General features: G+C 27.4%; 1 protein-coding gene across 2 annotated transcripts; it reads right to left on the bottom strand.

Annotated features, from left to right (window-relative positions):
- Nucleotides 1-4,849: 4,849 nt before the first annotated feature.
- LOC112592294 (Fanconi anemia group J protein homolog) lies at nt 4,850-47,337 on the bottom strand. 2 transcript variants are annotated; one of them, XM_025336314.1, is made up of 14 exons: nt 47,014-47,337; nt 46,835-46,946; nt 25,161-25,322; nt 16,479-16,615; nt 16,239-16,399; nt 13,911-14,006; nt 13,723-13,840; nt 9,673-9,927; nt 9,172-9,345; nt 8,822-8,983; nt 8,453-8,752; nt 6,813-7,469; nt 5,755-6,006; nt 4,850-5,097 (listed from the first exon to the last, which is right to left on the bottom strand). In XM_025336314.1, exons 1-14 carry the CDS (start codon nt 47,122-47,124, stop codon nt 4,999-5,001), a joined length of 2,796 nt encoding a protein of 931 aa, XP_025192099.1. In that variant the 5' UTR covers nt 47,125-47,337; the 3' UTR covers nt 4,850-4,998. The 2 variants fall into 2 exon arrangements, with proteins under 2 accessions (XP_025192099.1, XP_025192100.1); XM_025336315.1 differs by having other exon boundaries at nt 16,479-16,621; nt 25,197-25,322.
- Nucleotides 47,338-64,218: the final 16,881 nt, after the last annotated feature.

The following is a 64,218-nucleotide window of genomic DNA, read 5'->3' as shown; positions in this document are numbered from 1 at the left end:
TAACACCTGCACCCGCTGGTTCAGTTGCATTATTGCTCAATCTCTTTGCTTTTGCCTCTGAAATAATTATAATACAAAACCTTATTTTAGGTCATAATAGTTTTACAATTAAAAATGCATAATGGATGATTATTCTAAGTCTAACGCTCATATGAATAGTAATAGTCTAATCTTAATACTTAAATAATAATAATAAAGCAACGAGAAAAATGATTTAAAAATATTACATTTCTATATTTAGATAAATAATATTATATAATATGCCTATATTATTAGTTTAAAATATACTTAATTATAATGTTTAATTTTAATGAATATTAATTTACAGATTACGATACTTGTGAAAATAAATATTATAATAATATAGTACTCACCAATGACAATAATATGATAATATTATTACTATTACTTTCATATAATTTTATCTGCTTTGTTTCTTTCGACGACTTGACTCAATGAAAAATAGTTAGTTATTGATAAATAATAATATGAAAAACATCATTGTAATTGTAATATATTAATGTCTAAATCTAACCTTTTAAATTCCACTAAAAACGAGTAACACCGACATACATGAAGGCACCCAGACCACCAAGATAAAAATATAAGTGCATGTATACTGTATAGGATATAACATAATATTATTTAAACATATTAATATACATTAGTGCCTATATAGTTATCATCATCGGTCACAATAATTTAATAATTATTACTATATATTGTTTGTTACATTCGATACCAGTGGTGCTATAAGAATAACAGTTTATAAATAATTAAAATATAATAGGATAATAGGTACATTATTTAAACTATTTATTTCTTTCCTAATTAGTTTATGACTTTATATAATATTAAAATAGTTCAAAACGAACCACATATTTTGTTTGTCAAATTCCTTTAAAATTTATCAAAATTAAAGATTAATTTTTGGTTTCAGAGTGTCCAGACACCGTAGGACACCTCAAAATACTACTCATTGATAATAAATTAACTAAGGACTAATATAACAAAATACTTCCCTAATAAAAATCCTTGATTTACCTCTGATTGTAATTAATGTTATAGAATTTATATTGTGTGAGCACACCATTATAATTTAGTAATTAAAACAAATTTAAAATTCTTGTAAGGGGGCAAATGCCCCGTCAGGAACGACTAATTTAGTTTGCTTGTCTATAACCTATTATTAATAAAGAAATAACGATAAAGTGTGAAAATAATCATTCATTTTTATTATATAAATGTGAATAGTAAGTTCCATAAGTAAAGTAAACTTTCAATCATATAGATTTCAAGATTAAAACAAAGCTGTAAAAGTATAGTATTTATACATAATACATAAGCAGTAGACGCCACTTATAAGATCACGGATATAAAGGTTCGATCGCTTGTGGACTCAAAATCGTCTGGAACGGTCCGGACGTATCCAAATACATTAAAAAAAAATCGGTTTTAAGACTCAACACTTCGGTTATAGGACTCAAATTTCGTAAAATAAATAGTAGAAAATAAACTTTTTTGGTTATAATTTAGAAATAAATTGGTTTTGAAAAATGAAATAATATTCGTGTTGATTATTTCTAGTTTCTGTTGGTACCTTATAACGTATAATAATTTTTATCGCAAATAAAAGTTCACATTTATTGCAACGATAATTATAACGATTATAATTTTAGTTTTTTTTATCAGGATTATTAAATTTATTCAATAATAAAGTATGTAATATGTAATATGTGTTCATGTATTAAAATCAAAGCAAAATATGTAGTAAAATAAAATTTATAAATACGTAATTAATTTTTTTTTTCCATTTCGCCTATAAGATTCATTCGGTTATAAGACTCACTTTGTGCTGGTCCCAAAGTGAGTCTTATAAGCGGCGTCTACTGTATTAGTATAATAGAAATTTTATAAATAGGTATATTTATTTCATAATTAAGTTATGATTATACTTTCCAGGTGAAGATTAAAATAATATACCAGTTTAAACGTACTATTATAGTTATGAAAATTATAATAGCTAAACTAATAGAAGTCTCCAACCACAACATTTTTAAGTAGACTATACCTGTCAGTAGGTACACGATAATACGTTCTAAAACGGTGGCGATGTTGGCAAGGGCAGTTTTACAACTAAGCTAGTAAAAGTATCCTCATCACCTTTTAATAGACTAGACTCCACAGGTATCCACAACACTCTGAGAAGAATCAGACGTAACAGGAGTGATAGGACACGATGACACATTAGAAACATTGGCAACAATTTCATTTTTACATTTTTGTAGAATTGGTTTGATCGGCTCTGGGTCTTTAGATGTTTGTGCTTGCTCCGATTTGATAAATTGCTTGTAGCATCTTCTATGGCAAATCTTAGTGCATTCCTTACATTTGTACACCGACTTAAACAGTTTTATCTTTTTGCAGTGTGTACAGCGTACGAAACGATATAGAAAAAAAATTGTTTTGATGAAATTATGGCTAGAGTCCAATTTCAGATTTGTATGCACGATTTGTATGTACGATACGATATACGATTAAAATACTTAACTAATTGTTTATATTCCAAATATTTATTCAACGATTGAATTTTACAGGTCGCTAACAGTTTCATACAAATAGTGTAATTATTATTATTTTTTTAATTTTAGCGTGATAATATTTTATTCGTTAAAACTATTATTTACATTAAATATCCTCGTTTTATTATACGAGTATAGCAATGTTAAGCAATTTTATAAATCGTTTCAGTTATTTAATAATTATTATCCATATGTTATAAGTGCTTACTAAAAAACGTTTTCCGGTTGGAATGTATTTCGAGATGATTTTATACAAATTATACATATTAGATATTTGTTCGAAATTTTTTTTAATATATTTTATGAATAATTTGTATATTTTTATCACAAAATACCTTCCAATCGATAAACTTTTTTTTTAAATTTGTTCTTTTACAACTTTAATATAGTTAGCTGAATAATTCATTACATTTTTATTAATTTATCGTGCACCAGTTTGTTTCTTAATATTATATTTGTAAAGTTTAATAGTTCTAGTAGTTAGACAAATAAATAATGATCATCAGGCTCATTAACAATATAAAATAATTAATACTAAATAAAGTTGTAATTCCGCAGCTAGGTATTTCAATTCATTATAACGATTAAAAATATTAAAATAATTATGTATTGTTTGGTCTTGGCGGACGATCACTATTTACTCAGATAAAATCGCAGATAAGCGCTTTCAGCCAACCGTCGAAAATAATTATTGTCAATTTATTCACATCTGCAACCAATGTATCGTCAAGCACTGAGACTTCTCGAGTATCGTGAGTGTCACCAAATTCTAAATAAATAAAACTCACATAACTAAAAATAAACTTGTAAAATTAATTAACAAAAAAAAATGTAAAAACATTTTTTTTAAAAATAAATAAGGTGTCCTACATTTAAAAATACTGTACGTTTGATCTTATTTAAAATCCATTGTCATACGGTTTGAAAATTTGATCCTTCGAAAACGGATCGCCTATTCATTGTGCATTGAATAAATAAAAAATAAATAAATTAACAAATAATTTGAGCATCTTAAAAATGTATGTAATTTGGACCTGATGTAATTTTCATTGAAAGTCGAATAATCAGCAATTTACCGGCCAAGTTAGTTATAAATTATTTTTGTTTATAATTTATTATAAGTCACTAACCCAATCACTGAATCACTCACCAACCATCAAAATATTATGAGGTAGGGCATTTCCAATTTGCACTACATGAATATGGGATTCAGCAATACTGTAACGATCGATCTTACACTGGTCACCAGTTTTTAATTACAAAACCGAAACACTAATAAAAAATATGTTAAAAACAACGCAGTCTATGTCATAAATTGTAATTCAAATGCTCATGTGAACTACCTACAACTGAAATTTGTTTTTGTCTCTAGATAGCGCTTGTGTATACAATTTATTTCTTTATTGAGTTTTTACAATAATAATAAGACAATTTTCTAACTTCAGTTGTACAAAACTTAACAAATGAGTGAACCTACGTGTTTAAATTCTTAAGGCATTGAATTAGAGGTGAAATTAAATACATAATTATACTTACAGAACTATTGATTAGTAGTTTATTAGTTTATAGCCAAAGATCAATGGGAACAAGGATATCATTATTTTGTTTCTGGATCTACATACCTATCTATCAGATGTATACTGATGCACCAACTAAGATTTGGAGTTGAGACAGATATTTATTTGTATATAGTGTATACCCTTTGAATTTTAATATTTTAAGATTGTTGAAAGAACAATGTATGGTGACACTTTTACTAATTACAATTTTTTTATATCAAGATAATATTATATTCAAAGAAGAAAAAATATCAATTACCTTTTGCTCTATTGATTAAAGTTAGTCTAAATATATCTAAATTTGTAATTTTTATTATTGATAAGTTGAAAAAAGTACATAAACATGCGTTAGAGACGATTAAATATAATTATTTTGGGCAATACAATAAATTAAAGTTATCTTTACCTTAGGTACTCATTTAATTATGTGTAGAGTGATTGAAATAATATTATTTATGTAATTTTAAAAATTAAAAATCATGATACATTAAATACTTGTACTGAGTTAAATATACAATGAAGAACAATGAATATAAGGATTTTTCAAGTTTTTCTTTGTAATTTAAACAAAATTATAGGTAATTAACAGTATAGAAATAAATGGCATCCAAAATACGCAAAATACAAATTTATTAAGTATTGATAAAACAAATAAATAAAAAACCAAATAACATTTGATAATTAAATTAATAAAACACGAAATGGGTAATAGAAAAATAAATATTATTATTATTATTATACATTTATGTATTTTGCTTACTGATGATAACCACCAATAAGAAAACTATAACTAATAATGTATAAATAATGAGTTAAATGAGGTGTTGTAGTCTTATAAGAATGTACAAAAATAACATTTAAGTTAGAGCTGCTGCAGTAGAGTCGTGCAGCTGTCTCGTCTCTACAAAGTTCTTAAGTTTGGTCATGATTGTTGACCATGAACCATTATTTTCGACCTGAAAAACATTAATAATTGTTATTAATACAATAATTATACACTAGTGTAACAATTAGGTAGCACGATGGACAAAAAGCAACAAGTCTATGAGTACAAACTCTATTTCACATTGAAAATTAATGAAAATACTTAAGATTTCATTCAAATATGATTTTTTGTTCATTGTAATTTATTGTAACTACAATAAAAAAGTAACTGTTTTACAACCATCTTTTTAAACAACCTGAACAAAGTCAGAACTTTTAAAAAAATCATATAAGGTTCATTTTCAAACATTAAAGAAAGTAAAAATTAAACAAGCACTGAAAATACCATACTACAGTATCCACGGTGAATTTTAAGTGTTTCTAACAAGTACACTTAAAATACTAATAGCCTAATTTTAAAGTTAGTATTATAATTTAATAAATATTTCATTAATATTTTGACCAATTTTTTTTTTTTAACCATATTTTTATGTTTTTTATTACATAAATATTTAGTGAAAATTTTAAAAGTTATTGGAATTTTTAATTTTTTTGAGGGAACAGAGCTTATGAAAAATATCATACAAATTAGGATCCTCTGATATTTTTTAATACATGGGTTTGTAAATAGTTTAGTCACTGATCGCACGACTACGTATTATATAGAGTATATAAACAAGCATCGTTACCCTTCCTCTTATCCACTTCGACAGTCCGGTCTGGTTCTTGGGCTGTTCATACCTACTGTCCACCAATAGGATAGCACCCCAATCGTTCTTATGTCTGATGCACCGGCCGAGTGCCTGATTCAAAGCTCTATAGGCCTGTATCTGATACCATTCCCAGCCGGGCAACAGCCCTTTGTTCTTGTGGTGCTTGTTGTTGTAATCTTTTTTATGCTTAACGGATTCTTCTTTATAATTCGGAAACGGAATGCCAACCTAAAAAAAAAAAATAAAAATCATAAGTTCAAAATTAATAAAACAAATCTCCCACGGAAATGAAAATGACATGTCTTATGACTTTTTGTGACAACAGCATCAAAGTACCGAGAAAGAACAATGTTGCAGTATTTGCACAATTTTTTTTTCTATTAAGTCCCATTTAATCCTGCCAAAATTAAAACAGAAGTAGGTACCGATATGTGTTTCAAGTATGATATTGAGTCAAAATTTTATACTTTTAAAATAAATTTAATTTAGATTATGAATCTAAAATTATATAGCCTATATTTGCATCTTCAAACACGAGTTAAACGCTTGGTTAAAGTCAGATAAAATCAAAGAACGGTTAGTTGGCTAATTTGAGTTACTTAACATTTATAGGCACAGAAAAATTAAAGTTGATGAAATAATATATGTTTAATGGAAGAAAAAAACTATGGATTCAGTGTTATAATTAGTTATTATTTAGTATATTCAGTGCATGTAAATAATAATATTACAGTATGTGAAAAAGAAATGATTTTAATGTACAATAGTTAACAAGTATGTTAGTGCTTTAAACTTTTTCCTGGTTAAATATTGTGTTTCCAGGACTGCCATTAGATTTTTCATTTTTATAATTTAATAGTAAAATATTTAATATTTAATTCATTCAAAAATTTTTTAGGTACGCCACTGGCCTGAATAAAACAACATTAGTTTTTGGAAATATGAACGATATTGTTTGATGTGAAAATAAATTATAAGAAATAATCTTCAAAAATCGCGAGAGAGATCATGTGATTTTTACATTGGAAACTTACGGCTACTACCGCTCGAGCGTTGTTGTCTGAGAAATCCAACCCCTCGCTGATTTTTCCGCGGTACACGGCTAGGAAAAGCGCACCACGCGGGCCGCCCTCATCCCCCCGGACGGCAGCGTAATATTTGGCCATCAACTCCTCGAGCTGGTCGCCCCGGCGGGGCTCGCACATGACCACCTTGATCTGGCTGAGGCGGTTCAGGAGTCCGGTGACCTGCCACCGGTTGTACAGCTTATCCATGAGCGTATACGATGGCATGAAGCACAGCACGCCGTGTGGCACCACGGCACACACGTCCAACAGTACTTTGCCCATCTCGTCCTGATAACTGTACGTGTTAATGTTTTGGAACTGACCGTTCAGGTCCGTACCACTCGGCCCGACGCCCACCGACGACACCCAACACTGGTCTTGTTTGATGACATGGGATGCCTCGAGGGCAATCGGAAACTGCGTACCAAGCTCGGACTGGAACGATTGCATCGGCGACAGAGTGCCGGACGTGAGGATGATGTTGCGTACCGTCGATTTAAGTCCGTCGAACACGGCTGCCGGGTTCAAACACAGGAAGCTGACCACATTATTCCACACCGGTCGCGAGTCATTGGGTTCCGCCGCATCGCCGCTGTTAATCCATCCGTCTATGCCCGTCGAGATCTGCGAAGTGCCACGAAAACAATCATGAGCCATATTTTTAAAATGTTTAAGGGTACAATTGCATACAAATTCTATTATATTATTAAACACTATTTTTAATATAAATATTAGGCCCTCCCCAAATAAATATCGATTATCATGTCACACATACTTATCGTAGATATATATGTAATTTAAAAAAAAGTGCTGTTCAATAAATGAATCACCAAGTATACTAATTAGCTACTAGTGATGGGCAATGATATAATTTTAAATATCGATATCGTTCAGAATTTACCGAAATCTTAATTTAATTTATTAATGCTATATTTTAATGATATAAATAATATATTTATATTTTAATTAATAACGTTGGTACACCAACATTACACATATTTGTATTACAATACTATTTAATTTATTATACCTTAGAACCTACAAAAAAAATGTGATTATTGAAAAATAATATAATAATAATAATATTTTTTTCATGTAATTAATAGCTACTAATATTATTCAGATCAATAAAAAAATATACGTGTTTAATCAAAGAAATTAAATATGTGATATGTGATATAATGTGATCACGCCATTATTATACATGTTCTACTTCATTTTGTAATAACCAGTACCTAATTTTTAATTCTGCCCATCTTTTTCAAAAATAATACGACAGTGAATCTTTCATGTTAACGATTATACCTACTCTTATTGGTTATTTTTATTTTCACCATTATTATTCATAATTTTTTTTTTAATATTTTCACGTAATGTTTAATTGTTAATCCTTTTTCAAGAGTTTGACAAATTATGCTTAAAAATCTACCTAAGGAATATATACACATTATACCTTTGTAGAATTAGTCAATATAAAGTAATTTATATAAACATATTTTTATATACTTTCCTCCACACTTGTCATACTACTTTGCTATACTTATAGATTTTAAGTTATATTAATGTTGTTTTCTATAAACTTCAATAAAAAGCTATATGTAACTTACTCCTCGTCCTTTGTGTTCAAATTTTTTTAATTGCATGACCTTCGCTAAGGAAACGTGGTAATCATATTTGTACTTCTCATCATAAAACAAACTAAACACTGAACAAATCGACGACAATAAAGTTTTAGTAGCATTCGTAATAACCAAATCAGAGTTTTGATCTTTAGATGAATGGTTTTCTATCATTTCATTTTCATTTTTATCACTCAATTCATTTTCTACATTTTCTTTTTTACTATTTTTTGTTTCATCGGGTTCACCTTCTTCAACCAAATCAGCCAGCGCTACTTCACAATCTTTCTAGAAAAAAAAATAATAATAATTTATAGTCAATTCTAAGGAAATTTTAGTTTTGAACTATGTACACACTTTAAACATTTCGAAGGCCGTCAAACCGACACCAAAATCATCAAAACTGGCTATGGTGTATGTGCCAGACCACGATAAAACGCCACGATTATAATCGTCGTAATTTTTAATATCACCAGACTTTTGATCAATCCACTTTGACAAATCGGACAAATATCGAGCCTACAGCCAACAGTAAAATTATTATTTTTTTGAGGTATTATGTATTATATTGTACATTAAATTTCATGCCATCTTCTATTGTAATTGCATGCACTTTAAATGTATAACGATGTTACAAATTGTAGATTATAATTATTGATAATATATTCAATAAATAAATATACTCGATAGATATTTTAAACACTTACCAGTCTTCCGTAAGTCACTGAGTTACCACAAGATTTGTATATTTTTTCGCAGTCTGCTTTGGCTAAATTCATAAGCGTCTGATCTAATTGCAGACTTGCAGCTTCACGGCATTGATCCTCGATATTATGAGCTTCGTCTACAATTATCACATGGCCTTTAAGTTTCAGGTTCATCTTAAAACAAATTTTAGTCAATTTTTAATTATACAAATAACAATATTCAACAAAATAATTTAAAACGATGTATTGTATGTATTATATTCATATTATGTAACGTAAATCGTCATTCTATGTACGTTGTAATTCATATTATAAACATAACGATTTGTCTACAAATAATTTATATTCTATATATCCCCAGGTTAGGTAAAATATATATTTTATATAGAAAAAATTGATATATGTATATGTATAATACAAATCATACATATAATGATGATTTATGTCACATAATAATAAACACACTGAATTATTAAAGAATAAAATATATTGTACACTTACTGTACTTCTGATGACCGGATCGATGATATAATTGTAAGGACAAAAGACGATTTCGGCAGTTTTAAGCAATAATCGCGTTCCATAGTATGGACAAGAATGTTTAGTAATGCCCAAACGCACTATGTCTTCAACATCCCAAACAGATGGTACTCCAAACTTGGCTAGTTGACCATACGTGCTTATTCTCACACCACCGTTATCGTAATAATTACACCTATCAAGTGCTCTCTTTAATTTTATCGAATTTCTCCGTCTCTAATCGAACACAAATCAACTAAATCAATTCATTACGTAATTGTTAAAAAATTAAATTTCATATAATACTAAAGATGGTATTCCAAAATAAACTTAATAATTATTGAAAATTACAGTATTTATAAGTTAATTTATATAAGTATTTAATAATTAATTGTAGGTATTATTTCTTTTTAAACGTTATACCCACCTTTAATATTTCAAACATACAAGCGCGTAATATATCGAATTCACGTTCAACACGTCTAAGTTGAGCATTTTTATATTGTAATATTTTACATAGTAATATAACTAGCTTTAAAAGTTTAAAATAAAAGTATTGAAAAAACCTTTCAAATATTACTTTTAAATTTGATAATTAATTATTTCTTCTAATATTAAAACTTTTGAAATTAAATGTAAATTACTAAACACGCTTTCGCTATAAAAGGTCATTACTCATTAATAACATGGTTAATCATAGTTGCTAAGTTTTCACTAATATATGTCTTTCTGTTTCAAGTAATTTTATAAATCAGTGAGTAATTTACGAAATGTGATCACTTGCATTTCTAAATATCTATATCTATTGACCAATCATAAAATTTATAAACATAACACTTAATTGTAATAAGTGATTTATACATTTAAAAATAAATAAATATTAAAAAAAAATAGGATATCGTTTAAAAAGCTTTAAAAAGAATAATAAAGTACACTAGGTATTGAAAATTAATAATATCAAAAATAAAAAGTTAATTTTGAAATTTTGTCTCATTAAAATTAGTATATTGTAATAATACTCCTACTTAAAAATTTAAAAGATAAAGTAACATTTTATTATTGCTTTTATAGTACAAAAACTACAGCATAAGACATACGCGTATTAATATATTTTTTTAATCTTTTTATAATGTGTAAATTGAAAAAATTTACAGATTAAATTTTAAACATATTATTATTTTGCTATAGTTTGGATTAAAAGTAATGGTAATGTAGTAATAGCGGCAAAAACTCTTAGAGAGTAGAAATGCCAGTAGAAGAAAAAGAAGAAGAAGAAGATATAGTTTGGATTGTTGAAAAAAGTTTTTAAAAATGTGTTTAAAATCTCAAAAAAATTTGTATAAAATGCACTATAAATCCCAAAATATATATTTAAAAATCTTATAAATACATAAAATTTCAGCTGACAGCTAATACTATGAAATTCAAGTATAAATAATACATACAATGGGTAAAAACATTTTTGATTGACATAAATTATTAAAAATATCAAAAAAAGTATTAAAAAATAAAAAATATCTAATAAATCAAAATTATAACAAATTCAAAATTGAGTTCATTAGTAGTTAATTCAAACTTTATATCAAGGAAACTAAAATATGTTACAGCAAGCTAAAGAAAAAACATATTTTTTTAACAATTTTACAGTTCTATAATTATAACATTTTTAATTTTATCGTTTAACTTTAATTTAAATGTTCTAGCTAATTAGTTTTATAACATAAACTTTTAAATTTATTTCAAATCGAATGGTAAAAACTTTAATTTTTATAGCCATTTTGAATAGTAAATAACCTACTCTCAGCCGTACAATAGGTTTCAAGTATACTTCGTCAATGTGTAAGTCACTGTAAATTATAACACTTACGCTAAATTTAAATTCATTCATAAATCATTGCAATCGAAAAGAGATTTTGAGCGAACATTTAGAATCTATATTACTAAATATATTTTATCATAGATTTAATCTATAATTTTATGATGTATTCATATTTTCACAATTTATTTCATTATTAATAATACGATAAGTTTAATACACTTTTGACCAGCGTAAAAATACCTAATGGGCTCTATTATTACGTATTTCCCCTTAATTATTAAGAAATGAACTTTATTTTGTTCCCTAAGTACCAAATTGATCAAAATCTATGCAGTTTTTTTATAGTTTCAAAAGGTGATAACAGACAGATAAAAAATACACATCATTTTAAAATCTATACATTCGGTCATCGATCTACTTAAAATCTAAAAAATACCCAATGCAGTTTTCAAATATCTATATAATTTTCGACCGGCAAATAACCCGGAATATAGTGACGAAGTCGGAGTAACCTTATTTAAATATAATTATTATCTAAGGAGGAATTTTAATTTTTATGAATATGTTTTCTCTAGTTAAAGATTTTTGCACTTATGCAAAAGATTTTTCATGAATAAAAAGATACGTTTAGTTTATAAATCTAGAATAATTATTTATATATTTTTAACAATTCTTTACTATATTGAAAAATAGCTGTTAATAAATGTATGTTTAAGTTAGGTTTGTGTTGATACTGATAGTCACAAACTAACCGCCGTGAGTAATTTTAATAATAAATAATAATTTGGACGCAATTAAAGTTTAAAGTGTACAAGTACATTTTATATATTTTAATAGTGTGTATATTTAGTGTATACTAATAAAACACAATTCTTAAGTGTATGGTGGGTCTCTTTAACGAGTCTATCGCGCAACTGGTTCAAAAATTTGGCTCATAGTTAATTATATACCGAAGGATGAGAAACCTGAAGCCAATTTTTTAAATATTTAATTTAAAAAGACTTACACGTAGATTTTTGATAGGTATAACGAAAAACAAATATTTTTTAGTTTGTATGAGATTGCTATTGGTTACAGAAAATAAACTAGTTATTATGATTGGACAATATTTACTATCATTCTTTAATTTATCCCAAACAACGCTGTGAAGTGTTTGATATAATTAATAAATATATAAACTACCTATGTAAAATCTAAGACCTAAACCGATGTTTCTCATTTAGATCAACAGTTTTCGATTATACAATTGTTGTAAATAGATTAGCGAGATCCACATTGTTATAGACTACTTTTTAATTTTTAATACATAATAATGTTGAATATAGTTAACTCAGGAAAAATAATTATTTTTGTATTTGTATTGTATATTATTGCCATTAGTTAACGAAAATAAAACAGTGATTATGAGGGATATTTATAACAGATAGTAGGCATGTATTTTATACTAGGTCAAAAAAAATCAATAAACCAATAAGTATATTCAAAATTTGTGCAGTTTACGTTTAATAGAATTAAGAATGAATAAATCTACAAGCGTTTAATTTATTACGGGCAAAGCAATGTAAGATTAACTAGACATTATTTTAAATAGAATAAAACAAATATTACAAAATCATAAACAATGTTTTTAATACTTTTTTAACAAATTTAATCATACCTATTATCTGATAAGCAGCAATTTAAAATTTATATCACCATTAAGCCCGTCTGAAATTTATCTAGTTTAAAAATATAGGTATCATGCTATACTATACAGTTTAATTTTGATATGCTTGTATAATTAGTTAAAAATTGTGATAAGATTTGATCACTTAAATACATGATACTCCAAGTTCTGAACTAAATACCAAAACTCAAAATATCCCATAATGTTTCCCATTGCATAATAACTAAAAAAAAATCTGTCAATAGTAATATTTGCACTATTTGTGTACCTACCGATGAAATGTGATACGGTACATTTTATTGTGCATTCAATTGTCATGTATGCCCACCGGCATTTATTAACAATGGCCAATAAGGATTCAAAGTGTATAGGTACACAAATGTTTTGCTAAACCAGTTACAATTATATTAGTTGGGGTCTTATTTCGATGTTAAGAATAATGCATTAGTTTTGTATTTACAATACACATGAAATCGTATATATAAACATTTGACGGGATAAAATAAAGTCTGATACATCAGAATCGTACACTGAATTGTACACTTACCGCTCTTGGATCTAATAAATCCTTACATAATTCAGTTTTTGATTTGTATGATATCTGAGGGTAGTATATATTAGAATCTTGAATACACGTGTGTTCACGACTTGCTAACACGCAACTTCTAAATGAAGGATAAATAAATATATTTTATTTTATTATCATAAATAAGATACGTTTTCATTTTAGTTTACTTGGCGTTATTGAAACTAGTTCTTTGTAATTCTTTGATAACTTGTTCAATTTGTTTATGGGTTCTCGTACAGAAATATATCACAGGTGTAATTGGTCTAAAGGAAATACAAATAATTTAATCCACAAAGAAAAATGAGTACTTGAATTAGAATTGATTTTATACGTATGGTAGTAAATATTATTTTTATAATTTATTTTTTTATTTAAATATTGTAGCACAACTTAACACAGCGAAACCCAAATTTGTAAAATCTAGTTTGGAATTAATTTAAAATTATAATAATTTAATCATGTAGTTATCTGATTATCAAAATGTTAGAAAAGTTTGAAAAATTAATTTGAGTTAGAAATTAATCTCGACAATTCAACAAAAAATAAACTCAAATTAATGAAAATAGAAATTTAACTTATCCCTGATATTATCTGTTTACAGCGATCATCTAATAAGTAGTAATTAAATAATAAAAATGATAACATAAGTAGTTAATGACAGATAGTTTCAAGTCATTATTATTAGGTTATATGTTTTTTTAAATTACAACAAATTAACTAAAGTCGTTGATAAAATAAAGATTTAAGTTTAATTAACAATCGATTTGAATTTCAAACGAACATAAAGTATAAGTGTATCTCTCGATCTATATACAAAAAAAAACCTATAATAAAATATAATGTATATTGTATATATCTAATTTATCAATACACTTACACCATATAATATATGGTCATTTAATTAAATCTATTAATTTATTAAATTTTCAAACCTAATAGGTATTTATAATTAAAAATTGTATAGATATTAAATTTAAAATTAATGATTTTCGTTTTTTTACGTAAGACTCTAAATAATGGAACTATGTATGTATGTATCTATCATAAGTATTTTTATTATTAAATACATAATCCTAATACACAAATTACTTATTTCATCATTAGAATATACTAAGCGTGTTTAAATGCCTTTAAAAATAGTTCAATTAAACTACAATATGCATATACTGACGTAGTTAGTTATAGCAGTTCTTTGACGATGTCAACTGCAATAAAAGCATTTTAAGATCCGCCAGAGAGTTAGTTAGAATAGCAAATACCTTTTTTTCATATCTTTTATCAGTATTTTTTTTAAATAAATCTTGATTAAATCTGTTTTATGTCAAGTAAATCGATTTTAATTAACAAGTATTGGAATAATCGCTATCTGCTCCTAATAGATAATAGTCCAATTATTATTGTACCATTTAAAAAAGTATTTATTGATTTCACAATTTTTTTTGTTACATATTCTATACTAATTAATTAATATTTACTTATTATTGTCAATTTAGTTACAATATAAATTAAATTACCAAATTTTTTTTAAGAATAATTAAAACAGTATTGATGTATCATATTATGTCCATACATAGTCGTCATATAATGTATATGTAGATTTTAGAAGTTTCTGATAGTTGTCCAGAAAGATATAATGAATACCTAGTTAATTAATTATAAATATTTGAAGTTTGATAACCGAACTGCGAAATGAAGTGGTACAAAGATATTGGTCTATTATATTCTGCTCACCTATACTTTATAGGTACTTAAGTTCAATATAACAAATTAATTATTAATTTAAATGTGTCTAATGTCTATACTAATATTGTTTTATATGATACTATAAATAATCACTATGTTCATCATACTCGTAATATAGATTTATATATTAAATTGAAAAATAATAAATGTACTTAATATAATACTAGATAGGTACTAATATGTAAAATAGTATTTAGTAAATAAATTGTTAAAATATATTTTGCAATTTTTATAGCCTTTTTGAAATCAGTTATTGGCTTACGTTGAAATTTTAAGTTGAGTATTAGTTCTTTTTCATTGCCACAAAAATATCCACGCCGTAAAACGTATTTTTTCATATAACGTATTATAATTGTGTAAACTAAAAGTTTAATGTAAATAATTTTCTAGATAATTGTAATAGGTACATAAATGAAAAAAATTAATAGTTACAACTAAAATAATTAAATTGAATGTTAATTATATAGAGTTTAAATATTAAATTAAATATGTACAGTAATACTTCTCTATAACGGAATCGTATGGGACTAATACATTTTTTCGTTAAAAAATGATCAATTACACTACCTACAGTATTTGAGCCAAGACAATTGATTTTGTGAAGATGAACTTTGCTTTACAGAAGATATGTTATAAATAGGTTTTACTGTGCATCAAGAAGAATTAATTAAAATTTCTTTCAGAACAAATTCTACGATGAATTAATAATATCGAAGGATTTTAAAATCATAGTATTATTTAAATTATCTTACTTAGACTTTTTCGGTAAATTATTTTCTACTTTTGGTTCACTATTTTCTATTTTTAGTTCATTATTTTCGTCTTCGTCTTCTGTCATTAAACTGCTGTTAGCGCTGGAATCATTGGTCATTATCGAATCATCATTCGACTTACTCTTGCCATTAGACATGTCCTGTAAGCAAAAAAAAAAAAAATAATAAATAAAATGTTTTTTCCGCTCATTATTATACCTGGTCAAAAAATCTACTAACCAAATCTTTGCTGTTATTTATTTTTCTCTTTTTAACGGGCTGTTTAAATATGGCCATTTCTTCTTCCGAATCATCACTGATAGTGACGTCTGTTGACAAACATAATCCTTTATTTTTAGCGGGTGAAATGTTCGTTTCTGTAAAATAAAAATAAATAAAATATTCACAAGCCGAAGACGTCCGGTATTATAATTGAATGCAGTACAGCATAAGTGATGGGTAAGGACGAAGAAGGGGGAAAAATCATCCGACGATAGCCAACTTTTCGTTTGTATGTAAACGGATTCAAGCTTATCCGGAACGGATATTATACGCCATATACTGCTTGCACCCTGTGGGGATATTATTAATCGCGTTTTCCTTCCCCATTTATTTTTAATAATGACAAAACGGAGGGTTTCACAAAAATCCTTTTGTGAAAAGCCCCCCAGGGAGGATATTTGCTTGATATAGGAGTTATTATAAGAATTTTCTCTCGGTTTATTTTTTTAATTTTTTTTTTTTTTTTTATTCGCCTCGGTTAAAATATAGAAGAAGAAAGGGAGCGATGACGTCGAGTAACAAGCAAAAACAGTACACTGTATTCTTCCTTCGATACAGCGACACAGCCAATATACGAGCATGTATGTACTATATATATTATAATTAACTTAAAACTGACTCTATATGTATATAAAGACACTTTTGAAAATATAAAATATACATTATTTAATAAATAGGGTGCGACGGATTGTTACATGCATTATACTGTATAATGAAGTTAAATCAGTAGTAGGTAACTAATCGCACGTACTCACGTGTTCGGATCAACATAGACCGTTCAGAATTGAACATTTTAAAAACTAGGTACATACAATATATACGTTAACATATGCCTATATATTATAAAATTATATACATAAAATTATTTTTACTTTGTGTATTTATATTAAATTATAAGTCGATAATAATAAAATATAATAAATATACAAGGTATACCGAAATAGTATATTTTCATAATGATAAAGTATAGAATATTAAATGCATCAATATAATATGAAATATCTTATAACCTATCAATATACATTCGTTTCCTCTTCGTATAATTAATGTTGTTATATGTATTTCAACTGTTTTAACGGTCTTTCAATATTTTATATATTGGTAGATACAATATTTATATACGTATATTTATTGTTGAAAATATTACAGTCAGTTGCAGAGTTAGAAAAAAACAGTTTTTTTTTGTGTTGAACGATTTTTTAAATGTTTTAAAGATTTTATCAGTTTTTTTTTTATTCAAACAATGCTTTGTTTTTAATGTCATACATAAGTAGGTCATTATAAAATTACATCATTCTTATATTATCTACACTATGATTGTATACATCGTGATTTACAAACAGAATGTATTTCATAGAAAAAATTACGATACAATATTATGTTTTCTTTTTTTTAAAGTTTTAAATGTTAATGTATAAAAAGTTTTAAACAAAACCGCTTAAAGCACATTCCAACCCTGTGCTCAGTTGGTTTAATACTGTTAACATAACATATAATGTATAGCCATGTATAATATATATATTATATATATATGTATGGAAAGACATTAATAAAAGGATTATTCAATTGAGTAAAATTATTAAATACTTACATAATGTACAAATAAATTATATACCATGGTTGTATGTAATAACTAATAACGTATTAATTAAAAAAAAATTTAATTTATAGTAACGTTTAACGATATATAATTGATATATTCAACATGGTTATAGAAAAACTAGTTAATTAGATTAACAAAAGAAAATACTTTACACAATTTATAATTAAAAGTTACACAATTTAACCAGAAGATACTATAATTAACAAGCTACACAAGTGTTTTAGAAGTTATTTTCTTCTCTGAAAGAGAAACTAATGTTTAGTTTTTAAAGACTTCCTGAGATTAATCTTCAGGTTACACACTTCTACGTCTTTGAATTAAAATTTGTTTGCAGACTCTTAAGCATTAATAGAGGGACAAGGGTTGAATTATATACCTAACATAAGTACTTGTTTTACTTTAACAAAATATATTTTATTCTTTTGTGTTATATCACACATTTACATAATAAATGAATAAAAGTCTTAATCTCTTAAACAACGTTTCATATAAACATATTTTTTCTCTTGTATAAATATTTTTTTTCATGTATAATACACACATGATATAATATATAAATACAATAATATCTACTTCTTTAAGCTGTAACTTATGTAGAAGTTGAGAGTTATAATCTTTTAAAAATAAAAATAACATTTTATATATATATATATATTATAGTAAAATGAGTATAGTATTATACATTTTAATTTAAAATTTTTAACAACAAACAAAGTTAAAAACATCAATAAAGATGATTCACAAATAATATCTAATATTATAGTAGCTCTCAAAAATCATTATCTAAAATACAGTACAATTTTATTATAATATGTTACATGCAGATATATAAAACATAAACAATTCATGCACTAAATAAAAGATAGGACTTTTGATAGAAATAGTTCTTTCCAAATAATACTAAATATTTAGTGAATTAAATATGTTAACTAGTTAATAGTTATTAATGTTAACTTGTTAACGATGAATAATATTTGGACATAATTGTATTTATTTCCGCTCGGAAACATGTAATTTGATAACTAAATACTTTAATTTCGTTATAGACTATTGGTACCTAATACCTATATATATAGATCACAAAAGAACTATTATAAATAACAATCGGTAAATTAAATTAAAATAAATAATTTAACATCGTATTTGAGACCTCTGTCGGATACAAACCCAAGTTTATCAATTTGCCCATAAGTTTATGATAGAGGTATGTACCTAAACAAGTAATGATATAATTATTTTTCGACAGTTTAGGGTATATCTTTATAAGAAATTGTTTAGAAATACCATCGATTTTATAAAGAATAATTTATGTACTGTACGATATCGACTGCGAATCCCGAGAAATGTTCAATCTATAAATATTAATGATAATTGTTTTCTTATATAGATGCTGTTAAATACAATAGATTTAACAGCAATATTTATTCAATTCGAGTTAGTGAACTAACACGTTTCTAGAGATGCGAAACTACATTTTGAGTCGATACACACTAAAAATCCTACGCTGCAGCAGCGATGACGGCGTATCCGGAGCGGCTCCCCAGCGGTCCGTCACCGAATATATTCGGCTATGACGTGTCGCGCACGGTCCGCATCGCAACCGCCGGCCGGAAGCGGCCGCGGGGGCACGCTGTGTAGCCGTGTAGGGCGGTCGGCGGAGCGGGCGGCAAAGAGCTGTGCGGGGCGGCGTGCCGCACACCGCGTATATATACCTATATCGATCGACACGCGCGCGGCCATTTTATCGTCGCCACGGCGGCCACCGGACTTCGCGGCGCGCGTCCGGCCCGGCGCGTTTTTATTGGACGCCACGCGGTCCACGGACGACGACACGTCCGCTGCCGCCGCGCTCAGAATAGAATTTCATATATATATTTTATAAACGGACGCGTTGTACGCCGGTCGGCCTGTCGCGGCTTCTCGTTGCCAAGGGATACTACGCGCCGTGTTATTCACACTTGAAATATAAATCGCTCTCCCGCGCGCCTCCTCGTTGCTCTTACGATACGCCACCGCGCCCGCCACGCGCGAATCATATCCATTCGCGTACGGTGTAATATACTGGTATACTGGTATACTGGTATACTGGTATACTGGTATATGTAGGCACATTGTATACCTGAAGCGATGATGCTGCTGGCCGTGTGTTTGTCCACAGTCGGGTGTACTTTTTACCGGCGATTGTGAACTGCGCCCGAATTTTTATCAAGTGTAAAAAGGTGTTAATATTATGTAAACTGCGCCCGGGTAAAATTTTAAAAATCAACGGCTTATCACTATTATACATATTAATCAACTAAATTTTGTAATTTTTTTTTTTTTTTTAGAATACAATAATTATTCGATAATGTGTTGGTATTTTTAGAAGAAAATTAAATTTCTGTGATATAATTGAAAAAGTGTACAATCATATAGAGACTTTAATAAATCAAAAATTTTGTAAATTTTACGAACAGGACACAACTTAAGTTGTCGGGCGCAGTTTACATTACAACTTTTTTAACATAGATATAATTTCTGGCGCAGTTTACAAAAAAAAAGATCATTTGGGCGTAGTTTACGTGACCATTTAAGTACCTTTGATTTTATCTCGATACTGCTTTATAAATACTTACATATCATAAAAACATTTCATTTCGACATTAGATTAACAACAAAATATGATTTTAGATTTTGATCAGAGCGAAGAATGTATTGATTTTACAGTGATATCTATGTCTGTGTTAAGTAGTCGATAAAATGTTTCAGTTTTCATTTTGAGAGTGGTTTTGATAAAAAAAAGGATCTAGTTTGTACTTTAGAGAAGTCAGCATTAAAAATACTCAGAACTTTTTTTTAACCAAGAAAAGCAAACAAAATTTAAGAAAAAACTGACATTTATACACAAATCTAAAATAATTAAAATAATTGTTATGTTACCAAAATGAAGACTGCAATCTTCTTTCATCGGAATCATTTTTCATCTTGTACGACGATTTATCACTGAATTCAAATTTAACAAAATCCATTAAAGAGATTAATTCAATAACGAGTTCCACTCGATAAATAATGCACAACAGAACGGTATCCACTTGCCTGAATTTTTTTATTTATAAGTAAAGTCAATTATTATATAATATAAAATAATATAGTTATAGTACAATATTGAAAATGACAAAACAAACTAAAATAAAAATAAATTATCATACATTAGTTCAAACATAAATAATACCAATAATTTATGGAGCACAACTGAATGTGGTTAGTGCAGCGGGTTTTTGAAATTGACTAAGCTTAGTTAAGCGTCCAGTTCAATCATGTAGTTGTGATGAACTAAATAATTACTAATTTATGTACACATTGGATTAAATATCAATTCGTCAAAATAAACTTATATATTATAAACGATATACTAAGATATTATAGTTAATGTTATATCGTACTTCATAAAATTTTAAAAATAAATTACAGGTTCATATTTTGGTTTTGAAATTATTCATATGTATGATATTATGATTCTATTATCTGTATAAAATTTAATGAATTGGAAATTATTACGAATGTGTGTTTTATCAAGTTGAAAAAAACAAATACTAATTGATCCTTTCATCCGGTTTAAAACTCTAATCTGATCAAAAAAAATGAGCAACATGAATGGAAAATATTAGTAAACGTCTACACATACGTGTATACCTATACACAGTTTTAGAGAACCCTTCGCAAAATAATCTCAGAAATCCCCGTGTATTTTATTGTTACATCCATTTGTGTTCAGAAGCATTTGACCGTCTCTTGCTCGGTAATATCATTGTTAAAGATCAGCCAACGCTTAAACAAGGAAAGGATATGAGAAAAACGATAAGGCACATGTGAACAACACAATAAGTGTATATATAGAGGTAATCGTATCTCGTTCATATATTACGTCAAAAGAAAGCCGCGACTGACGCGCCGCCGTCAGGAACACTACTGCATCAGCCGGTACAAGGTGTTTTGTAAAAAATTGCCTAGTATCTTTTGTTTTTAATATCAAAGAAATGAAAGGGGTTTTGCGAATTCTAAAGAAGCCGATTAACTTGGTTTTGTTTTGCGTGTTTTTATAATGCAAAGTCACGAGTGCAGAAACAAAAAAAAAAAAAACAAAAGGAATTACGCACGCTATTAAGACACAATAGAAATAGTTAATCACAAAAAAAATAAAAATAAAGTCGGCAAAAATCAATGGATCTTATTTACTATGAATTAAATATTTAGCGATTTTTAATTAGAAAATATTACAGTAAATATTTATACAGATATATTTATTTATAGGTAAGTAAAAAATTGAATTAATACGTTCATATTTTTTGTATAATATATTTTATTAAGTAAATGTTTAAATTTAAATGAAAAAACACTGTTTGTTTACATATTATGTATAATAAATCCCTTTTAATACTATAATAGTCATGGTCTACATTTCTATAGAAAAAATAAATAACTATAACGATGATAAGTAAATATCAGTTGACACATTTTATTTTATATATAGTTGAATTATTAATAAATTGCGGTGATATTAAGCAGTTTATTTTATTTGTTATACCTATAGTATCTAATTTATTTTATTTATTTATTTATCATAAGATTGTACCATATAAAAAGACTCCTTTTCTCTCTCTCTTAAGAATATTTTCTTATAATCTTAAAATCAAGATTTTACATTGTCCGATTTTATAGCATTGATTTTTAGTATTAATTTATACTTAAACTATGTTCTTATTTATTATATTTATAGCATTAACAGTAATTATAGCTGTCTATCACCACCATAAGCTGTATACGCTTACAGGAGGTAAGTTAATTAATTCTGTAACTAATTTAATTTTGATTTTAATATATATTTTGTTTTCGATAAATAATAAAAAAAATTTAATGCCAAAAACAAATATTAAAAATATCAATAACATTACTATATTTTATTTGGCTGCTAATACTGGCAAACATAAGTAGTATACTTTTGGTCATTTTCACGTATCTAAAAACTCTACACATTCTACCATACTACAATAGTACAATTACTACTATCACGTGAAATTGGTTTAATTATCCACGAATGTACCTGGAAATCAAATACCAACTACCACAGAATATTTTTAAAAAACTAAAATGCCATCATACTTCAAAATGTTCATTAAAATAATAGTTAATTGACGTATTTTGAGTATAATCTAAATTAACTTAATAAATATAATAACTGCTGAATGGTTTTCGAGTAATTAAAAGTTTAATGTTCATAAAAATATAGGTGTATTATGAATAATTATTATTTTTTTTTGATAAAATTACAAACATTTTAACGAAAAATAAAGATAATAAACTAAACAAAAACAAAATTAATGCACATCTAATATTTTAACGTATATAAATATAATATATATTACAGTGAAGTATCCGAATGTATACGTATACTCGTATGTATAGAAGGTTAAAATTGATAATTCATAACAATATATTATACTTACTATAAACATGAATATGCTTATATAATACAAATTATGATATATTATAAAGATACCGGCTTCTCGAAATAAAAGGTAAAATTGCACATATCTTTACCCCAACTCGTGTTAATTTGCTTATAATAGTCATGTATACCTACTAACATTATATTCATATATTTTTCCTCTTTGAGAATACCGAATGTCATTTGCATTGTGTTGTAAAATATATATATATATTTATACCCTCCAGTCTTTTACTATCACCAGTCCCATTAAGCTCAATAATATATATATATTATATTGTACATGACGAAGTGCTTTTTGGAGACGAGTTACGAGCGTGGTAAAAGGACAAAAGGGATCAGGATACGGCCGACTAATTTAGCAAGTTTCCAACCCCGATGTACCCCCTGGGCGCTTTTCAATACGCGCGCGCGCGCACACACACACACACAGCCATAGCTATTATATAACATATATTCACGCATATACCATTATACACAAACACGAGTAAAATTGTGTGTGCAGCAGAGTCGTAGGGTCTGCTGACACCATAGTCTGAAGGTGTCCTAAGTCCAGTTGCCATGGCAACGACGCGCGGCGGGACGGCAGCCAGCGTGATAATAGTAACGCCTTTCCGCATCCGTTGCCGTGGATACGCCCTTTCCCCCTTTTTTTAACGGTCATCGCTACGCTCGTTATTTTTATATTCATCATTTTCCGAAAAAGCCAACAGAAATTTTTCCGGTTAAATCGTATATACATGTATTATATATATATATATTGTTTTCAGAATAATTCAATAACATATTAACTTAAAGTAAATTATAGTAATGAAAGCTGATACCAACTGAAATAAACTTGTATCTAATATATTAAATTATTATACGTTATACTAATATCATTATAATAAGGACATAAGGTGTATATATGATAATATATGTATTTATGTATATGTACACACACGATTTTTTTTTATCCCGCGAATAAAACAGTAAAAAATATATCTTATATAGATATTATACTAAACAGTACTTTTTATAAATAGGCATACATGAATTTTAATATCAACTTTAGATTTTTCAATTTTTTAAAAACGTCGAAGTTAGTTAATGATGTAAGCTAGTAAAGAAACAATTTAAAATATTACTTGGTAAAAAAGTCAAAACAGTAGTACCTACCTATACAATGACTACAGTGATCGCACACAACACGATGGCTATATATAGTATAAAATCTTGTAAAATTATAACTAATTATTTAATTACAAATTCATAACATATATACATTGATTTTTTTTATTTTACTTCAATAAAATATAATATTTACACATATTTAAGTTAACGATGAATATAACAACTGAAGAAATCTAAACCCATTTAAATATTTTAGTTTCTAAGGATATATATTTGCTATTATTTATAATTTGAAAATACTTTAATTGAATCCTACGAAAAACTACAAATAAAAAATATGTATATAATGTACATAATATCAGTTATGTCACTACTATTAAACTATATAATAATTAGTATTACCCACATAATTTAATATTCGTTTTTTAATTACACATACCTGCAAGTTTCTTTTCTGGAGTATTTAGTTTTTTCTGTTTCTTTTCTGGAGTATTTGGTTTTTTCTGATTCTTTTCCTTTTGTTGTTTCTTTTGTTGCTCCTTCAATTGCCATTCTATTAATTTCTGTTGAAATTCTTCTTCCGAGAATTTTTCTAAACGTGCTGAAAATTAAGAACAGTAACAAAAACAATTATATAATACTCGTTTTGTTTAAATCATGTGTTAAAAAATTCGAAAACTCAAAAAAAAAAAGAAATAATTATAATTCTTATAGAATATTTAAATAATACCATAACCATAAATATTATCGCGTATTTTTATACAGATATTATATTATGTTCATAGTAAGTACTGTAACCATTTTATAAAACGATATTGCATACATCTGGTATTTTAACCATAATTAGTAGTTATTAAGCTTAACGACACTAAATAAATAATTTAGATATCATATTTAATAATCAACTCAATAAAAATGTTTAAGAGACATGAACCTAATTTTTTAAAAACATTACTAAATAGTAGTATATTTAATAGGTAAAATAATATTTTATTCTTAATATTGAAATTGAAACTGAGAATTATAATATGTTTCATTAATAACTTTTCATTGTTTTCATTTTAAATTATATTTTACACATTATCTGATCAATGTACCTAAGAGTTAATTATATACCATTTTTAAAACAATTTATAAGTCGTAAACAGTATACATGTTAGTACCTGCATAAACAGTCCATGTGTATATAATTATTAATTACATGAAAAATAAATATTAATTTTTTTTTTTTTTTTTTAAATAAAAAAGCTAATAATTATGTTATTTGAATATAATTTTTATGAAATCCAAATTAATGTATTTATTTATAAATAAATCATTCATTTTAAAATAACTTTATTTATCTTTTGAAGAAAAATGTAAAATATTAAATAGAGCATGCTGCAAGAAAAAAATTGTTCATAAAAATGTATAATTGTTGTCACAAAGGATCTCTAAACAACAACTGGTTTTGATTTTTTTTTTTATGTACATAATTCCTCCAGCAGGCTTTAGCTTATTATTACGTTTTAAATCTGTCCTCGGGGTTTGTATTCGATCACAAAAAAGGGATACGACGCTATACGCAATAAGAGCCAATTAAAACCACCATTCTAGACTAGGACATTTTTTATATTGACATTCCAAGTTATAAGTGGTTTTTTTAATATACGATGGGTTTTTTTAATACAATACGTAAGGGAGCGCCCATGAAATACACCACACGAACGCACACACACATACACCACTCGCACACACGTATATATAAACCCTAATATATACTCCGACAACTATTAGACGGCCAATAGAATGAGAGATGTATTAATTAACCCTATGGGGAGCCTTGATGGTGAGGGCGAATTTGACAGGGGTGAGCTCTCGGTATACAAAGAAACTACTTCACAGACTGTATTCGACATTATATCAGAGGATATATTAAAAAATAAATAAATATAAAATTACCCAATTAAATATAAGAGAAAAATTAAATTTATGTTTAAATTGGAGTAAATTTTTTTTCATTGGTTTTAAGTGGAAGATATGGTGTATATGATATTATACGATGTCTGTGGAATAGTTATTTTTATAATTGTTATTCACAAAACTTATAACATACGTACATTCAGAGTAAAAGTTAAAATTGAATTCGAGAAAAAATATCTAAACGTAAAAATGGTTCAATACATCTTCCGTCTAGCAAAGGGTATTTGATTTGACAAAGTAAAACGAAAAACAAAATTGATTCTTTTGTGCTCCAAATCACGAGCACAAACAACAAGTAAACCTAATAATAAAGCTCATGACCGTTAAGGCTTTTATTGCCTTTTGTTAAAGGAAATCTAGAATTTACTTTACAGTATTTATACTTTTTTGCTGAGTCTCCAATATATAATATTATATAAACTATAGTTTATGGGTAACATGTTTTACTTTCCCACAAATATAGCATCGTATAAATAGACGCCTCAGCTTAAAATTACAATTCAAAAAATTAATTATTCAGAAATAATTTAAAAAAATTACTATTATCGTTTTTTTTTTATATACATATTTATGTAGAAAATTCACATTTTGAATGTACTAGTAACTATTTAATCAAAATTTAACATTCAAATTTTAATTTTTCAGTTAATATAGCAAATAATAACATGTTGATATAACTTATTTTTGAATTTTTTTAAGTTGTTGCTGTTTTGAACTGAAGCGTTGATATTTAATTATGCACATAAGTATTCGTTATTTAAATAAATATTAAATAATACGATTTGTAACGAAAATATAATACATAGGATTAACATAGTCCTTATACAAAATATAAAATATCATCTTTAACGTTTAGTTTTTATAAAGAATTATGCGTTATTTGAGTGTTTACCTCCATAAATATTATAATTATTATTTTTGTCTATACATTCTATTTTTCACACCATAATTTAAAGATATTGTTAGATAGTTAATTTTGAATACATTTTTAATTTATACTTTATGTATTTCGTAGATTAGAGAAATATCAAATCAGTGCTTCATTTTAACGTGCAATTGTTTAAGTAAAAAAGGTTAACTATATTTTGATAATTTAATATATATATATATATATAAATAATTACTTAATCCAATACCTAAATTAAGTAGGTACATCTTTATTTGTTTTGTGAAATTATTTTTAATATAATAAGTTATATATAAATTTTCTCACATTTTCTCGAATCGTTTTAAAATTTAAAGTTAAAGAAAATACAAAAATATTTCCTTTCATATAATTTTAAGCTACTAAAAAATTAAAATTTAAAAAAAAAAAGTTATATCTTAGATTTTAAGTGAAGCAATGAATAAGTATTTATTTTACAATAATGTGTGTTTTTTAATTTCCTGAAGACACTTTTTACAGTAGTCTTTAATTATAAACTTTAAAAGGATAATTTCTGATTGTAAATTGAATCTATAGTTAGTATTTTAAGATTTTTAGTAAAAAATACTTAATAGTAGGCGAAACCAAAAAAATTATATACAGAACAACGGGAATTTTATTTAAAACAAGTTTTTGATAAATTTGATTTTTTTTTTTTTGTTATTTTATTGTAGGTATAATTATTCAAAAGCGAATAACTAAACATACTAACATACATATTCGATACGTACTTGAATTTTTTTTCACCTACACAAAAAAAAAATCTGACATCAATATAAAATTATTACTTTTATTAATTCATTTAGAATCTAAAATAATTTTAATAATCGAATTTGACTTGCTATATATGTGTGTGTATGTATTTAACTAAAAGTTTTATAATAAAAAACAAATTTTCATATTATTTTACTTTCAAAAATAATAAAAATATTGTAATAATAAATTATGATACGTTTATAAAAAATAAATCTAATCAAGTTATCGGTGAAAATACAACATTTCAAAAACTTAACTAAAATATTCAATCATAATTAAAAGTAAAAGAATAATTAGTATCAACAAATTTAGGAGTTTGTTAGTAGAATAACTATAATAGCTTTAACTATATAGAATTATTAAAACATTTCATTTAAAAATATAATTTAGGTACATAAAACAGCGAGTATATTATATATTTGAATATTTCTTCTACCCGAAAATATTATACCTATATTAAAGCCAAAACCAACATACATTTTTTTGCTTAAATTAAAATCTAACACAATTATTTTCGAAAATATCTATAGTATAAACATATATGCTAGTTTTTTTTGAAATATTTTTAAATATTTTACTGGTTAATTGCAACTGTATCTAATGACTGAAATATGTTCAGACTAAGTTTGTATAAGTTCTATATATTATACTATGTTAATACCTTGGTTGAATAAGCTCGAAATATATTAACCTATTAAGAGATTGAAATTCATAGACGATCGCACACGCGTAGTAACGGTCACGACCCATAAGTATAGTATATAACTATTAATATCAAACTCATACATTTGACTTATACATAATACAAGGGGTGTATATGTTTAGTAGCGAACTAAACTATATACATATATATTATATGACGTCAACATAACGGGACGGAAATCCCTTTCGTTTAGTGTGCGCGATAACGTAACAATATACATTATACACATAATACTACAACTAAGCCATATACCCGAGTACATAATTATAAAAGCAACGATTTCAATATTCGGACGCTCTTGAAATTAATACACCGTCTACCTACTTAAAAGCTTCTGCGGCGCGTGTTCGCGTACTCCAGTTGTAATAATAATAACGGCGTATTACGGCGGCGGAGCTGTATCAGGCTAGAACAAGAATCCTTATCGAATTAGCGTGAACCGCGTGCGTATATCCCTCCCAGGAGCCAGATGATATTATATTATAAAATACACGTATAATATGTACACTATGTAGAGTCCCGCGTAATGCGACCCTCTCCTGGTTACAAACGCCAAACGATGTCGCTTGTATATATGTGTATTATGTACACTATACATGTATGGAACTTTCCCGAGGGACCCTTGACGTATATATGTATTATATTTTATACTCTCAAGTCTCAATATATATAAACACAATGGTAATCGAGTAGGAAAAGTCAGTGAGCATTAAAATATATATATATATATATGTATATATATTCACCGATGACAGAACAGAGAATTTGCATTGGATTGGTGTATATGCGGAGTCTTATTGCTGGGTGCGCAAGGGGAGGTAGAATGATGGTGCTAGAGAAAGAGGAAAGAGAGACCTAGTCCGAGAGAGGACAATATATTATTATAATATATACATACATTTTATATAATATATATATATATATATATACTCAAACAGCAGAGAGGGACGTGTGCGACGGTGCGTGTGGCCGACGACGACAACGAACCCTCCGGCTTCTCCTTCACCACCGCAATGGCTGCAGTAAAAGCAGAAACCCGAGGGACAGAGTCCTTTGATCGCGCGCCCCACCGTATTCAGCCCTCCTCTCTCGTCATTGAATATCCCTCGTCACGTAACGTGCATATACGTGTATAATATATATTACACGTACATTCCCCTCTGCAACTGCATCACCCCACAATCCCTTCACCACGAATCCACCGCCTACGAAAGACCAATGTCGACGCTGCCACTTGAAAAGCCATCCTGCTGTGGGCACTCGGGTTCCGCGCGCGCGCTTCAGACTTATTTATATATACTTTGGTAAAGTAATAGTAAAGCTTACGAAATATATATCATACTGCAGTGTGTGGACTTCTACATTCATATGCGTATGATAATCCACGTATTAGAATATATATACAGGATTTATACGTGCTCGTTTAGACCCGATAGAGTAAATGCTCTGAAGTAACGCGAAAATAATTGCAAATTTTCCACGTACACAGGTGACTTCCAAGCGTACGAGAAATTTTTTGTGCACAACCCCTAAAAACACGGCAGATTCAGTATGCCTACATAATATTATATGCACATTTTAAATTATATATAGGCATATAAGTAAACTGCTAGAAATCTTACTTACAAAATCATTCTCTCGCACATAGTCTGTCAAAGCCACTATACTATCTTCCAACACCTAATGATTCATATATTACAATATATTATACTTAATCTGCACTCATCGGTTTTTTTATTTTTTACTTAGTCACTCTAATAAGTAAAATATAATATATTATATTATTTATAAATACGATCGGAATTATTGTGAATTTGTACGAACACTGCTTGAGTGCAACGCAATCTATACACATACCTATATGTTATACTAACATATAATTTGATTTTATAACATCGATTTTTTATTCCGTAAAAATTCAAGTAAAAAAAAATACCACATTTAACTTAATTCCCGTAATTATAAATTATATCATACGTTTATAAACATACTTTTAGCTATATCTTAAAATGAATAGGCGAATGACACTCAGAAGTTTTATACCTAATCGATAATTACACATACTATTTTACATATATGCACTAAATCATGATTCATAAATTTAAAACACAACTTAATTATTATAGTCTATAGGAAAAAGTATCATTTTAAGAAGAATGCTTGAAGTAAACACAGATACCTATGATCGGTATATGTATATACATAAGTATTTAATTTAATTGAGAAGCAAGTGTACATTTAACTTAATTAAACAACTTTCACGTAACTTAGTATTTTTAAATGAAAAAGTAAATTGGTTCTAAGAAAATTATCGTTGATTTAAAAAAAACTTAGATAAATGTTAAATCATTAGAACTGATGAAATAAGGGATAGAGCCAAAAAACTACGCAATTATTAAAAAAAAAAAAACAAAGACGATTTTAATATATTTTAAAATAATATGAAAAACATAAAATAGGTATAAAAATGTTAAATATAACAAATTTTGTTTTAGTAATAAAAGATACATCTGATTCATACCGCATAATCAATAATATTGGTAATAATGTGAACTAGAATTTTTTTTTAATACTAAAATCAACAAGATATTCTACAAAATATATTTTTTGAAGATTTTGTTTTGAGCATTAATAGTTTTTAGTATGATTTTATGATAAATATAACATTGAAAGTTACATTTAACATTTTCTAATAAATATGTAGGGTACTTGTAATACTATCATACAAAGAAGTGTTACCGAGGTAAATAAAAAATAAAAGAAAAACAAGTGGTGATGAAAATACAAAATTCAAAGATTAATTTTCCGTAGAACTTAAAAAAAAACATCAAGGTGAATATTATAAAATTTTCAAATTATTTCTAAAATTTATTATAATTTTTTATTATTAATTTAAACACTTTATTTAAATTAACTATCAAAGCTTAAGATTTTTAATTACAAACATAAATTATTTGTTTTTATGCAAAGTTTTACATTAAAACTATGACATTGCATAAGATTATATGTGAATAACTTAATATACGCAATTATACAATAAAAACAAACAGTAAGTAACTACGTGTAAAAACTGAATTATACCGCGATCAATGGTATTAATGATAATAATAAAAATCCAAAATCCTATACACATTGTAAACATATAACAGCACTTAATTTAAAACTGAAAAGAACGCTCAAGCTTAAATAATTTTTTCCGTTCTATAGGTCTATACTTACAATTAATAAAACAAAAAAATTACATTTAATTAACTTAAACATAACGTATTACAGAGTTCTGGGATACACATTGTACAATATAAAAGTTATAGTGGCATAACTAGGATTTACAAGGCTCGTGGCAAAAAGAAACTGTAGGCAATTAATTTAAATGCATTTTTATGAACCCTATCCCCACTAAAAATAACAAACATTTTTTCTGCAGTAACAAAAATTAATAAAACTAAAAAAAAATTGAAATAAATTAAATATTAACTATAATTTATAATTTATAATAAATTTCATATATTTTATGATCAATTAGAAGTATATTATGAACTATTTTTTATTAATTGATTCTTTCTAGTTTTTGTTTCCACTAATACACAAAAATTATTCCTTCAAAATTTACATTCTAAACTATTTCTTGACTTTCGATGTCTATTATTTGTTCCAAACTCAAAAATTCGTTGTTATTATTTACAAGTGTATCGATTACTAATAGTCGTATGATATATTGATTAATATAGTTTTGGCACCTTAAATATATCATGATATAATACATAGTTTGATAAGCATAAGCATTCGATCTCACCGAACCGCCAACGTGAACATCAATTTTCGGCACGCGCAAAAATATATATAAAAATACACGCGTGTACTTTGTATGTGTGTGTATATGCATTGTGTAAATATACAACACAATACATAAAAAAAAGAATACGAGTTAACATTACATAATATAAATATGAAATAATATTATACAGGTACTCAATACAACACAACGACATGTGTGCAAAAAAATATATTTCCTACAGTATGCCTTTTAAAAAATCGTTATTGGCTATCTATTAAAGCTGAAATTCGAGGCATCTATTACAATAATATAACACATAGAAGTCTGTCGATTTCATTGCTGATATAAACCAGATATAAATTTAATATAGTTATAAATCTGGTTATGTCCAAGTAATTGTATAAACCTACTTGTGTATGCCCTCGTTATAGAATTTTCGACTATTATGGGTAAGTAGGTATGTACTTGCCCCATTCATTGGAACAATACATTTATTTTTATATTTAATATGCTTTTAGGTGTAGTAAAAAATCATGTTGATAAAGTATAACAAACGATAATACTCAAATTTTCAAAATATATAATTTGAAATTAAAAGTCGTCTACACTTGAGCAACAAAGAATAACTAATTCACTATTTTTTAGTTTATTAATATAAGTTTATATTGCTGCATTACTATTAAATCTTAAAAATACAAAATCGGTAACTTTGTTTATGATATTTATAATGTAATTGTTTTAATGAAGTTACAATTTTGGGTTTTTTTTTTTTGTATTTAATATACCACGGTCAACAATTTTATTGGAAAATTTTGGTGAATTATTTATAAATTATAATATTTATTTATGATAATTGAATATTGTTAAAGGATAAAACAAAATGAGGTTAAATAAATTCAGTTCACAAAAACTTGTGTACATTTTGAAAGAGTATATTGAGCCCCGGGTATAAAAACGTAGTAGGTAAGTTGGATACCGGCTATAAACCCACTTACCTATCTAGCTGTACGGGCCGGGAGCATATAAAGCGATACATCACCCGGATACCTATTAATACTATATATCGATAGATAAACATTACAAACATTACAAACAAATAATAGTGACAGTGATAGTGTGTGTGTGGCCAGCTATTTTTTACCGCGGATTTCATTACGCTGATCGTAGCCACTTTTCTCCAAAAATGAAATACCATAACTTCATAACTTTGATTAAGCCTAACTCAAGATACGTATATACACGTAAATATACGTCTATCGTATTGAATATCAGTCATCACTAATTTTTTGATTTTATTTTTACCATTTATACAATTTATACCCAATTAAAAAATTGGGCTTCTAAAAAAGATTATTAGGTATTAAAAATAGAATGAACTAACTAACATTTTTTTGGGGACTAAATTTACTAATCCCGAACAAAACGAACCGATTTTTAAAAAAGGTAGTTTTTTGTATCTATAATTATGGAGGAAATCGCCAAAATTTAAAATTTGTATTTAAAAAATAAATTAATAGAATTAATATAGATACAAATTATTTAAAATTCTTTGTTGGTTTTACAGTGATGCGTGTTTTAGATTTTGAGCGGAGCAAAGAACGTATTAGCTTATAGAACAAATAAAATTTTTTGAAGAAAAATCACTACTTTTCGATCCAATTTTAGCAAAATTTTATCTTTAATAATGTTCAAAAATAATTTATTGAGTGTCTATACTTTTAAATTACTTTACGAACAACTTATTAAGGAACTTGTATAATATTTTTGAGGTTTTTACTGAGAAAAAAATTCATTTATATACATAGGAAAATACCTAGTCAAAAATATTATTAGATCAAAAAAAAAAATTTTTAAATATGAAAATGTAAATATTTAGTGAAAATGTAAAGTCGATATATCTTAAGATATTTTTTCTTGAATTAAAAAAAAAAAAAAAATTATGTAAACAAAAAATACAGCGGCTGTTTCGTAATTATTTAGGAACTTTACTAATAGCGTGAAGAGAATAGATAAAAAAAAACTTTAAATTAAGCTAAATACCTTAAAAATGTCATTGTGTGTAAAAAAAATTAGTAAATATCGTTAATACGTTTAAAAATAATTTTGAGTAATTCAATGTTCACTTAGTAATACAAAAAAAAAAGATACTATATAATATACTAATAAAATACTTAGTAAAATAAACGTAGCTGAAAAGATATCGACACACAAATGGTTCGTTTTATTGGCACAGCATCTAAATAATATTTTTAATTTTATATACATGCGATGTTTAAAATTGTAAAAGTGCACTTTTAAAATGTCTTTATGAAACTTAAGTAAAATTAAGTAAGTACTTAAAAAACATACTACGACTAACAATTAATTTGGTTAAGTTAAATTTTCTTGTAGAGAAAATATAAATAATTATAACTAAAATACATTAACCATATTTACCGATTTAGTTAAAAAACGATGTTACAAATTTCAAACATAATCCTTAAAATAAAACTTATACAGTTTGTTTTAATCTGTAGGTACTTACATCAAGTATATTTATTGTTTTACTAACATAGATACTTTTGAAATGTTTATATGAAACCTAAGTAATATCACATTCAAAACAATATTTAAAAAACAATAATAATAATGACTATGAAAAAAATTCAATTTTAAATAAAACATAAAAAAATGTATTATAGGTACCTAGATATATGTACATGTGTAGGCATGAATTATTGTTTTAGCAATTGATACTCTAAGTAGTAATTACTATCAATTATACTGTAATATTGTTAAAATTATAATTATTAGAAATATTGTGAACAGAAAGTCCTATTTTTTTTAAATGGGAAATGAAATAGTCTTGTTTTTTGTTTTCCAAATGTTTAGCCCTAATAATGTTATTTTTCGAACTTATTCGGATAATTTTTTGAACCAAATTAGATGTAAATTTGGATCCACGGGAATCAACACCAATACGTCCATACTGTTTCTGTTCATAATCGTTTTTTGTGCGCAATGGTTTATTTATCATCGAAATAAAATTAAACATTGTAACCTGCCACAATTACGAGATAGATACATCCAAAACTTATGCTATAGCAAAGCTACCACCTCCCCTCAGATTTTTGTAAGGTTATACTGTAAACGTATACTTAGTTCTAATTTGTTTTATTTTTTTATCAATTAATTCACCATAATTTATTATATGCCATGGTCCATAATATAATAAAACAACGATTTTACCTCGATGGAAAAAAAACAAAACAATTTTTATTTGCCTACAATAATAACATCCGTGTACTTGAATAGTAAATACTTTCAGAAAAGCGTAGGTATATATGACGAGCAGCGCCATACATTCGTCGTGAAAAATTTACATTTCCCTCTCATTCATTACACATAGCGATATAGGTGTATAGGTATTATACATTGACAATAACGTTAAGAAAATATAAATGTATACGCCATCGTGCTCAATACATATATATATATATATATATACACTACGGTATACCCACATAACATTATTATTCAATATAATACACGTAACGCGCTGGCGTGGCGTATCTCGTCTACTCGGAGCGGCGGGGTGCGACGCTCCGCAGCGGCACTGGTTGAGAAAATTCGTCACACCGCGTGGCGTTGACATCGGCGGATCGATCACGGCCCGGCGGCGCGGCTGCTTTTGTCGTCCGCCATGATTGCGCGCCTACCACCTCCCCGCCCTTGGCCGTCACCAATACTCACACACAACACAACACCGTGTCCCGCCGGCGAGTCCATTTTGTCACCCCGTGCCACAGCCGCCGCCGCCGCCACCGCCACCACCCGACCCGCACGCCACCCGGGGAGGCACGAGTACTATTATTATTACTATTAATATTATACGTGCGCAGAGCGGGAGGGTCTGCCGCCGCCGGTACGGGCGAATTCGTTTTTAGCCGCCCCGGGAGACCTCGTCGGCGAGGAGCGCGCGCAATGAAAATCGACCGACCTCGGACGTCGTCGTTGTTGTCGTCGTCGTCATCATCATCATATCGTATTATTTACTTCACCGTCCTCATCCCTCACACCCTTCTTCTCTCCCCGAACCGCGTGTGAGTGGCGTCGACGTCGTCCCGCTGCGCCGCACGCTGGGATTTCGATTTGGTCGCTTTTCACGTCCCCCCTTTATATACATTACTATTATTATTAATATATAGTATATATCCGCTGTACTATATACTCGCCATCACCGCCCGTTTTCCCGCATATATCATATTGTTATATACCATCAGAGGCAATCGGCGGTACACAATCAACCAGATAAAATGTCTCGCACCGGGTTCGGTAGAGTACAAAGCGCTAAATATGTGTTCAGCGGCGGCGTTTACAACACTAATTATGTATATTAAATATACGTAAAACACCGCCCTATCCTAAAATGACGTATTTAAAAGTAGTATACATAGTAGTTACCAATTATTGAAATATAGACTACACACGGAGAAAAATACTGTGTATATATTGTATAATATTGTATAATATTGTATAACATATTATGACGGACCGAAGGTATACTATGAACATTATAAAATGTACTCACACGGGCCTCTCGACATTTTTATTCTCCGTGATACATGTAACATAGGGGCCGAAAGGATAGCGTCCTGCTGATTATGGTGTGTATACAACAAGCTTCAGATAGATTGCAACCCGAGTAATTATTATCGATGATATAGATATTACATTTAAATGAACGAACGTTATTCATAAGAGTGAATGACTCAAAACTTACCCAAATAAAATAAATAAAAACATATTTTTTCGAAAAATTGACGCGATTGTTTGAGCGAATTTATAAATTAATGAATAATATACATAGTAAGTAAAAAAAATGCGTGTTCCATGTGTGTAAGTTTTAAACTTGGGAACACATAACTATATAACCGAAGTGTACATTGCGAGGGAAGTAACATGCCTTTACAACAACTTTTATAATATTTACTACATATTATTACATCGTTTAAGCCGATAGGTGATAACTGATAACCATTTTAAAATGCTCAAAACAAGTACACTATAACAATAAGAATAAATGAGAGTTCTAAGTATATAAAAATTGAAAAAAAAACATATTAATCCATATAAGGTTGCTTAAATGATATATCAGACATATTGAGAGACCTTGTAAATTTCGCCTAAATAAGACACATAAAAACACTGGTTAGATGAATTAAAGAATTTTTCGTTTTAAAACGGTATTGTCACGTCTTATCAAAGAATTGTGATGGTTATAAGTTTTCTCCGAATCACACAACTATTTTGCAAGAAACCACGTACAAATTAGTTAAGTAGTTTTTGAGTCTACTAATTTTTAGATATGCTAACATTCATTTATTTATATAGTGTAGAATTATTGGCAATAAATATAATGTATAGATGTATTTATATGTTATAGTTGATAATATATGCGACAAAAATAAATTATAATTGGAATAATTAATCAATGATTTTTTTAGTGATACCTCCCTGCAGTGAAATTAAATCAAATTGTTGAAAAAATCAAAAAAGTTCTTTATTTAAATATTTTGATTTATACTAATATAACTGGCTTTTAATGGATATTACACTGAATACAAAAGCATATTTTTATAGAACTTTAATAAATCCGACACTTTGAGTGATTTCTGGAAACAAAATTAATCTAATTGATACTTCGGGAAAGTAAAAATAAGAAATTTCCAATATTTTACCAAACAATTTAGAAAAACTAACAATTAATAGTGGGAAACGGGAATATTTACGCGTATTTTAATTTGTAAAATAATTATTTTAAATATAAAATTTGATCCATGATTAAATAAATAATTATAATAAATATTATAAAATAAAATGATAAACAAAGTAGTAGGTAATAACAATAACTAATAATTAGGGCTCGGATTTTAAAGAAAATCCTTCTTTATTTAATGTAATTCTGAGAGAAAGATAATTCTTATGTATAAATACGTTTTGAATTATTCTGATTTCAAACAAGGTAAACTTTATTTTGCTTTTTACCTCATGTAGTTCTTTTTTCTAAATTTTTACATAATTTTTATAGAAATTTAACATATTATACTTCAACTATATTATTATTACCAGAAATTATTATAATACTAGTGAAAAAAAACCAGTAATAAATAGATGACTGATAAAATAACTATCGTTATTGTGTTAAAATTGTAATTTTATCAAAATAACCATAATTACAGTTTAATTTAAAAGAAAAGAAAAATTATCTAAATTTTATTTACGTATTTTTATAGCACGTTCAAATACTTTTGTAGAACGATAAATATAAATCAGTGAGATATGGTGTTCTATAAAATTTAATCATCAAAAAAGTTGAAAATTAAAAAATCTTGAGAGAATTCGGAGAAATGTGTTTATGACAGACAGAGATATTATATCTTGTAATTGTACGTTTGATCAAATATATGGTAGTAAATTACTTTTATAATATTTAATTTAATGTGTGATTTAAATTTATTTTTTAGAATTAAATTGAATAAAAGGTTTATTTTATTTTTTTTAGCTACAAAATCTGAGCCTTACTAATAAGTTTATGATATATTAATTAATTACACAGTATCATTATAATTTATGTATAGTATTATAATTTATAAGATTGTAATAGTGACAATATACTGTTATTTGTTAATAATTTATTATTATTTATATAATTTATAAATTAATTATACGTATGTTTATGTTGTTTTTATGGAGTAACATAATTACCTACTTTATGTATTTAAGACCTTTGTCTCCTACACATGCTTCGTTTATGCATTTTAATTCTTCCGAATATGCAAAATAAAGCAAATTTAAAGAAATGATTATATTATCTATATTAGTAAGATATTAAAAATATTTAAAGTTTTAATCATTTTATGAACTTTTAATTTCAATATTTTACACGCTTATGGCTCATTTATAAATGTAAATATTATAAAAATACATGTACGTGTGCAAACATTATACAATATATGCTATTACTTTTAAGTTTGATAATTTATCGATTCACTCTAATATTAAAACCAAAAAAGCTAAACGTAAACTGTATAAATTTGTGAGTGTATCATACTGGTATTCTCTTAAAATAAATTATTTTAGTATTAATTTTGTAATAGTTTTCAATAGTCTTCCGGATTTATTGAAGATAGAATAAAACTTTACCTTCAATGATTTTTCTAAAATATTTTACATGTTTAGTGTTAGTGTTAATTTAGGATATAAATTAGAAGTATATAATATTTTCCGATAATGTGGTCCTATCTATCTAGGTAATGTAAACCACGAATACAAATACATTTTAATGCAATATTTATTATTAATAATATTTATAAAATATTAATAGAAATAATAATAAAATACTTACATAATATTGATGAAAAACAAAATACTATTTATTAATATTATTTTTTTACTTTACTAGTATTTTGTATTATTACATGATTATTTATAATTTTATAATTAACTATAGATTTTTAAAACATGCTATATCCTGAGATGGCCAACTTGCGGTTCTAGGTCATTGTAGAATGTGGCTCGTGTCTTTTTTATGAAATCAAAATTTTCTTATTATTATCATGAATTTTAATTTTTTAGGTATATATTTAAAAAAACTATTAAATTATATGAAATGTGTCTATAAAAATTTAAGCCATTGGTATCATTTGTATTTATCTAGGTGGCTCGCGAACTTATATAGGATACCTCTTCTATATACTATTTAATATGCTATAAAAACTAATTTTTATTGTTATATTATTTAAGAATTATAATTTTTCCATATCGAAATAATAAAATTAATTGCTATACTTGAGTATTATTTCTATTAATATCATATAATTATTAGTAATAAGTAATACATTTAATAAGATATATTGCACAAAAATTACTATTTTTATTCGCGTTTTACGTTGTCCAATATTTCACTTTGTAACATATATTACTAAAATCTCATAAATAGAAAAAAAAACATATACTATACATAATTTGTATACTAATCAGTATTAAACATTATATAAAAATGTGTTTTCTATAAAAGTAAATCAATGCACTCACGCACTTACCTAATTAATTGATACAAATTTGTGCATATACAAAATTAATGATGTATATTAAAATCAATACGATACATTAATAATAAAAAATAATTGAAAATAATTAAGACTAAAAACATATCACGGTTATAATATACAACTTAATACAAACGTGTGGAATATAATATATATAATGCACATATGATCGCTGCCAACTAACTAAACCAAATAAAACTATACATAAAAATAAGATGTTGCATCTATATGAAATATAAAACCATATGCTTCGGATATCCTGATCTAACCGGAATTGGCCAATTGGAAATTAGACATTTCAAAACGACCCTCACGTCTTGAAGGGTGTTTTAATAAATAAGAATTTTTATGATATACTTCAAAAGATGATGCGTGTAATATGAAAAAATGCCCCTCTATCATATTCTATTGTACATAGTTAACCCCATTTTCTTGTTCTTTTTTTTTTTTTTTTTAACATTGAATCCCCAGAAATTACCGTCTGCTTACGTAGTATGCTATAAACGTCGGTGTAGAAATTAGAGACATGCGAGATTGAATATTTCAGTTTTTTTTATATATATATTTTATACGGTCCAATGGATTATAATTTTTTACCTTACATGTCGAATAAAACGAAATCTATTATTATTTTCTGATTCAGACCTATAGATGTATAACATCTCAAACTCCCCTTCCTTTTATAAAAATAAACTAAACTAATACAAAGCAAATTAAAATAGTTGCTTTAATCGAAATTGTAGAGTATTATTGAATACTACATTATAAGATGGTATGAATTAATTTATGATATATTAATATAAGTAAACTATACGGTGTTAAAATAAACATTGGAATTTCATTATTATATCTGTAATAAAAATAAAGATATCAATAAAATATCACAATCAAAACATAATTGAATATTTTGAATGTGTGTCATTTTTGTTAAGTTAAATAAATCAGAGCAACATATTTGCAATAAGTTTTGAATTGAACTAGAAAAAATTAGCGACGGTAATTTATGAAATTATTAAAAAAAAAAACATTTTAAGTTTTTGCGTTTTTCATAGGATAAGGACTTTTAAAAACACAAAATTTGAAAAATATATAAATAAAATTCTTAACCTTTATAGCTCTACTTACTCAGTACAATAAAAAATAGATACTAATTTTTTAGTCAGGGTTTGAATTATGCGAATTCCTATTTATACATAAGTCAAATAAATTTCCACGAAGACATAAAAGCAATATTATATATAATACACATTACTTAATTCTTTTTTAATAATACCCATCAAATATTGCTGTACACTTAATACATATTTAATATTATTTATCATTAAAAGTAATACCATATCAAACATACGTATAATAGATGACTATTATGTCATTTTGTGTTATATAAAATGTATTTTGTGTTAAATTATTTTTGAGGTATGCATACGTCATTTATAGCATCACACTATTAATGGAACAGCAATTTTGTACATATTTCTTAAGATTTAAAGATAGTAGAAATATGAGACGCTTATTTGTAAGTATAAAAAACTGCCAACAATTGCAAAGAGTTTCTGAACACAAAATTACTTCGAATCAAATCTCCAGATAAGTTTTTAAACTGAAATATAAAATGAAAATTTGAACATAAAAAATGCCGACTGCATTCGTATGTCTGTCGCGTAGTATATATGCCAAGGGCTATTGAATAAAAAAAAGTACCTAACAAATCTCATCCCATTCAACCTGTCAAGTGTTCTAGATGTAGTAATCTTGTTTGCTGCGCATTGTGCACAATACACACACTGACAGTGGCAGAGAACCACACACGAGTGGAGATCATTCTCCATATTTTTTTGCCAAGATCTTTATCAAATAAGATCGGAAACCGGAATAACAATAATACATTTCTCTAAGTGCCACTTAGATAGGCTGCTGGTCCTTTTTTAGTATTGATGTGTTTTTCTAGTAAATTAAAAACGTTTTCTGTCCTCACAATACCATATTATCTCTTTTATTTGTATTCTTATTCTTTTTCTTTTTTTTTCATTTATTTATTTATTTTTGGTTTTGGATTCTAACAGATGCCGAATGATTACGAAACAGATATAAACCATGTTTTTTCAATTGTAGGTATCACATACAATGCTCTGTTATGAATGGAATAAAAGATGTTATGTTTTGGATAAAAACGAAACATCAGTACATTTAAGAACATATTTTCGTACATTAAAGTCTACACATGAGGAGCGAGCATTATAAATATAAGATCAATTACATAATATATTTTACATGACAACACCCAAAATAAATAAATCACCAATTTTTTATGAAATAAAATATTTAGGTAACAAAAAATTACAAAATTTAAATTCACATAAAACATAAATAAATTTATTTTGACAATTTACGTGATTACCTTTATTCAAACATATGATTTATTTAATTTATCATATAAAACTCATCCCGAGTTGCATTGTTTATTAACAAATGTGAATATTACTTTACAATAAGTAAAAACATTAATTTTAATTTATATGTACATTAATTTATATAACTACATCAAAACCTTTTATAAGTTTAAATAATAACAGTAAAAATTATAATCATATATGTTTAAATTATTTTAGTTACTAGTTTTTACTTGTATTTATTCAAAAATAAATTAGAAAATTATTCCATAAGCTCAGAGTAAGACCGTAATATCCAACTATCATTAAAATATGCTTTTTAATTTAACAACAAGTTTGTGCTCAACAATTTGTTTAACATGGTATTTTTTTTATTTACGAACTACCAAACATCATTAATTATATCGACAATGAAATATTAATTTACAATAAAACATTCCCGTAATTGTTATGAGTTATGACCAATTTAATTTATTTTAATTTTTAACCACGTATTAAAATGTAAGGTTTTAAATCGAAATCTAAAACTACGAATTTAATTGAAAAAAAAATATATTATTATTCACTTTTGCGAAATATTTATGCCAAGAACACATTACAATGTCTATTAACCATTTTTAAAATATCACAAATATTTAAAATAATATATTAATAGAAATATGATATAGAATATGGTTCAAATTTTAAACTTAATAAAAATAACATTGAAAATAACCACGAATATACAATTTTAACTTTTAAGATAAAAGCAAAATTTTTTTCAAACAATTTTGCATCTATTTATTTTTACTTGACTCATTAAAATAAATGAATAGAAGTTATCAACTATAAACAATATTTTAAATTTAATTGAGTCAAACAAATTTCACGAAATCAGGCAAAATTTTCAGAGACATATCTGTATCGACATTATACATATTATTCAAACTTTAAAAATAATTATTGATTTCTTAAATCAAAAATATACAGAATATTTGAATATAAAAATTTAATTTAATTTAAGTACTATTAAAATAATATAATAAAAACCTGTTGAATTTTAAGATACTTAGATAATTTTTAAATATATTATTAAAACTACCTTTACATACTAGATAATATTTTCAGAAAATGTGTATTCTAATAAAATGAACAGAATTTTAATTTATTTTTTTTAGAAAGAGGGAGAGATAAAAGGGTTTTAATAAATTTCAACAATTTAATAACATGATTAATTATTAAAACAATGGTCATAACTCATAAGTTATTATAAACTTCTTTATGACTTTTAAGTTATATTGAATTTACTCCTGGTAAATTTAGTAGCCTATTAGAAACCAAACGTGTACATTAAGTTGCCTATTGAAAACAAAAATAATACAGATTTTCTTTTAAATCTAAATTTAAGGCAGTAAATTGTTTTTACTATTATATTTATATTTTATATCCTAATTCAAAGTGCTAATAAGAAAGCACTAGAAAAAAATTAAATGTTACTCAGTTATTTCAGTTTCTAAAATGTTTATCTTCTGAACAAAAATATTTGGTTAAACTATAATAATTAATAATAATACAAATATATACATGATACATATATAATATATATTAATATATAACTATAAACGTCTAAAATCACTTTTAACTTAAATTATTATGCTAAATTAATTTAAAGTACTGTTAGGGATTATTTTTAAGGTAGTGACTAGTAGGTAACAAAATTTGAATGAAACATACAGTCACAACCAGAGTGTAGCATTTCATATTCATTTTTAATTCTTTTATTTTTCTTATTGATATAATATACTATATATTATAGATAAATTTAACTTAGTGGAAGACAAGTGAAAGTTGTTATTATTAAAATAAATATTCCTTTCAAGAAAATAAAGTTTTAAAAATAAAACCCATTACATAAACTATTTATTGTATTATATTATATTAACTTTATCACAATATGATAAACAATTAACAATTAACAATTTATTACAATCATTGTTTATTGAATAAAATACTAAAGAAAATAATACTATATGATTAAAATGTAATCTCAAAAAAGTAGCAATTTAAAATAAGTATTATTTAGTACCTTATATAAATTTAATATATTTTTGAAACTATTATAGGTGTATAATTTAAAGTATAAATACACTGATTTTACATTTAGTAAGTGCATTATAAACTTTCTTAACATATATTATAAAAAATATGCATATTAAAAAAACCTTTTAAGTATATTTTATAGAAGTTAATAATAAGAATCTAAGTCGCAATAAGCAACAAAATTATTTAATATACACTAAACTAAGATAATAGTCATAAGCATGTACAGATATTATCTTAGCAATATAGTCGTAAATTAGTATTCAAATTTATACTTAAGCTCTATTCAAAATATTTGATACAGGTTACATTTTTTTATCACTAACCATTTGTATCGTTACATACAAATTAAATACAGTATCATATAAAACATATTATTCATTATTTTTAGATTTTTTTATTTTATTTCTTTTCATTTTTCCAAATAAATATATTATATTATGATATTAAAAGTAAAAAAGAAGCAAAAATATAAAAAATATATTAAAGGTTATAGATAAATGGGAAATTTTTTAGAAACTGAACATTAAAAATTAATTTAGTATAATATATGGTTATACCTATTACATAATGTAAATGCAACACTATTATTTTGCTTATTAACATCTAATGTCTATTATCTAAAAAATTATAAAAATGACAAAAAAAACACACACAAAGCATTAAACAACCTACAGTTACTTGATAGTAATACTAATTTTCAGTTTCACACTTATACCATTTATAAAATGATACTATTATCAATTACTATATATTATAAACGCTTAAATCAGAAAGAGAAAAATGTTTCTATTACAGAAAATAAACAAATAATTTGTTTAAATATCAACAGTAAATGTATAGAATACTATTATTGTATTAAGTACTATGGTACTAAATACATAATTGCATAAGCATTAAATTGGGTATCTAGATTAGATTAGTATACTAGGTACTTTATGAACTAATGTCTAATATATTTAATAAAAGTGTAATAAGTATGTTTCACAATAATATACAATGTGTATTCAGTATACTATATACTAAAAATCATTGATATTTGATTTAAAAAAAAATATATCACTATGAAATATAATTAATTTTATATTTTTAGTATGAGAATATGACAACAGTAATTAACATAGTTACTACTTATTTATAATTTCATAATTACATAAATAATATTATTATTATTTTTTTAAATGATATATTATAGAAATTGTGCAATTAATGTGTATTCAAATGGTAAGAATATAATTGATTAAAAAATGTTATCACCTTGATAGTTTAAAACGTAAATACTTAATATACATTATATTATCTATGAATACCCTGCCTATAACATGAATATGAGTTTACCATATACCACAGTTGTTATACACAAATTCTAAAGCACACATATTTATCATCACAAAATAATTTATGAATATTCTAAAACTATAATAGTCACAAACCTTTTTCTGCTCTCTGCCATGCTAACGCCGAACATAATAAAGCCAATGTTTTTCCAGACCCTGTAGGACTTTCCAAAAGGCAATTTTGTTGTTTTTGACAGCCACGAATAACCTAAATGGAAATAGAGTCGATAAAGGATATATCTATTATCTTGTATTGACATTATTGAAAAGCTTACCTTATCCATCATGGAAACTTGAGAAGGATATGGTTTGACTGGCATTTCAATTCTAACACCACCAATTGTATACGTGAACACTGGTTGAACATTAGATCCAGTGTTCGACATCGTTATGGTCAATAACGTTCAACTACACACCAAGACGGTAAAAGTTGATTTCAATTTTGTTCAAAAACGGTTTAAATTTAAACGATATAAATACAAAGAGCAGAAAACGAGAGTTAGTCAAATTAAAAATGAACACTAGAATTCAATGTCTAACTCTAAGTTCGGTGTTATTTAGTATTTACATAAGTAATTCATAGTAATTGATAAGTTATGCGGTTTTTAAAATATTTGAAATTTATGATAGTACAATAGGAATATTCACATTATTTCCATGTGACGTTGTCAACTGATAACACGAATTAAAGCGGGAAATAGTTTATTACTTTCTATCACAGATGGCGTTGCATACCCCTTTTCAGAATAAATCGAATAAAATATAATATCTTAACGTCCTATTACTCCTATTGAGTACCAACGTCCACGATACGTATAAAAATAAGAAATAAATCAATTTTATGCTTCTAATTTCTAAATTGAACTTAAAAGAATTTCAATATGCATCTATTCTAACTTAAATATTGTGCAGAATATAAAACTTATTTTAAACTTTTTTTTTTTAAAATAAATATGATATAATTTTTCGTATTGCTTTGTATGAATATAATAATTTGGCCAGTACCTACACAGCCTACAGACCATTGGGGGTCTACAGCCGTTTTGGGGGTGAGGCAAGTGAAAGGACCTGTAATAATTATTTATAAGAATAAATATTATTTCTGTTTTATATACTCGTTGCATGGTTATTACTGTTTGAAATTAGAATATTTTTTATTTATTACTTAAATATATATATATGTATATAGGTATACTGTAGACTTACAGTGTTTTTTTTTTTCTATTTTTAAGTTTCACAAGACTTGAATTTGACATTTTGTAGTAATATTTGTAAAAACGTTATAGGTAAATTTTAAATGTTAATACTTCATCGCCACTGTCACTATATGCGTACACACCGGGGGAGGGGGACTGCAGTTGCAGCCTCTCCTGCAAGCTAAATTTTTTTCCCAAACTATTGTTTTAAAAAAATATCATAATATAATTTTATATAACAAAAAATGTGTAAATATTGCGTGCGCGATACACAATATTTTTGTACTGTCCAATTTTACGCGTACCGCAAGCGGTTTATCGGTGATAACGAGTGTTTATAGATACACCGCAATCACGTGATGGTTTAATGTGTTTAAACTTTAAACCGTAGAGGTAATTTAATTAAAACCGCACTAACACATTCTATTACCAATATTTATATTTTAATCTGTAATTAAATTAATGATATAAAAAATTAGAATATTTCTATCATCAATATTAATTTAACTATAATAACTTATATATAAATGTATATACATTCTGCTTCTCCTGCCAGCAAGGTTTGCGGACGTCTACGAATCTACGATTGTCACCAAATCAGTGTATCTGTGTATACACTATACGCATGCATTATAATATACTCGCACACCATGCAAATACAAAGAATAATGTGATGAAAACGTATGAAAAGTACTGAACCAAACTCAAGGTAAGGTATTACAAAAAAATGTTATTAACAAATATTAACTGTTAAGTCTTTAAACCATTAATATTTTTAAACTTACTTTTATTTCTGTTTTAATAAATCTTAAAATTTTGAAATCATGATAAATAATAATATACGTAGGTAAACTAGCCGATGGACCAGCGGACGAGGTTTAATAAAAATAAACCGGTGAAGACGCATTGCTGTATAATAGCTAGGTATCGTCAAGCCTCCATAGAGTAAGACGCTGTAATTGGTGTATTAAATCAAAATTAATATAATGTAGGTATCATTGTATTAAAAAATTATTCTCTACAGAAACAGCATATATTTTTAATGATACTTTTGATTTAATATTTTTAAATTATTTGATAAATGTTAAGTTACACTAATATTTTTTAGGTACAGTATATAATGTACAATATATTTAATGAACAATAATAATAATAATATACGAAATGGCAAAACGTTTCAAATCCTTATAAATTAAATAGTATTTATAAAACCATTTTTTTTTCTTGATTAAATATCCTATTTTGTATTAAGTCTATAAAAAAGGGGTTCACAGTATGTATTTTCGATGTTTATAAATTATGGCAAAACAAACTAATGAGTGATATTGTTCTCATTTACAAATTAGATTTTGTAGTCTCTCCCAATTATAATGTTAAATATATTTGAAAATTGCCAAAACCCATATTTTTCCAATAATTTGTTTAAATTTATTGTTTACATTAATATCTTTTGCAAAAAAGTTACCACTTAAAATTTATTTTCAATAATTTCGATTAAAAAATAGATTATTTTTTTTCGGATTTATTTTTAGTTAGACAATAATATTAACTAAGTACTATTTTTTTTTTTCAATATATGAATTTAATTTTTGAAAATGTATAACATTTATGTGTACCAAATATGCATTATCAAATTTCACCCACTAACTCGTAAAATTCAAATTTGAATTTGTGTCTTACCTAGCTATTTTTTTTAATCAATCATTAAGAATATAGAAATGCATACAATTCCACACTCTAGTTATGATATATTTAAATTTTTTAATTAAGTTATGATTACACGGCGTTATGAATAGGCTATTTACGTATATCACTGTCGTGAGTTAATATTTCTAGTATCTCATAAAATATGATATTATAATATATAAGTATTATAGTAGCTTAGTATAGTTATTAAAATACAATTATATTATAAAAATCAAATATATTTTATAAGTGTATAAATGTGAAAATAAGTAAAAATATATTCTATTAAAACATAATATAAATATTTAAAAGTAAAACTTTATTATATTACGTAATATGTTTTTATGATCATTGATTGAATGCAGTTTCAGATAAACCAAGTAATAAATAATTAGCAATAACTTTTAATTCTTTTAGCATAGTTGTAAATAGTTTAATTCATAATTATTTCAGAAGTAACGCGGATTTTCAAATAGGTCGACTAACTGTATAAACCACCAATAACTACACGCCACGACTTGGTGCATGTACACTGTACAGTTAACTATCGAGTACAAACTTATTCAAACATGCATGCCATGGGCAAACATTGGGAAGAAATTAGCAAGGGGAAAGCTTATCCCCCTTAAGGTTTGTTCCCACCACTCTATACTTCACATGCTACCATTTCTAAATCTTACCAGAAACCGCCACAATACAGCAAGGTGACGATTCTATCAGCATCTCCCTGGCCTTTTTTCTTCCTGTTTGAGTATAAAGATTTCCCCAACAAACTTGTTAGAGATTCAGTACAACTACTCCATACTTCATGCAAAACTCTGTCTTTCTCACCTGAGTTAGTCGGGAGTTTTCAAATGGAAGCCCACGCATAATGCCAATCGCAGATCTGCCGTTATTAGAGAACGTTCTAAATGTGCGTGGGATTAATCTCTACTGTTCCTATTAGAGAGTAGAGACTCAGGAGCAGATCATGATAAATATCATAGTTAGTCATTCGGCGTTAATTTACTTTATTAATATAATATGATATTATGATGTAACCATACATATTATTTCATTAATTATTATATTTTATAATGTTCTGTAACCAATATTTTAACAAATAAAAATTACAAATTAAAATTAATTTCAAATTTTAATTATAAATTATATGATACATTTTTCTTGTTAATCCAATTTGCAAACAAATAAAATAGTGCTACAAAATAGAAGAATCATTATTAAGTGACTTGAAACTTTAAAAAAAACTAAATAACTGATTATAATAAATACAACATGTAACTAGTTAAAAGTAATCGAGTATCTTCGAATGTATAGTACCAAAAATTTAAATAAAGAAATTTTGTATAAGCTGATAAAGTTTTACTTGTGACTATGTTTAAGCCATAAAACAATTTTAGTTCTTAAATACATGATATGAAAATGTTGTACATATTATTATGATAAACCATATTATTTTTCTCTCTGAGATGAGATTTTTGTAGAATTTAAGTGTGCTCAATCAATAATTATCATATAAATATTTGCATATTACACATTGTGTTTTATTACATACTTAGGAATATGGAGCAAAAGTTATAGTATATAGTAATAACTAATAATTAATATTGTAGACAGATAGCAGTGACTATAATAGACGAAGTGTATTATTGTTATTAACGCTAAATATTTATTTTATGTTGGGTGTTACTACTGGGTAATTTCTCAATTTATATTATTCACCGTTCATATTGTATTCATCGCTTATCAAACAGGTTTGATACAGAAATTTAGTATAAATTGAATTTTCCTCTTTAATAATAAATAAATATATATAAATATATATATATACAATATATATAAACATATATATTGTATATGTGTGTGTGATAGTCACCTTTATGTACGCATAAGCGTAATCTGAGGGGGCTGCTCCTCAGTTATTTGAATGAGTGGGCAAAAGTGTCTTTCAACCCTACCCCCCAATTAAGAATTTTTTTTTTTTTTATATATATTTAAATAATTTACAATCTATACAACTTTGTGTACAATGAACAAATTTAATAGTTAATGTAATATAAAGTAACAGAATTTAACATTTGTGAGCAGGCACTCAGCAGCACCACCCGATAATTAAGAATTAAAATTAAATTTATTGTAACATTAAAATAAACAATGTGTTGTATACCTAATAAATAATAATAATCCTTTTTAATCCTAATAATAAATAATCATAAAATTAATAATATTATTTAGTCATGGACAATTATATTTAGATTAGAACAATTATTATAATTAGATAAACATCTTATTGGAAAAATTGTCATTTGGATTTATATCGTAAATATATATATAGGTAAAAAGTATTTGTATGACATATTTTATATTTTATTTATTAATTTATAACTGTGTTTTATATACACGTTTTTTGTTATTATAACCTACCTTTAAGTTTTTGATGTTTAGATTTTTAAACTTTTCGTTTTATATTTTTTTTTCTATTACTAACAAATAACTATTATAAGTATCTACTGCTTTATATGTGGGAGAAGGTAAATTCCTTCTTTTTCATACTTAATAGATTTTTAGTTTTACCAGAGAAATAACTCTAGATTAAGCTTATTTATTTATGGTCACCGATTTAAAAAAAAATTCATTATTACAATATTATTATTGTACGTGCATTTTATACAATGTATACTTACAATAATTATTATTAAATTAGATCAAATGCAATCTGATTCGATACCGTAGTAATCAATATTTATTAATTATTATTATAATTTACAATAAATAATATTATTAGCAGTTGTTTTTGCTGTGGAAACAAGGGTTATTGTAAAAAAAAAATATTTTAATTTATTAAATATCTGTATAAAGTATGATGTAATAGTGTATACGTAATAATAGTATATACTACACGATATAACATTATACTAATATATTATCGTGATTCAAGAACCAATGATCAATATTATGAATCAGTTTTGTTTAACATATCTTAAATATTGTATTTAAGTTATTGTTTCATAAACCATAATATAATAACTGTTCAAATGGTCATTTGTAAATTATTAATTCCTTGTCATCAGAAGTAAAAATAAAATACAAATATCATTTTTTTTCTATTACCTACGCTATTAACCTAGATATAGGTTATTTTCACAAATGTATTAATAAAAATCTGCAACACTAATGTTAAAAAAACAAATAAAAATCTTTAAGTACAAAATTGAATAACAAGTGGTATTGCAATACATATCTATAAAAAATAACCATTTAATCATTTTAATCTCACCTTGAAAAATAATTTACTGTATATAGAAACATTCTAATAACAGTTATTCGTAAAGCTATGAGTTAATCTTAATAGAAAAATTCTAAAAACTAAAAAATACAATCCTAAATAAACTTGAAAATTGATAAAGAATTTAAAAATAAAAAAAACAGTGAAAACTAATTTAATAAATAAAATTAAACTTATAAATGTATTATTACAGAAAATAAGTTTAATACTTGCAATAAATTTAATTCTTTTTTTAATAACGTTGGTAAAATATTAAGAGTAACATTATTTCTAAAAAAGTTGAATAAAAAGAATGGAGATATTTAAACAAAAATTACTTCATAAAAGATAGCATATTCTTAAATCCAATTGATGAATTATTATTCAAAAATATATTGTTAAATTGAAAATACATGTTTCATATTTTGAAAGTGGCTTAAAAAACCTATTTTGAAAAATATTTCAAATACTAATTTTTAATTTATTTTTGTCATCAGGCGTATAAACAGAACTATTTAAAAATTGTATATTTGTTCCACTTTTTAAAAATGAAACAAAAACTGAATGTCATAATTATCAACCTATTTATTATCTCTTATCACTTTCTAAAGTATTGGAAAAATATCTTAAAAATAGAGTAGTTAGATTTTTGAAAAAATTTGTTTTTCTCACAATTAGTTTGATTTTATTTCTGTAAATCTACTAGAGACGCAATACACATATTTAAATATTTTCATTGTTAATGATTTATCCTTGAAAAATTGGATAAAAAATATAATGTTTTAGGAATTTTTCAAGGTATAAAAAAAACATTTGACACAATAAACCATACTTAATTATAAAAAACTTAAAAATAAAGGAATTCGCCGCATTTTTAGTAAATTAATTCACTCCTACTTATCGAATAAACCATAAAAAGTTAAAATTGATGATATCTACAGCAGTCCTTTAAACATTACCGACAGTACAGCAAAGTATACACTCAAGGACCTCTGTTTTTTATAATTTTCATAAATGGATTACTTAATTTAAAAATAACTGCAAAAGTTGTGTGTTTAACTTACTACTTAAGTTAGTTAATACCTACCTACTCAATAATTATAAAGTGATTTTATTCTACAGAAAATTTAGTAGTAAACAGTGTTAAATCATGGTTAGATAATAATTTAAATAAAACTAAATATATGTGCTTTACTATTCCTATAAAATCTTAAATTGTACACTGTCCTGCATTTTTGTTTCAAATTATACTAACAGCCATTGATAATAACATCAATAGGTACATCATTTGAAGCTTTGAAATAATCTGTTTTTTATGAGACTTTGCAAGTCACAACTCAGAAATGACAGTTCTAATCACGAGTTAGTCAAAACTTATACTGAATAATAATTTTATCAAGCTAGTATTAACAGCATCGTTCGATATTAAACATTAACTTTTTCGAAATGTATTATTTTTTTTTTTTTTGCGAATATAAGACATATACCATTTCCGTAAACATGTGCAAGCTTAATGTTGAAATTCACACAACAATACTTCCATCATAAAATGAGGTATAATTAAAAATACATTATTGAAGCGACCAGTCTTTTTAAATATTAACAATTTTCTTTTATTCATTTTTATTTTTTTTATTAGTTATTATTTTCAAAGGTAATTAATTTTTTTAAATTTAGGGGTAAACCCTGAACTCTACCTTATTTAAAATTCATTTATTAGACTTTTGGACGACCGATGAAAAAGGGTTATACACGCCTACGTTTATTTTAATGTATTATAAAATTTATATATTTATGAGAATTTCACGAATGACGGATCTGACGATATATCTCATTGTTCGTAAGTCGTGATGTTCAATATCTCGCCATAACACTAATAAATGTGGTTAAACGTAAAAATATATAGATCAAAAGATCAGTTAGGAGGGCAAAGATCGAGACTTCGTCGACACACACACACACACAGTACTTTCTGATAACTTCGCGAACAGAAATATGCCACTACGGATGCACTACATGTAAAATACCTACGCGGAAATCTTCTTAAGTGTTTAAATCAACATATTTATTAGATATTTTAGTAATAGTACAGTACGCGGATAGTAAATTTAAGTGTGTGTATATGTGTACAGTTTTTACGAAATCTTTTCGCTCAAAGAAATGCAACGCCTAACGCGTCACGGCTGCTCGCGGCGACTAAGACAGACGCGGTAAGAATGTCACAGACGTGCGAAATACGGGATGCTGCGACGGTGGTAAAAGGAGCGCGAGAAAACGGTTTCGCGCGCGTGTGAAAATCTGTCTGATAAATTATTGCTTCCTACAAATGGAAACGCGCGCCGACCAATTTGCATACGATTATACTATAAAACGTATATATTATGTGCATATAAGTTCTTCCACGCAGTCGGTGTAATAATAATAATAATAATTACTCAGGTGTCCGGAGAGCGCACGCCTGGCGGTCGACCGCGATCCACGAGACAAGACAATCGGTCGCCGCCCGGATTCCACGGGGGCCGCGCGCCAGTGCAAAAATTTAAAAAACCGAACGGTGCAACGGCGGCCGATACTATAATTGACGCGTTTGTTTTTTGTCCTCGGTTGATGCACCTGCATAACGGTCTTCGTCGTCGACGCGTACCAAAGTGACAGTTAACGTTGACGTGCAAGTTAGGGATGAGACTAATGACGTAGCCGAGTAAAAATCTGGTGGGAGGGGGTAAACAATTTATTCGCCAAAATCGAAACCGTAACTAAATCGTTTGCAAATTATACAAGTCTTAAGACTCGTTTTATGGACCGGAAACAAATCGTAGGCACCCATATAGTTAAATAATATTGTGTACCTATACTTGCGTAAGAGTTTATAAAAAAAAAAAAAATGTTAAAAATAATGTAACGATAACCCTATATATAGGCTACAATCGTAATTATTCATGAAATTATATTATAAGGTTATTTTTGTAACCCAGATAACGCGTTAACGTTGGCAATACGTCAACATATTATACAACATGTGAAACGTGAAATAAAATATTATGTTCTTATATGCATAATGATTTGATGAAAAAAATATTTCTATCTAATAAATGTATGATATTTTTTTCTTTATTTTAAAAGATTTAAGGATTTCTACTGTTGGCTTGTATGGGGACCGAGAGCAAGAGTGACGACTTCGTCCTTCTCTACAATTACACAACTGGCCGAGGACTTAACTTTTACCATTTAATACTAAATAGTGCTTAACGAACGATTTGAACATCGTGTATTATGTACACATCATATATCACGGCCGTTTTCCGATGTTAAAAGGCCATCGAGTCGGTTTTTCTCAAGTTTACTACAAGACAAATATGTATAGTATACACACACACACACACACACATATATATATATATATATATATATATCATATGAACCGAGCTTGCATGTGCTGATTTATGTTGTTGGACGCGTCGTTCTTCTTAGCTTTCTATACGCGCCACTTTCAGCTCTATTGCCGCAACAACCAAATGTCTACAAACCTCTCCCTATCGTTTGCTGACTTTTAGTTTAATTCGGGAGTTAAAAATTCTCGTATACGTATACTCACATAGAGTACAGACACACTGTATCCCATTCAATATTGAAGGCCCGCGATATTATATTATTCTAATCATTCCTCGGACTTCGCAGTAGAACCACGTAACACGAATAATATGATAGGTATTAATATAATAATCACGTGACGACAGCGGCGGCTGGCAAAAGAACTAGGAGAAAAACACCGTGTGCGTTTGTTTTTACAAGTTCCCTCCACTTTCCGCTGTTTATATATATATAATTATTTTTTTGGATCGTATACCTACGACGAGCTATATATACATATACATATTATGTATACGGCTTTACGGATATATAATATTGTTTCGATCGCACGCGAACCAGAATTAGTTTTTTTTTACTGTCGTCCCTAGACTTCCTCTCCCGCTCCATCCACAGTACGGGCGTGACGGCGAATTGCTTTTATCATTATATTATGTGTGTGTGTGTGTGTGTGTGTGTGTGTATGCGGCGGCGACAACGACGACAACGACGACGACAATGACGACAATGACGAGTAAACTGTGACGGAACACGAATGTGTAAAAACTTTTCGGATTTGCTCGTATATACGCGCAACGCACATAATATGAATAAACGGAAACGTTATATTTTATATTATATGCGTCTCGTCTCACCCGCCCGGGAGTCGACATTAAAACAAAACGCGACGTGTACACATCGCCGTCGCCTCGTTTAGTACGATATATAATATTATAATATACAACGCACCGTACTTGCCTGTTTAAAATAATATACTTTGTAGGTACCCACAACGACACAGACGTGTATCGTAACGACCGCGACGACGACGGTAGGTACCGCTTTTACATTACATAAATATACACGTGAAGGGAACGACCGCCAATATTATTATGCTGCGATGTGTATGGAATATGGTAATAAAATAATAATTATTATCGTCGTTGTCGGGTACCTGTACAGTGTACACATTAATGTACGGCGAAATGCGTGGTGCTATAGACCGAAAAAGACGATTATAATTCGATACGTATTATAAACGTATAATGTTGTACAGCAATAAGTGAGCATCGTCGTCGCGTTTACCGATCGTATCGGATACAGAGTAATAATAACGATATAATGTATAGGTTAGGTACCTACCGCGCATTTCATTAAGAAAAGCAGTAGGTAGGTAATATAATTTCGAACACGCTATGTGCTACTCATATTTATTTTACTCATTTATATGTCGTATATGCCCAATGTATAACATTATATTATTGTAATATAGGAGGGTCGACTTTTTTTCTCATAATTTATTTTAGTAAGTAATAATGTCTACGCAGTTTTAAAGACCCTTCGAAATCCCGAATCTTCGTCGTCACGTGTTATGTAGTATATATGTACATTATACATATAAAAAATATTATGAACGTATTACGTGTGCTTAGAAATTAAACGATTCACGGTCGCGATTAATGAATTCGTTGTCAATACCAAAATGTAATTATCATTATATTTTTTTTTTTTTTTAACCGATTATAAAAGTTCATTTTCCAATTGCACTGTGTACTATCTATGAATCTCTAAATAGGTTCATTATATAACATGAAAGGTATAAATAAGTGTAGTGGAAAACTCAATAAAAAGATTATTCCGAATGGCAAATACTTATAATAAATATTAATATTTTACAAACTAAAAATACGAATCTACTATAGCATATTTACATACCCGTGTATCTACAAGTACAATAAATATGTGTATATATTATGTTATAATGTATAATAGTAAAATGGTTCTTGCTATTTTCTTCTTGTCCGCACTTAAAATCCAAAATTATTGTTCACAATCTTAATTATGGACAATTGATTGTCTAACGGTTGTTTGTGTTTACGCAGTGTTCTGGCGTTAATATATGTTAAAAACATAGTAGCTGAATGTATTCATAAAACATTAATACTTATTTCCAACGCAAATAATAAATATTAATTACCGCATAAAATGACATGGTTTTGACACCTACACAGAAAAATAAAATATTTGTGGAAATTTATAATGTAAACACAATATATAATTTTAATTATCAACATTCTTTCTCGTAATCCCCTCTATATAATATATTATTTTTACATAGTTAAACTCTAATATTTTACATCAAAATATAAGCCATAATCCAATATTATTTTAATTCAATTTTTACAAATTAATTTTAAACGGTTTATAACAAAAATTCAAGTCATTTTATTCATATTATGTGTTATCAATTCGTATAAATTAATTTTTATTTCAACCTTTTACGGAGTGTTTTCTATTTTACATAATAAAGTAAGAAAAAGTGATTTATTCTTTTTTAAATTTTTCAATTATGTTAATTATTATTTTTTTTTTTAAATGTATTGATTAAATTTATTATTAGGTAATTGATGATCAATATAGTTTGTATAACAAACAACAATGTAGTATGAATGTTATACATATAAAAATGTTTAATATAATTTGAAGTAACTATACTATTACAGAATCAATTATTTATGACGTACGGCACGATTCGCGTGTAATCCAATAATTCATTATGACGTATACTTGTGCAAGTTAACAATATAAAATACACTTAAAAATATTGAAAAAAGCATATTGCATTACTTTGTGTTATAATTTAAAGACACATTCTGAACGGAGATAATATTGACTTACATAATATACTATGTTTTATTTAATTATTTAAATTATTAACTAGAAATAATATTATTCATATCAAATATGCATTTTTTGTTCGATTTCTATGCCAACTTATAATTGGAATGATAAAATATTTCTTATATTTTATTCTTAGTTGTACAATTCGCGAGATCGTTTGAATAAACCATTTAAATGAGGAGATTACCAGTATACCTAATAGGAATAGTTCCAAAGAATTTCACAAAACCTTGGAATAATTCAAAAAAATATATATGAAATCTACCGAAATATTCCATTGTAATCAGAGAATAATATCAAAGTAAATTCTAAAATTTAACTTCAAATATGTTGCATTCCACAATCCGTCAATTCAATTCAGTTATTTCCCACGATAATAAAGCATTCAAGCCATTGATTTATACTTTCTCTTTGACATTATAATGAATTTGTTCTTGTGTAGGTCAAGATTTGTATTTATTTATTTATTATAGATAATAATATGATAATTGTATACCAAGTATTCGATATTATTATTTATAAGAAAATTACTCATACTTTTATGTCGCAACGACACGCGCTTAGAAGTCTATAAATTTGAGAAGACACGTTTAGAATATTAAAATTTCTGGAAGTCTCGAGGTGACCCAGAGTAAAATACGGTTATGTATATTGGATAATGGATACCAATATAGAATGTGCGGTGTTTTCGTAGTTGTACCACCGGCCGCCGTTATGTTAGGACTCGACGATATTTCATTTTTTCCCCCCCCGAAAATCGCGCGTAGGTGGATAGAGGTACATGTTATTAGGCGCACTTACGCCCATAGACAAGTACACCGTCATATTATTATCACTATTATTACGACATCGGTTTAAATCGATTTTATGAGCGTGACGTACTGACGTCCAGTCACAGTAATAATGGAAATAAATAACAATAATCAAACGATTCAAACGTTATCAACGCGACGGCCGTGGCACTCCGACGACGTAGGTCAAACGGCTCCCTAATCGTCAATAGGTATAATATTGTAATCGTACAATACCTAAACGTTTACTGGTGTAGTTGTTTCACGGGCGTAATGATATATTACGATACTCGGGGACACTTGTGTAAAACACGTATCATACGAAAAATAAACGGCAGATGTTTTAATAGAGATGTATTATATTTTTAGTCGTAATCCTCGCGAGCTCGCCCGTTTGCGTGGCCGCGTTGCAGGTTAGACAAAACGTAGTCGTACTTACACTTATATATATATATATATATATACATACATACGTACATACATAGGTATAACATATATACGTAAAAGGTATAGACGGTATATAGTGTTGGTCTCGTGTATGTATGATTACGTCATTTGCTCTGGCACAATGGGAGCGGCGGCGTGTAAAATACGTGTATAATAAAAAAATTAATATAAAACATATACCGCGCAGACTTGCGGGGAGTCTTTTTACTCTTTTTATCCGTTTTGCGTAACGCCGGGATATCGTATACGATTCATTCGTTTCATACCCATCTAATCTCGACTCCTCGATCTAATTGAATTGAATTATTAATATGTACACATATTATTATAATAATTTATAACATATATATAGGTACCGACACCGGCGCGGCGTGTGATATGTATATATATATATATAATGTGCGTGTATGTGTGTGTGTGCGTGTAATACCGTAGACCGAGTCCTTGGGCACTTTGGCAAGGACCCCGCACTGTCAGTCGTGCCACACCGATGACATAAATATTGTGTACGCGTCGTCGCTCGGACACGACGCGGACATTCGTTCTGTATTACACACATATAGGTACCTCCAATCTGTGTACAATATACAGCGTGTAATGTCATTAGTAGTTTTCGGTTTTCTGAAAAAAAAATAAATAAATAATAATTAATATTTTGTTTACACGTTTCTTAAAAATTCTCCATAGTATTATAGTCAATTTACAAAACCTATGTGCGTAAATATCTTAATGGCTGAATAATAGGTACATATATTATACTCGTCTACTACTAATTTCCATTAAAAACTGAAATAACTAGGACAGTTTTAAGGTACGTCCAAGAGAAGAGAGTAGAGATGTCAAAAACGAGAACAAACGTTGTCAGACACCCATTATGGGTACCTATTATAATCGGTGTCGATTAACTCATACCTCATACCTCATACAGGCGCTGAGTGCAACCTAACAAAATTGGTAGTACATTTGTACAATCGTCGGACACTTATTATTATAATAATATATTACTCATTTTGTCTACAAGTATTTTTATTTCATTCACGTCGAAAATTGTTGTGCTCGTTCAATTATTATTTTAATAACCGTTTTGTTGTAATATCGAACTTTAAAGTGACAACACCGTACTTTACGGCCGGTTATGCGCCGATAAGGTTATAGATGTATACGCCTCGTATCGATATATAGCTAGGACCGGGTAATAAATTATCGACGGTGTAATTTACGTACGACGTTCCAGTTAGCATCACGCGGTCTTTCGGTGTTATTCAAATCGGCGGTAGTAGTGTTTGCACACTCACGACACCGGTCGAAATTAATTTGCGTTTTTTCACACGCATTATACTTCTATACGGGTATATTATGTACACGAAACGCGAGTATGATAATATATTATTATTATTTATGTAAAATACATTCATTTAAGTAAAATAATTACAGAAATCATACTATTTTTATAATATATCATCGTGTGACAGGTTGATAAGACACTCGAATAGCTCTTAAAGCGCAGGAAATTTGTGGATCTTTAACGGTATTATTTTCAGATATCATAACATTCGCTATAGGTACACAACGTTATAACACGCGGAAGACGACGACGCATACGTTATGGCAATGTATAAATTTACTTTCGTCGTGTCAGAAAGTAATAACATCATTTTATGCGGCGCAGTAATCGTATACACAATGCACATATATTAATATATTATATTCGTAATAAAAATATGATGTATAAGACTGTATCATAATAACACGCACTGTGCACGTTTGCGATTATCTACATAAAAGTGTCCACCGCCGTTATTATTGCGCGTTAATACTTATCTACTTACTGCTTAAATACAAATTCACACGTACCATATATTATTATTATTTATATTTTATAGATCGAACGGAATAAATCAAATATTTTATGAATTATAAGTAGACATGTTATATTGCTAAAACGTTTTGAAATTAATACGCGAACGCATCGTATACTATTTATCAATTATACTATATATTATATATTTCGTGTCAAGTGAAAACGTTGTAATGAATTTTGCACTCGTGAGTTTCGAACCACACGAACCGCCATAAATAATTCTGTTAGCAGCATTTAATATTACAGTTTTGTTTCGCTTCCGATTTCCCACACGTGCACGCACACACATAATACCTACGTCAATAATAATTGTAGTTTACATCCGCCGAATCGATTACACGTCAAAGTTTACGACATTGTTTGGCCTCAAATCAAACTTGAAAGTGAACGGGTACAATTTTGCTGATGCATTCAAAATATCCATTGTACCTATGCATGTCGGTGAAAAAATAGCATCGCGAAAGCCAATAATTCGTCCGCATGGCATCGGCCTGACCTGCATGAAATTATAACATCAAAACGATCGCGGGTGGTCTCCTATATCCAACGTTTATAGACTGCGCGGAATAATAATATTACCTATTTAAAATCCGTTGGTTTCGTTTCGTCTCGATACGCCGTGTATGGTGTATCCGACACGACGTCGCAGGTACGCCGGAAGTCTTACGCTAAAATAAGTATATATAGACGATCGAATTCGACTTCTTTCAAGCCGCCGCAGCAGCATCACTCTGTTTACTCGCCGCGTTTACCTCGCTGACCGCAGCGGGCGAGCTGCTATGCTACGGTATAGACGACAGATCGCAAACGATAACGATATCATAATTTATTTATCGGTACCCGGACGGTCGTCGCGTGTACATCCGTATTGCCGAGGAGCAGATGTCCACGCGTTTCGCGGCGCAACTCGATTAAATCGCCTCCGCCGTCGGACGTCGCGTATACGGCAATATAATATTATAATATATATATATATACGTACACAGAAAGTGAGTAAGAGGGACGACCGGACGAAATAAAAACCGGTAATCAAATTAGGTTGGTACTAAGAGTTTTTAATTAATTAATCCAACAGGGTTCTTTTTTTTCCTCGCATTGTTTCTTTTTATGTACGCGGCGGTATGGTATTATTATACACACACACACACACACACACACACATATATATATATATATATTATGTATTATTATCGTCGCGTTTGTACGGAGACGACGACAACGGTGGCGGCGGCAATAGTCCCTCTAAACCGGATAAAACGCTCTTTAATTTACGTCGCCTCCATAACAGCAGCGCATTATTCACGGCTCGTAAAGTCCGTAGACAATACTCACGCACGCACACAACACGCTCGCGTGTATACACGTTATACGTACATGTGTTTTGTGTGTGCCGTGCGCTTGTGTGCGTGCGGCGCGTATAGGACAAAAACGCCCCGGGAATAATGAAATTAGAGCAAATGTCCGCGGAACGGGAAAATTGAGACGTTATGTGTAGTGGGCGGTGGTGGCGGCAGCGGCGACGGCGGCATTTGTTCAATGACTCGCGCGATCATGTCGTTTTCCACCGACCTTATGCTGGTGTTATGAGTTTCGTTATGTATACTGATATATATTTGACCATTAAACAAACGTCCTACGATAATACGGTCCACGACAACTGCTGCTGCTGCTGCAATCGACTGTATAATAATAATAATAATAATAATAAATTATTATTGTGTATATTGTATATATATATGTGTGTGTGTATGTGTATTGTGTATAGTGTTAACCAATAACCATCATAATACTATAGAACAGCAACGATTAAGGTGACTTCGACGAAACTGTGACAGTGATAAGGAAGCAGAAAATAGATTTTCATTTTAAGAGGACGATACACCCGGAGTGCATTTTTTCCGTCTTTAGCTACATAGACAATTTGCGTTCAGTAGAACTAATTGTTGTTGACTTTGATAACAAAGTGAATCGGCTATAATCAAAGT

This window comes from Melanaphis sacchari, unplaced genomic scaffold (genome assembly GCF_002803265.2).
Source record: "Melanaphis sacchari strain LSU unplaced genomic scaffold, SCAv2.0 Contig167_pilon_pilon, whole genome shotgun sequence".
NCBI lineage: Eukaryota > Metazoa > Arthropoda > Insecta > Hemiptera > Aphididae > Melanaphis > Melanaphis sacchari.
This window is presented reverse-complemented; position numbering and strand designations above follow the sequence as displayed.

Coding starts and splice junctions, on each gene's coding strand:
- LOC112592294 (XM_025336314.1), bottom strand. CDS start 47,124: ATGTCGAACACTGGATCTAATGTTCAACCAGTGTTCACGTATACAATT. Junction 25,323..46,834: donor ATGGCAGAGAGCAGAAAAAG/GTTTGTGACTAT, acceptor CTTAATTTTCAG/CACGTTTAGAAAAATTCTCG. Junction 13,841..13,910: donor ACTAGTTTCAATAACGCCAA/GTAAACTAAAAT, acceptor TCCTTCATTTAG/AAGTTGCGTGTTAGCAAGTC.